Below are 60,948 nucleotides of genomic sequence, written 5' to 3'. Positions count from 1 at the left end.
CAACAAATGGATTCAAATTAACAGGATAATGAAAGCATACTAAATTACCCAAATTATCATCACATCAAATGCAGCACCTTCAATGCCACAATCAGAATCAATTTACAAAAGATAAATATTTAACTAAGTTCCAAGCCAGAATTTCCAATTTTGATAATGTATTCTCGGCTTTCTAGCACACTCTAATTGGGAAAACACAAGCAAAAACCACAAAAATCAACATTCAACATGTTTGTCTTGTTGGGTTCAGAATTCCTTTCAACAGCTGTTGGACAAAAACTTATTCAGATTTGCATGTTCATTTCCATGAAAAACAAAATAAAGAACAAAATCCTTGCATCCTATATGTATGCACTACTCAATTACGGACCAAGAGCTTCCATTTAACACAAAGTGAGAAATGTAAAGTACCCACTCAACTACAAACAAAATACTAGCTAACACGTAATTAACACATCCTGCCTCAAGATTCCATCTTTTCAGTTCAAAAAATGCATAACATTTACAGAATCCAAATCCAAAAGGACAAAAAAGAAAAAACAGATACGAAAAAGGTAGACTGTAACCTTCAAAAAAAAAAAAAAAGGTAGACTGCACTACATATATCTGTGACATGTCAGATAATAATATGTATATGATCTAAGAGCCAGGCTATGGTAATATTATAGAGCGGCCCATAGTATGGACTCATATCTCCATTTTCGAAGTCTAAATAATCGATGAACTGCTCAACATGATCTCCGTATGAAAATGTCTGACAAAAGGGCTACCAGATTCATGGGTGCTGCTTGGATGATTTGGAGGCAGCAGAATGAAAAGGTGTTCAATGATAAAGCCATACCTCCACCCATACCGGCAAAGTTAATAATTCAAGAAGGTGACCTATGGATGAAATACTGCAGAAGTTCGATCAATAGAAGTGGAATAAGCTGAATTTAGTTAAACTCGATTGTAATTATAGAAGTGTTTCCCATGCAGTTTAGACATGGATTGAAACTTTGTAATCTCGGTAGCCTCTACCAAACTTTTCAAAAAAAAAAAAATGTCTAACAAAATTTTACAATTCTTAAAATTATTTTTATTATTTTTTAAGACAGGTAGAAAATAACTTGGTTTAAAAATTCTAGACCATCCAAATATTATGATTTTCTACCTCTTAGAAAATAGTTAAAAAAAATATAAAATGTTGTCTCCAATTATATTTGCATATAAAGTTCATATTTAACGGTTCAGATCGACTGTTTGAACTTTAAAAATAGAGATATGGATTCATAGCATGGCTCGATCCATAATATGCATTTTACTATAGCCTCACTCTATATAATGATATATTTATGACTGAAAAATAAACTGATTCAACTAACTCATCCAATATTCTAGAAATTCAACCAACTGATCTATGTATTGCAAAATTACACCAGCTAACCATTCATCTAACACATCTAACTAAATCTTCAAAAGTTTAATTAATAAGATCAATCATATTGGTACAAATTGAAACTAACCAACACATAAGTACCAAATGAACGCAATATAATGAACAATTGGAAAATAATTTAACTATTCAGAGCCACAGGAGGATGAAACAAGCCAAACCCTAGACCATGCAGAACTGCTTCCTAGCCCAATTTTAACAAAATAAATAAACATGTATTAATTAAACATACCAATTTTTAATTCTATCAAAATAACGTAACAATGTACGAAAGTTAAAGAAATAAATTAAGAAATCGATGGACCTCATATGTGACACAACGGAGGAAAGGAAGGAGGTGCTGATGTCCTGGCTGACAATTCAAATTATGGCTGGAAGCTAAGTATGGGCTAGGGTTTTGGGTAAAATTAAAGCGGGTAAGAGGAGAGGAAGGAAATTCCTGGTTGTTAGCGCCTGGATTAGGGAAAAATAATGAGAGAGAAGAGGAATTGGATTGGAGGCTTGGAGCTACACTGTCTCGGAAGCGACAAATCCGCGAATGGAAGAATTCATATCACCTAGGGGAACTCAAATTTTGAGTAAAGATCTGGACTGTCCGATCTGCTTTGACACGAATATTAAAGGAATCCCGTGCATTACACCTATGGCCGGATTGGTCCGGATTTTGATCAGGCGATCCATATTCAAATGAATGCACTAAAATTAATTTATTAACCTTCTAATTTTGACCGCTTGACTTTATACTAAATTAATTCGAATGTTTAAAAATTTCACATGTAGATGCATCACACGTAAGGTAGGCGGGTTTCAACGGTTCGGATTCGTCATTTGAAATCGATTTGATGAGTTTTAGAGTTAAGCTTACCAAAACTTTGGTGAGCTTAAGAGCACCCTACTTCTACTCTTACTTTTCAAGATGTTTTTCATGTTGATGTTATGGTATTACTGTCCCTGCATGAGCAAGTTACTTCCATGGCATGAAAACATATCGATGTGAATAGTATATATGCCGTTCGATTAAGTCGCCAAACTATTCATCTACTCTAATTGTTGAAATACTATTTTGCATTTAACATTCTTAATTATCATTTTCGACTCCATTTTTTTTCCGCTATTAGATGTTCAATCAGATTACCGGAGTATTCTTGGGCTTCTTTTTTTTTTAACCCATTTGCGATATATACGGTAGCAATTTTTTGAATTGTGTAATTGCAAGGTCCGAATCAGTGTTGTAAAAAATGTCCATTTAAACCGATTAGTCGTTGGCAGTGATCAAATTGCTGCGAATTTTTTTGACAATTCAGCCAGTTATCAATTATAACTGATTATTTTGAATTAATCACTTGATATTACCGTATCTGTCCGACCAATTTACAACACTGAACCGAATAATAGTGATCAAGCACGGTAGTACCTATGGTGCAAAATCTCATAATTGTCATAGCAGCTGGATTTGCAATAAACCGCGTGTGTCGAACTTTATACATATTTCGACTGGGCCATGAAATTGATATTCCGATTTTACTCATTAAGGCCCAAATTTAAACTAATGAATAGGCAGGGCAGTTCCCTCATCAGTTCAAAGTATTTGTTCAGCAAATTCAGATCGTCTTTCAAAGTTTTTTTAAGTATCATGATCCCACATAATACAATTTTTAAAGCAATGATTAAAATCATATTTTAAACCTTCTTTTTAGCAAGTACTTGTTTCGCTGCTATCTTGCGGAATCCCATATGTTAAAAACTTAAAATTGTTGGGAAGGGAAACTTAAGAATTAAGAAATTAAAAAAATAAAAGATGGAAAAAAGAGAGAACTGAACATATGATGTGCGCTCCGCTTTGCATAAATCCATCTCTTTTCTTTATTTGTTTTATTATTTTGTTGATTGAAAGAGATCGGGTAATTTGAGATTCATTTTTAGTAAAAAAAAAATCATTTAAATGACCAATTTTTCAAGTATCAATTTGAGTCAAGTCCTCTGAAATATTTTAGGCCAGTAATTCCTGCTAAATCGAAAATTGCCAATCAACATTAATCTATCACGTGCAATTTACATATACCAAAATTTGAAGTTGCATTCAAATTTTGGTTAATGGAAATCCAAGGAATGATTCCTCAAACCTGACAAAAAAAAATGTGAATGCACACATTCTGTTGTCTAATAATAAATGAACTTAAACATGGCAAAAGGGACGGCCAGAAGTTGGGTACAACAAATGAAATAAAAATACCATTAATGTTTAACACATGCAAAGCACAATGCCACCTCAGCTTGGGCTTGAAGTTCATCTAAGGCTTTTACTATGCTTTTACTCTCAATCTCTGTTGATACCTCATTATTTAGCATTTTCCTCAATCTGTTTCCAAGATAAAAATATATAAATAAGGTGATATATCAGAATGCTTCATTATCTTCTACACTATGCACAAAAATTTATCATACCTTTGAACCAATGGGGTATCTCCATGGCCAGTAGCAATGATAAGCATCGAATTAACTGGCAATGAATTGTACAATTTTGCAATCTTGGAGTCGATTTCAGACAGCACATTCTTCAATTCAGGACACACGTCCTTTGTCTTTTTTCCGGCCGATTTATTGTCACAAGTGCTCAATGAGAGCACCTCAGCAATTCGACATTTCAATTTTTCTGCATCATCCGAGCAGCACCGCAAGTAAGAGATCAGCCCCGAAAATCGTGCCCAGATGAAATTAACCTTCTTATTTTTCGCCTGCAAGTGAGGATAATCCAGCACATGAGTGCCATAAAAAAGAAAAGCACAAGACGAGAAAATGGAAGTAAATTCTGGAGTTCAGACGATATTATCATGTACCTCCTTGATAGTCCGTGAAAGGGCCTCCTCATCTGTAGAAACCGAGATAACATTACATGATTCATCAGAGTATCTCTTCAGAATAGAAGCATCATCAATTAGAGAGCTTGTTCTCCCACTTTCTTTCAAAACCGAGACCAACTTCTGATATATGCTTTTAGGATGTACTCCATACTCCGGTCCTAATGCAATTTACAAAACCATTAATGTCAAACAGAGTAATGTTAACAGATTTCTTCTGTTTTATTTATAGTGCTGTCGCAAAAGGGGAGGAGATTTGATTTTGAAACTACATCAATGGTAGGTAAACACCTTACCCAATTTAATCTTTCTGAGTGCTAGCTCCAAGGCAGTACGAGCATCTTCCACACTGTCATGGCCCTGCTTCGACTTTTGAATTTCCCACTGAAGAAACATGTGGGCCAGGACCCGCAATGCTATCTTGTAAACCCCACCACGATGGTCCTGTCGACTGTACAGAACTGCTGTGTCGATCACAAGGTCATGTGAAATCTTGAGGGCAGAGAGGTCATTCTCCAGTGAGTGGCCCACCACCACTGTTTCTCTATGTACAAGTCGGGTAAATTCTTCCTGAATGTAAGCTAGGCATGTCAGATATGGTTTGGCTGAACAGTTTCACATGACAGGGATTACAATCATCCATCTAGTGTGGAGGGTGTTATTAACAAATGTTATTCAATCATGTTCGGGGACCTTTCTTTGGAATATGTGCTTAGGAAAAAGAAAAACAATAGTGTGAATTTCAATCATACAGTAGCAAACAAGTGGTAGAGATCTCTTGGGAGCAACAATAATTTCACTCAACTTTTAGTTGAATGGTCTAGGTTATTCTTGAATGCAACTCATTTACCAATTCATATCAGATGACATGGAGGTATACCCGAGATAGCTAAGAAAGAAGAATCAGGTATGCAGGTTGTACCAGACTGGGTGCCTCAGAGAGGTTTCCTGGCCATACGAGTTGTGTGAATTTGTAATCTTCAGGGGTCTCTTTGTCAAAAATCGTTGCTTTCTGATTTGATGCTTATGGTTGTTCAGTTTCTTGGGCTATGCGTTTCTTGGGGTTTCTAAATGAAGTCGACTATGAATTTACTGAGACTGGAATTCACTTCCTTTATATTAGTCATGTAGGCTGAGAAAGGTCTGGAGGAAGTCTGTTGAAGGCAAGGATGTTCGCTGAGACTATGTATGGTATAGGCTCTTTTGGTGCTTTTGCTCTTTTAGAGGGTTTCAATTTGTGTACAAATTCAGATTGTAAAACTTTTGAATTTGTGTTTTGGGCATGTCAATAAACTGAAACAGACGGTAATTGGCACTGCTTCCATTTTTTTTAATGAAATTAAAGAGAAAAAAACAGACAAATTTACCTGGATGTCAGAAAGGGTAGTAGTGACATCATTTAGCATCTCAGGAGTGATCCCGCTATACCTGTAGCATAGCACCAAACAAACAGAAAACACAAAACATTTGGGATGGATTCATGCAAAAAATAAATATATAAGACTAGGAATGACCGATAATACATACATACCTTGTGTTGTAGTCAATTATTGCATTGGTAGGTTTTACAAACTTATCTATCAAAACCTGCATCAAAATTAAGAAATAGTACATTACATAATGATCTGAACAGCTACTTACAGTATGGTTTCCATAAAAATTAAGATTTTCATAATTCAAAATATTGTACCTCTCCCTCAACATCAATCAATGTGACTCTTGTAAGTTCAAAACCCTCCTTAGTTATACACTGGTCAAGTTCATAAACTGGTAGAGTTAAAAATCAATGTTATTGTATCACCAATAACGAGAAAAGTGAAATACAAATGATCATAAAGTAAAATAACTCTTTGTATTGCGTACATACCATTTCACAATCAAGTGCCACAATTTCATGTAATAAAGTACCTGAAGCAGGAACTGTGGACACCATTCCTGCAGGTTTGTCCAAGGAACAAATTTAAATTCTAATGTTTTTTCCTAGCACTACTAATTCATGCACAAAATAGAAAGGAAAAATCCCTCCTTTTATTTATTTTCCTTCTGGATTCAAATCAGGTCCAAATTAACCTCAAGTGGTGGCCTCAGGCCTCAGTTCTCACTTCATAGTCAATTAACTCCTCAAAGTAAAAATAGATGGATAGAGAGAGAGAGAGAGAGAGAGAGAAACCTGGTAAGTCAAAACAATAGCCATTGTCCTCAAGCTGCTTCTTAGACAGGGTGTAATGTATTATAGGATATGGCAATTCTTTAACATCTTTTAAGCTAGTCAATTTCCCTAAAGATCATGCATTATGATGGATTTTATCAGCAGTAGCATTAAATGAATGTAGATTGCAGACATAGAGGAACACAAAAGATAACTGAAGTAGCAAGGAAAATCGAAGGGAATCAATTAATCTCAATATATTAAAACTAACATCCTTTTTAAAGAATCAAGTCATGAGTTTCTGCAGTTTTATGTAACATGCTTGCTAAGATTACTAGTGAAAAACACTTTTTGAAGCTATTGGTAACAAAATAAATAAATAAAATAAAATAAAAAGAAAGCCAGATAAATGCACCTTGTTCGGTAGATGGCTGAGGTTTTATTTGATTGAAATTTGATGCACAATCACGCTTTCTCTTTCTACTTGTAAGGAGAGCATTAATAGTTTGCATCTCATCCGATACACAACTGAAATTTATACCCAAAAAGTAATTCAAGAAGCAATATATTCAAACAAGCAAAATAATTCTCAGAAAGTAATTTGCAATAATTGAAGGTAAAGATCTGAAAACCTCAATGCTAAGACGGGCTTAGGATTGCCACAGCACACTTTAAGAGAAGAAAGAAGGTGACGGTGTGACATGTACAAGGCCGCATCCAATCCCGGTAGGTATAGGAGAATCACTTTTTGTATAAGGGGCTTGTTCTGCATGTATCAATATTTTGTGGAGGTAAATTGCATATTGTATAATATTATTTTTTATTTCTCCTTCTGATACAAATTAACATCAAATATGTCTAACAGCCCAGGATTTCAATACTGGATATTGGTACTGTGCTGATCAGGGACGGTACCAGTACTATATTAATATTTTTTTCCCTTTTTTAGTTTAATTTATCATTATCATGAATGAATAAGCCCGTCAGAAAATCAGAATTGGAGACAAACACCACCAATCAGGTTGAATACCACTTTGCATTAGTAAGATGAGAATTAATATATTTTCTTACTTTGACAAAGGCCCATGAAGGGGAGTGTCCTTCACCAATTACCCAGGTAACGAGTTCTTTAATATCCTGCCATCAATTCAAACAAGATAGTAATCAATAAGTAAAACATAATTTTTTTTCTACAAACTGCAGAACTGACAAATATTGCATGCTGGATACTTGGTACAAAAAACCAGAGGTAACTAACTATACCCTCTCAGAGCCTAAAATTCCAAAGAAAACTCCACTTTCACGCATTCAAATAGTAAATACTAAACACTAGTGATGAACTCGTTGAAAATATGTTTTTTTATCAATGGAATCGTTAGTAGGCATTTAAAGCCACTAACCTTCAAAAAAAAAAATACTAGTGCTGAAGAATGGTGTTCTAAGTTTGTTTATGTTTAAATGATTTTCTGAAATATATGACAACTTACATGCAAATTTAATGCTGAATTAAACACGCTCGATGTTGCAGGGGCTTCCTTGAATGTAACTTCAGCCTTTGCCTGAAAATTAATAGGGGAAAAAGCATATAACACTTTACTCCGAGCTTTAAGTGTTTTCATACATTACAAATATTTATAGGAGACAAAAGTACCAATCAAACAAACAATAGAAAATGAGTTGTCTACTAAGAACTAATTAGTATCTACTGATGCTTTGCAGGTTTCAGGTTATTTTAAATAGTGAAATTGAGATAATAGTCTCATTAGTTAGTAATTTAAGAGAAAAATTCTGCAGCAACAGCCAAACCATAAAACGCATAAATGCCACGGTAAATTTATAGTTCACGGAAATCCCTCAAAATCCCCAAGAAAAAAAGAGTAGGGGAGTGAAAAGCAAAGACATACATCGGGGCCATATATGTCATAATAGGGAAGAGCATCAGCCTCGCCGTCGCTCTTAACCTCGCTAGGGTTTAGGGTTTCCTCTTGAGAAGACGACCCCATCGGAGGAGATTGTCGGAAATGGAGCGAGCTTTTGGTTTCTCTAGAATCTATCCCGGATTTCGGCGCGCAATAGAAGAAAGATGTTAGAAAGGCCCGTGGGCCATAATTGTCAGTTCCTTGGATTGCTATTTTGGGCTGATCTTTCTTCTGGTTTTTCTGAAAAGGAGGAATTTCATGGCTTTTGCCCTTTTGGAAAACATCCAAATTTACGTATTTCCCGTTCTAAAATTCATAATAACACATTTACCCATGTAAATTTCAAAAACTAAAAGATTTAACCGATTAATTGTTTTTTTTCTTAAAACTTATTTTAAGTATATAAAGTATTCATTACTCTTTGTTAAAAAATAAAAAATATGTAGTTTATTTGAAAAAAAAAAAATATTTAGTCTCCTATAGCTTATTGTAAGGTCAACCGGAATGCATGTCAAAATATTATTATGTATATACATTATAAGTAGATGAATTAATCATTTGTCATCGAAAACAGTCAAATAGAGGCTAAATTTTTCTAAACACTAACTGCATATTTTTATTTTCTAATATAGGATAAAATAAGAATGTTACAAATTTAATATTAGTAGAAAAAGTATATACTCTATCCGAAGAATCCGTATCACTCCAGGTACCTGAGGTGCAAGCGGTGAATTTGGACCATTAATTTTACTTGGCACGAATCTCAAAGTAGACCCTCTCCAACCTCAACCACTACGGAATTGAGTTTGGCCTGGATGAAATTAATCTGAGCCATCCATTTTTATTAATTGCACTTCAAGTACGGGGGGCAGCACGGACTCCTATCGGATGTGCTTCAGTGCATATTACCGTTTTGTAATAAGCTTGTAGACGATTCAAAATTTTTTAGTTATCACTCTAATAAATTCAAATTAAATGATTACCACTCAGTTAGTCAGAATTTCATTTTTACCACGTTACACCTGGCAGCCTCTGCCTAGTTTCACTTCAAAAAAACACAGACTAAGTCCGCGCACGAATCTCAATCAGTTCACAGATCCGGTCTGCACACTGAATCCGTTCTTAGACCCAGCCTGCGCACGAATTTTGAATTTCTGTTTTACAAATCGAATCCAGTCAAAGGTGCGTGTTGATAAGAAATAATACAATAATAAAAGGCAAACAAAGGGCTCTGTACACAGTCAAAGGTTCAAAGGTGAATTGATTAATTTAATGGGTCTGCGAAGCCCGAGAATCGATTAATTTAATGGATTACCTTTGCCATTATTCGAATTAAACCAAAAAGATCCGTGCGCAGAATCAGTGCGTGGACGGATCGGAATTGAAATTCGTCAGCAGATTTCGTGGCAGAATCTTAAATTTAATTAAATGAGTGATATTTATTTAATTTTGATTTAATAAGATGATAAGAAAAAAAAATTCGGATAGACGATTGACTCTAAATTGACATATGAACGCCGAGAGCAACTGAACTAGGGGCTTCAAACATCAATTATTAGTTTAGATTAGTGTTGTAAAAAATGTCCATTAAGGTCAATTAATCGACCGATTAGTCGTTGGCGGTGATCAAACCGTCATGAATTTTTCCGACTAATTGGCCGATTATTTCCGATTATAGCCGATTATTCTCAATTAATCGCTTAGCGGTACCCTGTCCATCCGATGACCACATTAAGTTATTTACAACACTTGTTGCAACTAAACCGACAAGGCGTCAATTAATTGGTGGCAGCAATCAAACCGAATAGATTTGTCCGGAGTGTATTTGCTGATTTTTTCGATTAACGATTATTTTCAATTATTTTTTATTATTTTCTTTTTTTTCATTTAATTATCTATTTATTTTTATTTATTTTAGTGATTATTTATTTTCACATTATTTTTTATAACTGTGTGCAATAATAAGTTCATAAAGTCACTATATTTAGTTTATGAAAGTTAATTTCATATATGAACATGTCATACTAATCAAAATAATTACATCAATAAGTAAGAAGAAATATATGATATATAATTAATAGAATAATTAATAAATTTCAAAGTAAGTAAGAAAATAAAAACGTATACAAAAAATATTGGATGTATATCAAAGAACAAATACATAATTTATGAACTTATTATTGCACACTTTAAAGTGTGCAATAATTTATGAACTTATTCATTGAATAAAGAGGAGGGTTCCACTGCCTCAATTGTGCCTCCAAATCTTAACCGTTTATCAATCATTTTGATCAACGGATCGGATTAAAAACGCTTCAGCGAAAAAAATTGCCCAATTCAACTCCAGTTCACCTCCAATTCGTTCCCTCCCCACTCTCTCATCGCTCTTTCCCACCCCCCCCACCACATCCCGACCAGCGACTCCGCCTCCCGACACCCCCACACAGCAACCATCCTCTGTGCGGATCCCGTCTGAGCGTTCCCCTGCGCACTCCTTCTCGCGACCTCTGCATCTGTCCCAAACTCCCCTTCTCCCTGACCCCTCCACCGACTCTCCTACTCTCCCTGTGTTCTCTTCTTCGACCCCAGTCAATCCCTCTCCTCCGCGTTGCCCATGTAAGTCTCTCTCTCCCTGTCTCTATGCTTGAGAATTTTCAAAATCGAAAATACATGTAACCCTAGAAATTCAGATCAAACAACTCTACTAGTTAGCATATCTCTTTCTCGTATGCCATGGCATGAGAAATTGCTTCAGTTTTTGTGAATTAGAGATGAAGCAATTTGAGGCTTTTAAGGGGATTATTTGAAAATTTTATTTGTATTTGATAACTTTTTTCTGTTAAATATGCTAAAAATTATCTAAATTTTCAAGGCCATGTGTCAGATTTTACTCTTATGCATAAAACATATCATTCAGATTTTATTGTATTGTTTTTTCACATAATTGCAACTGAATTATACATGCTTAAGGGGAAATCGGTACTCCACCATTCAAACCAGTACCTATTGGTACCAGTTTGTACCAGTAACAGTAAAAACGTGTTCAAGGCTAGATGAAGTGGAAATCAACTTCCTGAAAAGAGTTATTTAATAAAATTAAAGAGAGTCGCGTTGTCTCTGATCGATATTACCAGTGCTCAGTATCACTCCCAACAAGGTCTTATTAGCAAGATATTTTAACTAATAGCCAAAATACTGCTCAGCTAATAGGGTTCTGGAATTAAGCCCCCATCCCTAAATATAAACCTGGTTGGCTCGGAAAACTAGCCTAGAAAAAAAATAAAAAATAAAATGAAGAGTGAGCTGTATTTTTGAAGTCAATTTTTTTGACATTGTTACAATTGTATTTCTTCAGGATTCATTGGTGGAAGCTGCTAAAGAAGAGTCGAACTCTATTAGCAACATCATTGCTCAAGCCGTAAAATAAATCAATGCCTTTCTCCCTTGTTATTTTTTCATCCCTTCATGTGATGCTTTGATAGTGTGTTATATGTTTCTAGGATGTGGTAGGCATGTATGAAAGATATAAATTGCGCTAGCAGATTTTATAGTTCCCAGGTTTAATCATGTATCATAACTATTCATTTGTATCGATAGAGGCAAGTTGATGTAGGCAAGGGCGTAGGAGATTGGTTTCTTAAATTTGATGTCGGTGATTAAATTCCTTTGTAAAGATTGTAGTAGGATTATTTATTATTATATTCTTAGTATTTTGTACTTGATCCATGACTGTAACGAATATTATGTTATTAATATTTTGTACTTGATCGAAAAAGTTTGTAGCAGATATTTCTTAAATTTGTTATTTGTGATTAAATTGCATTGAAATTGTTTCATGATGTGTTAATTTAACTCCATGACATGAACTAAAATGAATAACACCCCCTAAGCATTTTTTGTACCAGTTTGAATTGCAAACTGGAAAATTCAAAACTCTGTTGATTACTAGACCTTTTCTATAGTGACAAATCTATGCAAAGCACAATATAATTCAAGCACTTGGCATTATTGGTTGGTACCAAAACAGCATACATAAAAAAAGAGCATATATAATAATTCCAGGATCAATTCTTACAGTTTTACAAAAAAAACCTTTAAAACATGAAATCTATGACTAACAGTTGGAAAAACCTTATCAATGGCATTTTTAATAGCATGATCTTGATCCGTAAGGATTGATATAGGCAACTTGCCACTCATTGCCTCTAACCAGGTTTGAAACAACCATACAAAAGTCTCTTCTTCTTCATTTTGCAACAAAGCACAACCGAACATGATAGATTGGCAATGATTATTGACACCAACAAAATTCGCTAAGGGCATGCTATACTTGTTAGTTTTATATGTTGTGTCAAATACCACAACATCCCCAAACCTCTCATAGTATTGTCGAGTTGCCATCTTCTAATTGTTTTTTCCGACAATATTGTAAAACAGCCTCTGCATCACCCCTATCCAAGTTCTTTCTTCTTAGATCTCTTCTATGATTCCAGTAGCTTCTTTGAGAAATATATATTTCGGCATCACAATTGAGTATAGCCGAAACTTTGCCAATTGGGAGGTTGGATTCACTAAATTTTTCAACAAGTTTTTTTGCTATCGAGGGAATACCACCACGCTGTCTTAAGTGGTTTCGACTATTGGGGCTAACTAATAGATGGTTGTGCTTGTTGTTCACACTTCTCACCTTTCATACACCTTTGTTCTTCGACACAGTAATGGTTACAGGGCAACCACTTCTACGAGTTAAGGTCTTTCTACTTGCCTTTTCTTCATCCTCTTCGACCTCATCATTTGATTTCTTTACATCACAAAATCCAGCACACGAACACACATAGTGACGGTACCGAACAATGTTGGTCCGATCAAATTTAAGTGACTTCTTGATCCGCACAGTAAAACCCTCAGAAAGAGCGTAAGCATAATAATATGCCTCAAACTCATCAAGTGATGTGAACTCCATACCTTCACAAGGTACAACCCCGTCATTGCTTCTCTTCTTTGGAGTTATGTCATTGGGCTTGTTATCATTCTTCTTCGGGGTTGTGTCTTCAGCACTGATCATCTTCATAAGGTTGCCACCATCCATACAAGCAAAATCCTAAAAAAGATAAAATAATTTATTTTGGTTGTGCTTAACAATGGATGTGACTATGAAAAGGTAAAAGTTTTCTTGAATTAGAATGTGACTATGAAAAGGTAAAAGTTGTTATCAGAACATTACTCTCGTGAATGGTACTTGTGCATATGTGATGTACTCTGGCAATGAAAGTTATTGACCATGCTTATATCTAGACATTAAAATAATAGTTAATTAATTGCAGTGGGTATATGGCTCCTGAATATGCAATGCAATGTATTTTTTTCGGTCAAATCAGATGTTTATAGCTTTGGTGTACTCCTTTTGGAGATCATTAGTGGGAAGAAGATTAGTACCTACTACAACCATGAGTTTTCTCTCTATCTCATAGGCTATGTAAGTCAATAAACATACTGTAATTTCCCTATGCTCCTATCAATTATTTTGCATTTTGTTGTCAATACAACCTATCCTACTTTTAAGTACCTCATGTTCAACAAGACATTTGAGCGCCATAGCTAAAAGTAGCATACACGGAGGAATAATACTATGAAGATACTTTAAGAAATTTTAAATTGCACAACTAAAATTGAGCATGTGGATTCTTATCCTGATATTTTCACTGATTATAAACAATTTAAAACTAAAAATAGTCACAATATTTTTACCTTTTGGAGGGCATGGAAGCTCTGGCACGAATACAACCTGATTGAGCTGGTGGAACCAGCAATACGGGAGTTCTGCTCCCTTGGAGAGATCGTGATATGTGTCACCGTAGCATTACTCTGTGTGCAAGACTAAGATAATAACCTATACATAACAAATTAACAGATTTACAATTTTCATAGAGAAAAAAAACAGAACCAAACTTTGTCAAGTCTAAAATTAAAATATACATCATGATCCAAAGTTATTTACCTATTTCAAATCACATTGGTTTGCAATAATCTGTACAATCTCAGCTGCTCGTTTTAGATCAGAGGAATATATGGCATTGAACATAGGCTCCTTGGATAAGCGATTAGCAACCTTCCAAACATGTAATTAGAAATATATATAAATAAAAAATGAGATAAATACCAGCTTTCATTGCTTGTTACAAACTGGTACCAATAGGTACTGGTTTGAATGGTGGAGTACCGATTTCCCCTTAAGCATGTATAATTCAGTTGCAATTATGTGAAAAAACAATACAATAAAATCTGAATGATATGTTTTATGCATAAGAGTAAAATCTGACACATGGCCTTGAAAATTTAGATAATTTTTAGCATATTTAACAGAAAAAAGTTATCAAATACAAATAAAATTTTCAAATAATCCCCTTAAAAGCCTCAAATTGCTTCATCTCTAATTCACAAAAACTGAAGCAATTTCTCATGCCATGGCATACGAGAAAGAGATATGCTAACTAGTAGAGTTGTTTGATCTGAATTTTTAGGGTTACATGTATTTTCGATTTTGAAAATTCTCAAGCATAGAGACAGGGAGAGAGAGACTTACATGGGCAACACGGAGGAGAGGGATTGACTGGGGTCGAAGAAGAGAACACAGGGAGAGTAGGAGAGTCGGTGGAGGGGTCAGGGAGAAGGGGCGTTTGGGACAGATGCAGAGGTCGCGAGAAGGAGTGCGCAGGGGAACGCTCAGACGGGATCCGCACAGAGGATGGTTGCTGTGTGGGGGTGTCGGGAGGCGGAGTCGCTGGTCGGGATGTGGTGGGGGGGTGGGAAAGAGCGATGAGAGAGTGGGGAGGGAACGAATTGGAGGTGAACTGGAGTTGAATTGGGCAATTTTTTTCGCTGAAGCGTTTTTAATCCGATCCGTTGATCAAAATGATTGATAAACGGTTAAGATTTGGAGGCACAATTGAGGCAGGAAAAATTGAGGCAGTGGAACCCTCCTCTTGAATAAATATGTTACTTAAATATGTAAAGTGTGTATGTGTTGTTAAGAGATATAAGTGTTCGTGTTATAATAATATAACTAAGTTAAATTAAGTCTATTTAATCAATTTGATGTGTTAAATTAATCATTAAAAATAAATAAATTATAAATATATACACATAATTTTAATGAAAATGCATAATTGCTCCGTAAAATTATAATTAATCAGCAACATACCAATTAATCATTGACAGTACCCAATTAATCATTGACAGTGCCCGTCTGTTTAATGAGTGCATATTGTTATTTACAGCACTCATTTAAGTACCATTTTCAATCTACTCGAAACCAAGGCAAACTTTTGTGTTTTATTTTGATTTTAGGAATGAGAAGCAAAAACATACTCCAAAGTTCACAGAACAAACAAGATGTTCCTGTAATTTAAGATATATGACAGTATAATTACTACAAGGGATGTACAAACATAAACCTATGACTAGCAGCAGTAAAAAAGAGAAATAAATCCTGTATGTACCCTAAACCATCATCTCTGATCTGTGAGGCTATTTCCCTGTACACATTTCCGAAGTACTACAAAAAATATGAAAAACCACCTTCACTAATAACAGGCTATATGTAACAAAAGACACCTCATGGATTCAGAATTTGACAAAAAGGTATTATCCATAAGTCAACGAGGAGTCGATACTTTCACACCACCACTTGCTCTTTCTATAAGTTTCTAGAACTGAATTGTGTTCTTGCTCTATTGGTAGGATCGAAAAATGGATCGGTTAAACCTGCATTTGATCTTGGTGGATATAGAGCGGAGTTGATGGGACTATAATTGATTGCACCGGCCGAAAATGCAGGGTGCGGTGGCGACGGTAAACAGCTCCTGTTGGATTGTTTTTGTCTCAGAGGACTTGAGCACGGTGACACTGGTAAAGAAAAATTTGCTCTCACGTCGAATGCATCACTGGAAGAAAGAACAGAATAATACTTTAGCCACTATTACAAGTTAATTGAGATTTATAACTGTGCAAGGTATACGCTCAAAAGAATTTTTAAAAGATCAGTCAAAACTACGAGTCTTCAAGTTTTACCAGTGACATAGAACTTTGAGAGTCAGTCCTAAAAAACAAAATAAGAATTTTTTTGGTAAACACAGTGGATACAAACTTACTTGGAGGTCCTAAATGAAGGAAACACAGCCGGGGTTCGCACACGGAGTCCTCTATCATGCAAAGGAGAAATACTTCTATTGGAAAACTCCATTGTAGTCTGAAATGGAGATGAACATGAAGGGGCATTGTCCCTGTTTGGCTTGGTGGACCTATTCACTGCCACCTGGTCCCGCACAAATGGGTGCTCCAATAACTGAGCTGCAGTGGGCCTGGCAGCCGGGTCCCGCTGAAGGCAGAGGTTCAGGAAATGCTTTCCCTCTGCAGAAAGGTGCTCAGGTATATCTGGAATTTCCTTGCTATTCCCAATTTTAAATATTGCAGCCACCTGTAAATAATCAAAGCCACAAAGTAATTTTGTCATTGGTTGTGTCATAATTTATACACTGAGATGTGAAATAATACAAAAGATGAAAAATTACCCCTTCATACTGGCTCCAAGGAGGTTTTGATGTTATCATCTCCAAAATTGTGCAGCCAAGACTCCATATGTCTACCGAAAGGTTGTACCCATTCGCATTCATTATTATCTGCCAAAAGAAATAAAAAATAATTATATACTTGTAAAACAGAAAGACTGAAGAGTGGGATGAAGTTGAATTTCTGGTTCTAGAATAAACAAATGAAGTATAATTACCTCAGGAGCCATCCAGTATGGGCTTCCTTTAAACGAACGAACTGAAGTGTACGCTGATATCTGTCAAGAGGAAATAAAAGAATTAGTACAATTTTTAACATTTGATTGCAAACCTGATCAACCTAGCTACAACAGTCAAGATTAAATTAGGTAATTAACTTACATGCTTGGCCATTCCAAAATCGGCTAGCTTGACATCACCACAGGGATCAACCAATATGTTTGCGCCTTTTATATCCCTGAACAAGATCAAAAACAGATGAGGCAAAATGGAAATAGAATATTTTCTTCGAAGAAAAGAACTAAAAGGACCATTTCTTTTTACTAAATTACCTGTGAACAGTATTTCTACTGTGCAAGTAAGAAAGCCCAGAGAGAATTTGGGCGGTGTAATTTCGAATTACAGGTTCCTTGAAAGACCCATATTCCTGGAGCAACTTATGAATTGAACCCCCAGAGACATACTCCAGATAAACCGAAAGTGAATCATCAGCCTAAGTATTTATCAAAATGTTAGTTTCAGATTTTTGAACAAATTTTGAAAGTTATAAATTGTTGCAACTTAAATTACCAGGTCACTGCCATAATATTGCACAATATTTGGATGCGAGAGACAACTCAGCATAGTTATTTCCTGTCAGAAGGCAAACAAATGATTCATTAACAAAACCAACTTAAGCTGGGTATATCTAGCTGCATGAAATTAATGAACAGAAGTTTTACCTGGTTAAGTTGTCTTAGAGATTCTCTTGAATTCGAATCGTCAGATATCACATTCACCTCCTTAATTGCACACATCTGGCCATTTTCACTGAAAACATACAAAGAGGTCTTAGAACCAACATAATACACCTTGACGCACATTAAAGCGAAACTATTTTGGTACCATACCAGCATTTCTGCATAGGTAAATACAGATACAAGTTACCACCACCACTTGGGTAAAATAATCCAACCAAAGTACAGGAATGATAACATTACAACATTATATTTTTTTTTTTTTGATAAAACAATATTAGAATAATATATTACCTATTAAAGCCTAGATAAACATGGCCGAAAGTACCCCTGCCTAACAGCTTCCCCTTTTTCCACTGAGACTGGAGAGGTGCTCTTAATGAATTTCCAGGTGGTAAAGGTAATGGCAAGGGTTGCGCTGAGTTTTTTGTTCCTGCATCCTCTTGCCATACGGGGCATGCTTTCAGGTGCACAGGTGAGGTGGATAGACCCGGTCTATGGCTCAACACAGCTTCCATGGACTTTCTTCCAGTAGTTGCAACTCCATTTGTGGCTGGTTCAAACATGTGTATGTGAGACTCCTTTCGCGGTGATACCGAAAGATGTCTATGTTGGGTATGTGCATGTGGCATGGATGATGGCCTTGTTCTTTCTCTTCCCATATGAGATTGATCTGGAAACCTACTAATTCAAAAAGGGAAAAAAAAATTGTTACACTACAAGAAGTCAATTGTGTTAAGCTTTTTCAATAGTATAACCATAATTCTGAGTAACTGATTAACAAAAATTATTTCTTATACTGGAGAATTAATGCGTATTTTAAGAAGCTTAAAGATTGAAAATTTCATGCAGGAGGGGTGATGCTTTGAAGAAGCACTTTGATGTTGGAAACTAAAATCTAGATATTGAGAATAGATTATTATAGAACAACATTAACTTGGACAAAACGGTGCTAGACATCACATCATTGTAGCAAATTCTAATAAATGCTACTCAATAGGCGTTACTATAATTAAAAAGTGTGGCTAGCCATAGTCTCGCCATGAGGACTAAAAGAAATAAAAAATAATTGACACCAATATCTCAACCAAACTAAAAAGGATCGGATAACACAAATATAAAAAAAATGATTAATAGTCTTCATATGAAAGAAAGCAAGTTGAAACACTTTAAAGCAAATCGAATTAATTAACACTAAAATTGGCATAAATTTTAGCACGTAAGCCTAAATAACTCTAGCGCTAATGAGACCCGGACATGTAATCCCTTAATTATGTAAAATTACAAAACCAGAAACCCAATTACGCGCTACAAAGATGAGTTACAAGCAAAACTAGAAAAGTTCATAACCCAAAAAAAACTAACCTGTGCCATGGAAACGAACTAATCAATCAAAATCCCATTATGAATTTGTTTCCTAACCATGAATTAAACGGCAATCCTCAAATCTCAATCCCCGTAAGGCCGTAACACTAAATTAACTTGAACAGATAAATACAACTACCAAATAACAGAAGCAGAAAAGGCAAATTAAATAGAACAAATCCACCCACCTAAGATCAAGGGCCTCGTCGGATCCAGACGAGCTAACACTAGAACCTGACGTTGACGCTGACGTGGTAGCTGCTACTTGCTCCGGGGATATTCTAGGGAGAGGCGAAGAGGACGGTCTGGGGAGAGGGTGAGCGAGCAAAGAGGTAGCACCTGCACATGGTGAACATGGTCCAGCGTGCACCGGTGACCGGTCTAGGCTCTTTCCTTTACCTAAAATGAGCACCCCGTCAAAAATATCGCCTTTCACCTTGTTAATTCCATTTGCACTGGAGCTGGAAGTAGACTTTGATTTAGCCTTGCCTTTCCACCAAGCTGGCATCTTGGTATACGGAGAAGAGGAGAGAAGTACAGTGAAGATTAGTGGTAGAGGCAATGAGGAAGAGGGATCAGAACTTAATTTCCTTATTCATTAACGCAGCCACATGAGCGATATAGAGAAAAAGAGATGGAGAAAGACAGAGATGAAATAAAGCATAGGCTTGGAGAGAGAGAGGGGGGTGTGATGTGGCTTGGAAGCTACAGTGGTGGGGTCCATTAGGAGAAGCATCGTGCAGTGGGTCTATAGCTTAGTGTTTGAACCGAGACAAGGTTTATCTTACAACAGAAGTCAACTATTAGTAAAAATTACAGAAATCTTAATAAACGTGTTTATCAGATAAGTTATTAATAAGAAAAAATTGGTTATTTCTCACTCCAAAATCTTCAAATTATAAAAATGTCATCCTGAAATTTGAAATTGTAAAAATGTCACTCCAAACTTCATTAATTTGTAATTTTGTCATTTATATTGTATTCTTATTCTATTTTTATTAAAAATTAACTTAAAAATACTGTTTTGAAATACGTATTTTTGTATTTCTGATTATACCCTTCATGTATTTCCGATTACAAATTAGTTTTTTTTAATATGGCGAAATTATAACTGAGTTCATCAAACACCTTCTTGGCATGAGGAGATTGGTTAATTTCTCTCAAAGCCTCTGTGCCGCGCTCAAGCGATTATGGATCAAACCCACCAGAAGATGTCAAACTGGACCTAGACTGGTCTGACGAGTGGGACCCAGGTACGTTAGCGGCAGGCCCAGCAGGAGGAACTGCCGGAGCTCTAATGGGAAGAAGAAGCGACCATTGGCGTATGCCACTTTCGTCATGGCCACCCCGGCAGCCACGGCGATCACAGCTGCGGTGGCGGCTAATGTCCGTACAAGACGCCACATCAGAGGAGAGTTGAGAGAGACTGAAACAGAGAGAGGTTTTAGCAAAGGCGGAGACCTCCAGAGGTTTTACTGCTCAAGTTGCTTTTACTAGAAAAACAAGTTATTCGACTATCAATTAGGCCCTTAATTTATTTTACGTGTGTTGAGTCAATGGGTTGATGAACTCAGCCAGTAACGAGAGGACAAAGAGGATAAACTGGCAAAATTATAAAATGGCGATCCTTCTGATTAAGGGTATTTTAGTCATTATTATTATTAAAAAAATTTAACAAGACTAATACAGTATAAATGGAAAAATTACAAATTAATGAAGTTTGGAGTGGCATTTTTACAATTTCAAATTTCGGGATGGCATTTTTATAATTTGAAGGTTTTGGAGTGGTAAATAACCAATTTTCCCTATCAATAAACAGAATGTTAAATAAATAATTCTAATTACTGTCAATCAGTTAACCATATTGTTATTTTAAGGACAACCGGATGTTTGTTTGAGACTTGCAATATTTATTAATTTAATTATAGCTTTTGAAAAACAACATCAATTAAATAAAAGACCAGTGTGAGAATTATAGAATTGTGTATTACATTGGCTATCTTAAAAAAGTATTTTTTTAATGTAATAGTATGCAATGAACATTTTCAAATTGGTTAAATATTTATCTTAGATTTAATTGCGTAACAAGTTATAATTTCAATAAAAAATATGAATATTTTATCTCCACGAGAATACCATAATGATGGCTATGACATATTTATTCAAATAAACAATGTGCAACTTCTTTTTCTTTAATTACAGTATCTTAGAGCGCATGGTTCCATTTAAATAAACTATAAAAAATGTGCATATTTCATTTAAATAAACTATAAAAAACTTATACAAAACATGTATAATTAATTATTTCATCTGTAGTTTGACTTTTTATTCAAATGATCGTGCTGATGGTAGTAGAATATGCTGTAAAATATTGATGTTGTCAATTATAGTATTTAACTTTGAAATTTTACTTTATATTTTGTTTAAGAGCCGAGTCAACTTTAAGTATATTTTTATAAATAAATAAATTATATAACTTTTACATGAAAAATATCTCTAATTAAAAAAAATTGTGTATGAACTCGACCCTAAAAATGTTTTTCATATATACAAATCTAATAATAAAATATTTATTGTAAATTCAGTTTAAGAGATTGTGAACGAGATAAAAAAAAAAAAAAAAAAAGTTGGTAAAGGAGGAGGAGTTGACCGGAGTATATATTAAATGCAAATGCTTGGTCCAAGAAGAAAAATAAACTTCAAATGGATGACAGATGAGCAGCCGGGAAGGTAAGTGCAAAGTTAGGAGCGAATGAAGGGATAATTAACAGCTGCAACGACGATGACTCTTGGAAAGGTCCCTGTGCTGGACCCGTGTCTCCGACTAAGTCCCACATGTGGGACCACTTCATTAGAGTATAGTTATCTTGGTTAGTAATTAAATGCTGCTATGGTGATCCAAACATGCACCCAGAATGTGCTCAGGAATTTACTATATCTTTTTTAATAATACCATCACGTAATGGACAAGTTCGATTTTAGAAAAATCACTTAATTTGTAGTTACAAGTTACATTTCGGGAAAGTGGAGTATGATAGAAAGTATAATATTTGTCCGGAGTATAATAACAATATTTTTCAAGTAATATCACATTATTTTTATCAACACCTCCACGAACAAATAGAAGAATTAATCAAATTTTTCATGAATAATTTGTCCGATACTAGCAGTATTCGTGAACTAAACTAAACTAAACTTGTGTATACTAGTTTTATTCGTACTTGAATTTTCCACAAAAAATTACATACATTTTATATTTACTTAAAAATGATATTATTTTGGTATATTAATTGTGTAACAAAAATGAATTACTTTTCAAAATTATTCTCCAATAATAAATTTTACACATCATCGAGTATTTTTTTTTTTAATTTCGAAGTTATTACTATGTGGAAAGAGGAATGGGGTTGGAGGTAAGGTACATTTTTAGCAAAATCAGTTATCATTATTCCAGTGTTTTTTGGTGTTAAAGACAAAATCAGTTGTTGGTGGATGTTGAAAGCGGAGTCTCTATTTTATAATTGTATGGTAATGAAGCACCTACATGAAATTCTATATATGAAAATGTGAGAGTCTAGCAAAAACACATAATATAATCGTGCAGATGTTGGAGTAATGGTGGGGCGAAGCAAAACTTATATTAGACAGCTAATATGAAAATGTGAGCAATAGTGAAGCAGAGAGCATATCAGCATAGTTTTTTTTTTTTTTTAGAATAGCCCTTCGGCAATAGAGCATAGTAATTTGTGGGCGGTGTTATCTACCGGTGAGAGAGACGTTTTGATTTGGAGGAGTGAATTGATGACGTGGATGGTTCACATGATGTCTTCATTTCCACTTATAACTACCCAACAAACAAAATATTCTAGCAAATATATTAATTATAAGGAAGGTTTAAATGTTTTTAGAATGTGTATCCGGTATGTATTTATTTCTGAATTTTTAATAACAAAAATTATAAAATTATAAAACAGTTAAACTAGATCAATATTATTTTTTCTACGTACACACAAAAATTTATTGTTTTTCAGATTTTACTTTAAATCAATCAATAAGTTAAAATTCAACGTCTATAAACCATTCATATCAGTGTATTTTTATGAGCTCTTGATATCAATAAAAACAAAATTAAATGCCGTAATTTTTTAAATGCATATTATAAAGAAATTGATATAAATCATATTTAACAATTTTAATTTATATTCAAGTTATATTTTAAATTATTAAAGTTCAAAATATATTATAGTTCAAAATGGAGATACAACAGAGGCACCTAAAATGAGACATTGGCCTCCTCAATTATGAGATACATATATGAGCAGGCAAACGAAGTAATTAAGCAATTTAATCTAAAAAATAATATTTCGTTGATGCTTTGATCCAATAATAATCATTACATTCCTGAATTATCATGTTAAAGTAATAATTAATATTCTGTTAAAAAAACACTTAGATCGTTGGATCGCCAATAACAAAAATAATTGCTCTTCCACTTTAAATCTTTAATCATGGCCCCAACTCCAAGTTCCAAGAGCAAGTGCCACAAGTCCTGCTGAAGTGGCAATGGAGAGGAGATAAGAGTTAAGAGAGGAGGAGGGTGGAATCTTCTTTTCCTTTTTGTCGGTATCTGTGGAGGGGAGGGAGAGGGAGAGCCCTGGAAGCAAACAAAGGGGGATGTAGGATTGAAATTGGAGGAAACGGGGAACGGTATTGTACCCTGTTTCTCTGCTAAACATCTCCAAATTCTCCCCTGTTAAGAGTTAAAAAAACTTAATTGACTAATATTGAGATGAAGGTTAATATTTATTTCATTGTATGTTTTTTTTAGTGATCGCATGAAACTAATTGTTATTTAATATGACTTTCTTTATGGCAGTAGATACATTAACAAAAGCTATTATAACAACCGTTGCAAAAGCTAAACTTTTAAATTTTGAAATTTTTAATACAGACACTGTTATAAATAATGAAGAAACAGAATACAATTTTAAATTTATGAATATAAATAATTCATTTTAGATATTAAAAATACACTATAAAGTTAAACATACACTAAAACTATTATATGTATATTACATCATCAATTCATACGAATGAGATTAATAATAGGATGTGCAAATTCACAACAGACTTGAGCCTTCTCAGAGAAACATGGTAGTTTAAGTTGGGTAACACTGGTTGGATGGAGGGACCCAAGGTGGTGGATGAGGTGCCGTTAGATCTCATTTGACACGTGATTTTTTAATTAGGCCTTTTCTTTTGGCTCCTCGCATTATTGCGCCACATTAGCACACACGTTGTAAGGACATGGAAAATGCCTTTTGCATTGCAGGAAGTTTCTCGAATTATATTTGTATGTATATTTTTTTTTGTTTTAATAAAATAGAAATTTCGTAGAACCTTAAAGGGGGTTTATAAAGAGTTCAACTGTTTTTGTTCATCTTCTACATTTATATGTATTTATGATTTAAATGTTTTCTTAGCATTAATTTATTGCCGTAGGATAAAATTTATAAACATCATTTTCTTAATTGCTTTTTGTATTTATAAGTCGGGTAGAATTTTTGTATATTTCGTTCCAATCGCCTAACTTATTGAGGCCTTTTAAGAGCAAAATGATTTTCTATTTCATGACAGCAAGAGAAACCGACAAGTGGCACCAGTGGAGGCTAAATTTATTAACAAATATCACATCAATTAATTGCTATGACACTGCTAGAATGTTACTTTCCGAACAAATTCCTCCCTTTATGTTTTTAATACGCATTTGACTTATCACCAAAGTCAGTAAATAGAGATGGTAAATTGGAACTTTATTTACTCGATTGTGGGAAAATAAGTCCATCAAGAAACAAACTGGCTGGGTATGAAACAGACCGGATGTACCTTCCTACACGCCGCATTTGTTTTACCTATGATGAAAGCAATGAAGTCATATCCCCTTTGTTATTTTTTTATTTTTTTAGAAATTCAAAAATTTCAAAAATAATATGGGTTGTTTTTTCTTTTAGATAAAAGATGGAAGTCTCATTGGGATGAAGTAATGGTTAGGTTCATTGACTTTCACAAATACTGCATTAACGATCATATAATATGGAAATTTAATGGGATCGAACCAATATTTATGTCTGATTAGTCTCTCTCCAATGGGGGTAGAGGAGAGAAAAGAAAGGAGATGAGAGGGTATGTGGATTCCATAACTTTATTATTACTAAATTAATGATTTGAGCTTAGTATTTTTCGTAAGTTGCAGTGTGTTTTCGCTGCAAAAAGTCTGAAAATACGTATCATTTTCTACAAATTAACGGTTCGGAAAGCATTTCAACTTACAAAAACTACTACGATCAAATTATTGATTCAGTCCTAGTAGATACTACAATTAATGCAGGGGTGGAACTAGATTTTTCAAGTTATGAGAATTAAACATGAATGAAATTAATCATATAAAATTTTATTGCTACGAATAGAGACTAATTTTACACCACCCATAACATTTTATTCTAGACTATATAAAAAATAAAGCACAACATAAAATTTCTCGAAAAAAAATAAGAGTCCGTCACTGTTTATTTGCTTGGGGTCAAGAAAAAAAAAATCCAATTTCTGATAATTTAATTTTTTTTATTTCTAAAAATAAAAATTTGCTCAGTTTCTAACATTCGGAAATTTCATTTTGTGATCTTTTGCAAATTACACCCTATTATTGTAGACTGTAGTGTATCTAAGACCAACTTTAATACGTACCATGACAAGACTGTTCCTTGGTTGTTGACAATAACCATTTGAAAATTAAACTGTTCATTTGGAAGAAAGTGATTTACACGCTGCTTTAACATTGACATTACTTCAATCAGAAGGCCGTATGAGGAGACCTCTACAGAACATCAAAAATTAATATAAGAGATTAAGCACAGATAAAACAATAAATTAGCAGCACACCGTTCAACATCTTGGAAAATTCTTCTATTCGCCACTAGAAACGCCTCACAATTTATTCTGTCCATTTTACACATATTAACACAAGAATTCCAAAAGTTAGAGACATCAGAAACTTAACCAAGTTATCCTTTTGTCGAAATTTTGTTATTGAAAACCAGCCATTAAATAATTGTTCTTAAGAGAAAATTTTAACGGAAACTTAGTATATTGTATCGTACATTTTATGTTACCTCCATAATTTTAAAAATTATACATTGACTTTATTATGTACCTCACCTGAGAATTCCTTTGCCATGTTGCATCGTCATCCAAATATTTTGCATCTTCTTTAATTCCTGACAGTTGTATACTTGTATTTGATTAAATTAGTTGAATATATTTTTTTCTTTAATCAGACCCATAAATTACTACTCTTGATTAAAATAAATACACCTATCTTCTATTAAAAAATGTTGGGTGGTAGGTGGTGATATAAATTTAACATCAACACTAAATCAATAATAATGTAATGTTAATGATACAAATGTTCATGTCACTTTCATAAGGTGCTACATCAACGCAACTAATTTTAAAACAACGGCTTAATCCAATCAGGTGCAAAGTTTTAGGAGATCAGTTTAATAAAGAAACAAAAAAAATTAACATCTCAACTAAATCAATTGATCGTCCAATTATAAATTGAGTCTTGCGTTTGTATGATAGTGAGTTGAGAATCGCCTCGTTAATATTTGAAATAATGAAAACCCCCAACCCTTTTCTTTGCTATTGTCATTAATCATTATCGAAGAGTAATGAATCTACCGGTTCTCTCCATTATAAGATCACTGGAGATGAAAGTAACAGATTACGAATGTACTGAGGTCATGTCATACGTCACGCCCCAAGTCACAACAGATTTAGCCTTTTCTTGTGCTGTCTCTGTTAAAGATAAGCCCAAAAATTCACCTAGGAATCATCAAGGATAGTTCTGACTTCTCAATTAAACCAGGCATAGATCTTAGATTCGTTTAATTGTAGGAATTAAAAAAAAAAAAATCAAATTTTCAGAAAATGAATTGATTATTTGATTTTTATTTTTCCCGAAATTTTTATTCATATCCTTAAAAAAACAAAAAAGAATCCAAATATGCTCTAAAATTATGAAAATTTGAATTTTTGACCCAACCGCTAGCTTTATTTTAAATTTTGACCCTACCGCTAATCTACCGGTAAAACATGATAATTATTGCTAGCAAATCTAGCGGTATCGTTCTCTAAATATTTGACGCGGCTGCATATAAAATGTTTGTTAATTTATGAAAATAGATGAAATACTAGAAAGACCATGTAAAAAGTAGATAAAATATATCAGAAGGACCACGAAACATTTTTCAGATCAGATTTTTTAAGATTGGAAAAAAAATGTTTCTTAATGTGTTGCATGAAAAAAAAGTAAAAATATTTATCGATCCCAGTTCAAATTTTGGATATGGGTCAATAAAAAAATCTATAATTCCTTTAGCACATTCAAATTCTAATGTACTTCATTTATTTTCTCTGAAAATCATTTTATGAAAATATGAAAATATTATAATATAAAACAACTTTAGAGAAATAAATGAAATATCTTAGAATTTGAATGCACTAGAAGAACCACAAAACATAATTTATTAACGTAGATCCAAGTTTGAACTAAGATCAATAACTCAGATCCAAAAAAAAAAAAATTTAGCCTCAAAATTCAACCAGAATTTTTTTTGCGATCCTTCTAATATACATAAATTCTAAGATATTTTATCTTTTTTTTGTTATCCTTGTAGTACATATAAATTATAAAATATTTTATTTATTTTTAAAATTAACAAGCTTTTTACCTGCAGCTGCGTCAAATATTTGGAGAACGGTTACCTCTCATTTGGCAAGCGGTAATTATCATGTTTTACTATTAGCTTTGCTAATGGTAGGGCGAAATTCAAAATTTCATAAATTTGAGGGCATATTTGAAGCTTTTTTTTGTAGAGTTAATTTCTTATGTATCCTTCAAGAGTTGTTGAATTTCTTGTTTACTTCTCTACTTTTAGTTATATCTCACATATTCCTCAGCTCTTATTTTTCTTTTCTATTTACCCTTTGAATTAATAATCCACAATTAAATACTATTTAATTTATTTATTTTTCATTATACCCTTATTCTTTACCTTTGATTTAAATTTTCCATTGTTGTGCATCCTCATGACTCTTTATTTCATCTAAAATTTCGGACCGCATGGCATCCTTGTTGATTAGCATACATGTAAACACCTCCACAAGTAACAATATCTGCTTTTATAGCATTAATTTTGAAATTAAGCTTTCTCAGCTAGTGGTGACTCCCACTTGCATTAATAGAGACCTCAACCCCATTATATGAAAGCTCTGGCCGAGGGGGTGATGCAGTGGATAGCTCCTCACAAGTCTCAGCAACAACCAACCTAAAACAAAAGAGTTGCAATCAAGAAATAGTACGACAATATTACCCATGTAGATAGATATGCTCAGGATCAGGATTTTAGCCTCATATTCAAGATAATATAAGTAATAAACAATATGAAATTAATACCCATGTAGGTAAATCCGTACCTAATAGCTAATATTCGAAACCAATAGGCCTAAATTTGCGGATGGCTTTTTTTGGCTTTTCTAAAAAAAGCTTCAACTCAATAGTGAAATTTTAGATGAAATGAAGAGTCATGAAGGTGCACAACAATGAAAAATTTAAATCAAAAGGAAATAATAAGCGTATAATGAAAAATAAATAAATTAGATAGTATTTAATTGTGGGCTATTAATTTAAAGGGTAAATAGAAAAGAAAAATAAGAGTTGAGGGATATGTGATATATAACTAAGAGTAGAGGAGTAAATAAGAAATTCAACAATTCTTGAAGGGTACATGAGAAATTAATCTTTTTTTGTAGGATATGGCAAAATTTTCGGGTTTTTTCTTAAGAAGAAACAACCACCAAATTCAGGCTGATGGAACCGCATCAAAAGAACAGTTTGAATAGTTTATGAACAAATTTGTGGTCAAGTCATTAATTTCTTCTTAATGAAATCGCACTAACCGCATCAAGAGATTTAACATTTGAAAATTACTGAAATCGCACCATCGATGCGGTTCCATAAAAACTACACATCATGAAACTGTACCGTTTGTATGATTCCGTCTTTATTTTTTCGCAAAAAAATAATCTCTTTTTGTAAAGATTTGCTTTTTTTAATTTCTAAAAGAAATCCTGATTCGAGATATGACCGCAATAAATGTGGTGTATCTGGGAAAGGTACAAGCCTGTACGGCTGGAAACAGAACGGATTTGAAAAATTCACAATAAACAAAGAAAATTAATGAACTGACTTGATTTCCGCCGAATTATAATTTTATATACATAAGAGAAGAAAATGCAATGCGGGATAAATATATAAATAACAATGATACTGGGGTACCCAGAGCATTAGCAAAGTGTATAGGCTGATATGCATCACTTTCCAAACGATTGCAAGTGGATTTGCACCGCAGCGGAGTTGCATTTTTTAATTGCAAGTTGCATGCTGTGCTGTCTCAGTAATCTCTTTTTCCCAAAAGAATATACAACCATACACTGATACACACCATGCTCTCAAGGGAAGAGGGGGCTGTCCGATAGCCATCGGACCACTTTTGTGTTCGATGGGTTCTCTCACTGTCAGATCTGTTTTAGGATTCGTGTGTACGGATTTTAAAGCAGACGCGAAATTGTCGGCGTGAATCCTAAAGCAGATCCGACGGTGAAAAGAACTCATCGAACACAAAAGTGGTCCGATGGGTGTCGGACGCCCCCTTTCCCGCTCTCAAGATCCTTTTCACGGTAAAATTGTTTAAAACCAGGAAGTATCATGTGATTTCCAATTGTCTAAAATCCAGGCTCTAAAAGGCATGCGCCATGTCTAACAACCCAGCAGCACATGCCTTATTGCGAAAGCACGAATCTTGATGCAGTCTAATTGATGAGATTTGTTGTACTTGTGCTGTTGTGCATGGTCATCACTGGTAGCTGAGATAATGTTGTAGAACATGCATGCAATGAAAAACCTCAAGTCTCTACAAAACTCATATATATTTGTTAAAATTATTTTATTATAATAACACATATATAGTCATACGATACTGTATTAAAAATAATCATCTTATATAATAAAATTTAAGTGTTTATAGTATACAGCATATGCTAAAAAATAAATAGAACATAAGATATACAACATTTTCAGAGACCCTTATCCTACTTTTGGCTTTGCTAGCTTATATGTACTGGATACTTCCGGTCCGGATCCCCTGAATTCGAATCCGTTGCTCAGAATATGTGCGCTCCACTTCAGAATGAATTATCATGAAGTTGAATCGGACGGTCCAGATTTAAAATCCAAAAATTAAGTTACATCACTGGATCTGAATTCATACCTAGCTTCTCAGTTTTTAAAATTTCTGCTAATGTACCGTAGAATATATATATAAATAGAGTAGGGTTAAAATGTCCCATTGGTTTTGTGCCCCATCATACCCCCATATCGTTATCTCTATTTTCAAAATTTAAACGGTCGTCTCAAACTGCTTAATATGATCTTCATATTAAAATGTGCTTTGATACATAATTTTATATTTTTAAATTTGTTTTGTTATTTTTTAAGATAGGTACAAAATCACTGTTTTTAGAAGATTCTGGACCTTCAAAAATAGTGATTTTGTATCCCTCTAAACAATTAGTAAAAAAAATTTTTATAAAAATTGTAAAATTTGTTATCCAAGCACATTTTAACATGAAAATCATGTTAAACGGTTAGATAAATTATTTAGATTTTAAAAATAGAGATAATAATGTTGGAACATAATAGAGCAAAAAATTAATAGGACATTTTAACTCTGCTAATAGAGGAGGGTTCAAATGCCTCCATTTTTAAAAACTTTAATAACTCAAAATTTAAATCTTAAAATTCAAAATAAAACCGTTGGATATAAACTATATCATTTTATCTATGCATGTGTAAAAAATTATGGCATTTAAACTTGTTTTGGTTATTATCTTGAGCTTGTAAAAATGTATACTAATGTGGATAATTTCTAGACGTTGATTTTTCAACTTATTGATTTATATAAAAGCAAAATCAAAATGTGATAATTTTTTTATGAACACAGAGAAAATAACATAGATCACATCTAACGGTTTTATTTTGATGTTTAAGTTTTGAATTTTGAGTTATTTAAGTTTAAAAAAATAAATGCATGACGGAGGCACAGAAAAATTGAGGCATTTGAACCCTCCTCCTGCGTATACATGGATAGAATTTGATGCCCGAAATGGAACACGTGCAAGAAAATACAACTGTCGGCAGACGGCAGTCACTGCCAATATTTACCAAAAAAAATAAAAATAATAAGCACGTGAATGAAAAACGTGATGTGATGTGATATTCTATCAAATATCCAAAATATAAAGAATTCTACAATCGTGTTTTGGCTCATACACGCCAATTCGGCCAGAGAACTCGCCTGTTAATTTTTTCTCTCTTACGAGAGAGAACTCGTTGGTAGGAGTACTGACACTGTCACACTAAGGTAATATGCGATATTACAAATCGATCTGTATTATGAATATATATTACAAATTTTTAAATTCAGACAGTCCATATGAATAGTTAAACATAATTTATGTATGAACATATAATTAGAAAATCAATTTTACAATCTAATAGAATTTTGTAAATACTTTTTTTTATCGATAAAAACTCATTTAAATGGTCATTTGAAAGCAGTGAATTTACCAAATTGTGCACTTAAGCACGTCTCGCCAGTCGCCATATATTATTGTATCTAAAATTTATTTAACTAGTCAAATTATTAGCATAATTAGTTAGGGGTGAAAACAGATCGGATAAATAGTGATGAAACCATATTTATATCTGTTTTTTTTATACGGATATATATACAAATCGGATTTGATGTTTATTAAAAAATTATATAAATATTATTTAAAAATACCAAAGTTCATAATATTTATCTAATTATAATGATAAATAACATATTTTTTTTCATAATATATATTAAACTATATAGTATATATCTATTATTTAAATATAAATATTAAAAACGTAAAACTATATTAGCATGCGAATTCACATAAATAATCATATCTAATTTTTTTAATACGGATAAAATACGAATCATATATTATCCAATCCTTTTTCACCCTTTATAATTACACAACCCGAAAGTACTAAACACTTACTATTATCTTTTTATTTTTATTTTTTCAAACAGAGAACAACTCGACAGGTGATTTGTCCTGGACTTTTTGAATTTATGCAAGGGTCGAATAAGCAAATTGGCTACGGTATGAATTTGATAGTGATATTTTCGTATTTAATAATCGTTTAAATAAAAAAATTATATAAAGTGTTACATATAAATTAATTTAGTCATAATATTATATTATATAATTAAATATGTGAAAAATTAATATATATGATTTATATTTATTTATTATCTTATAAAGTAATGGATATGAAGTAGTTTTTATTCATATTTTTAGTAATGGGATAAAAAATATTTTGTTTATTCATGCCCATCTTATTCGATGCGCTAACTTTTATGGTTATAAATTGTAAAATAAAAAGTCGAACAATATATATAAAATGAGGAGAGATCCACTTACACCACTATAAAATGGCGACACATCTTGACACTATATGTTTATAGGTTATATTTGAAATTTTAAAGTCTAAATAGTCGATCCAACCGTTCAACATGACCTTCATATTAAAATGTGTTTGCATACCAAATTATTATTTTTCTTTCAATTTTTTGTAGTATTTATTAAGATGTGTACATAATTTCTAATTTCAGACAATTCTTGACCATTGAAAAACGGTGATTTTTATAATTAAAAAAATAGTAAAATAGTTCCAAAAAAAATGTAAAATTTGGTCTCCAAGCATATTTTAATATGGAGATCATGTTGAGCAGTTCAGATTGACTGTTTGAATTTTGAAATCATAAAATTAACTTATAAACATATGATGTCAAAATATGTCACCATAAAATAATGTAATTGAATCTCTCGTCGAATAAAATGCATAGGTCATATTGTAAGCAATAAGTTAGTACGGATTTACTTTTTATTAACAACATTTATGTTGCTAAATAATTAGTAACATTCCCCATGTTTGGTTGTGGCCTAAAGCTAAGGAGGCCTAAATTGGTTATTCCAACTTAGGCCGGTCAAAATTATTCATGTTTGGTTGAGGCCTAAAGTTAAACCATAGCTTAAACTATTCCTTGTTTGGTTAGAGTTGATGGAGGACTAAAGTTTTAAAGGCCTAAATTGGTTAATTATTTATAATAAGATACTAATTATATAATATTAATATATTAATAATAATTGTAATATATTATATATTATTATAAAATTTATTTAATATATTAACAATATAAATATTAATTATATATTAATAATTATTATTAATAATAAAAAATTAATTGTATAATTATAAATTAATAATAATTACTAATTATATAATTTTATTAAAATAATAATTTAATATATTAACAATATAAAATATTAATTATATAATTATATATTAATAATAATTATTAATAATAAGATACTAATTATATAATATTAATATATCAATAACAACTATAATATATTATAATATCATTATAATAATGATTTATTATATTAAGAATATTAATTATTAATAAGATACTAATTATATGATATTAATATATTAATAACAACTATAATATATTGTAATATTATTATAATTATTATTTAATATATTAATAGTATAACATATTAATTATATAATATTAATATAGGATTTGGCTAATATGCTATGGGTAGCTAAGAGGCCTCCCGTGCTACGGCTCAATATTCGACTTTTCAAAATCCTAACGGTTGATCCGAACCGTTCATCTTGTTCTCCATATTAATATGTGCTTGAAGACCAAATTTTACATTTTTTGGAAATTTTTTACTACTTTTTTAGATTTATTGAATATCGCTGTTTTTTATGGTTCAGATTTGTCTGAAAAACAGCGATTTTCAATAAATCTAAAAAAATAGTAAAAAATTTCAAAAAAATGTAAAATTTGGTCTCCAAGCACGTATTAATATGGAGAACAAGATGAACGGTTCGGATGGACCGTTAGAATTTTGAAAAGTCGAATATTGAGCCGTAGCACGGGAGGCCTCTTAGCTACCCATAGCACCGTAGCCAAGTCCATTAATATATTATTATATTATTATAATAATTATATTATTATAATAATTATTTAATATATTAACAATATAGGGTATTAATTATATATTAATAATTATTATTAATAATAACATACTAATTATATAATATTAATATATTATAATATTATTATAATAATTATTTAATATATTAACAATATAACATAATAATTATATAATTATTTATTAATAATAATTATTAATAAAAGGATATTAATTATATAATATTATTATAATAATTATTTAATATATTAATAATATAATATTAATTATATAATTATATACTAATAATAATTATTAACAATAATATACTAATTATATACAAATAAAATATTATTATAATCATTCAAGTTAGGCCACGAGGTGGAATAAAAATTAAACCACCATGTGAGGTGGCTTAATTTAGGCCGGCCTAAATATCGGCTTATGCCATCTTAGGCCGGCTCTTTTAAGGCACGTTTGGTGGAATAACGAGGCCTAAACTCCTTATTCCACCATTTAGGCCACAACCAAACATGGGCATTGTGTTTATAGTTTGTACTATATAATTGATACTGAACGGCCGCTTGCATTTTTGTTCTATATTAAAATTTAGATATCAAGATAAAATGCTTTGTTATTCTAGATAACTTATTTTTGATGACCATATACCCGATAAACTTTAGACGTCGAATAAAGTGTATTTATCAATGTTCTAAATAGCGCGCTATAGCGGTTTTCTCCCATAAAAGCTATGGCGCTATGTCCAAATAGCGCCGCTATTTGGGTATAGCGCAATTTTTTTAACCCGGCCGCTATGACGCGATAAACGCTATTTAAATCATTGCCATTTATGTTGTATTTGTTTCTAAATCTTAAAATCAAACACCGAAAAGTAAAATAAGATTGTACACACAAAAGAAAAGTTAAGAAGAAGGAATGGGTTCAGTTAATTCTCATTTTTTTATATTTATGTATGTTTTTCTATATAATGTAGAGTAAAATGTCATGGTACTGTATAATTAATTTTCATTCTCCACAATAAATATATATATAATTAGTCTTCATATGTGTTTGATCTCTGTAGTTCAAAAGTCTAACTCTAACTCTGTACATACATATCATCTTTTAAAAGCATATATTCAACATCAAACAATAAGCTTATGTTCATTTTGAAATCCCCAAGTCAAATAAATAATAAAAAGAACATAGAAGTACTTTTTTTCGAACAACAGTCGAGATATATCGGTGTACTTCTTTGTTAAGAAAGAAAATCATGTAATAGATGACCGATAATTTCCATTGAAAAAGTGTATGAAAAGATTATCGACAAGGTAATAAATTCGATTGAATATTATACTAGTTTTCCTTGTAAATATGAGACAAATAGTTTAAAATAAATTTCAGTAAATCTAAAATTTAAAACTGAGAAAATATATGCATCGAAAAGCAGTAGGGTTATATTTAATATGATTTTACAAAAATTATACATTTATAATATCATGCGTGTAAAAAGTTTGAATTTAAATTAGATCGGTTGTAAGCTTATTATGTCTAGACTACACGATACAATTATTACTTACGATTAAAATTTGGTGATTTTAAGATTAGAGAAAATATGATAAAACTTGAGAAATTAGGAAGAACCCAAAAAATTTCACAAATAAAAAAAAATATTACGGCCGGTGATCTCATCACGTGGATTAGGCGATATATATTTTGTAATATTTTTTGTTGCAATTGGATTGCACAACTTGTTTTTTTTTCCATTATATATTAATTAAGATATTGTTGTATGTTATTATTATATTCCGCTATCTTGCTTTTAAGCGGAATATAACAATAACATACAACAATATTTTAATATTGCTTAAAAAGAATCTTTTAAGCAAGATAAATCTCAACCTTAGATTTTTTTTTTAATAAATGTAAACGACTGAGATCATGCTTGAGCCAAGATGACTATTTTCGCCTACTTACCACACAAATTTAAATAAAAAAACTGTTTATAAAGATGTTCAGATACATTATTATAGGTTTGAAGATGCAACTATATATATGTAATATTATTAGTGGGTTATATTTTTAAGCATGAGAAAAGAAAATCAAAAATTGTATATATTATCTTCAATGACAAATATTAATTTAAGTTTTAAAACCGCGGCTGACCCGATTTTTTTATTTATATCCAAAAAAAATATAAATTTTAAAAACTAACCAAATCTCTCGTTAATTTTGAAAACTACCCAAACCGGAAAAAAAATTTCCGGTTTCAACACCAATTTCCGGGAAAAAAATTTCCGGTAAATGGATATTGAAACCGGAATAATTTTTTCCGGTTTTATGATTTTTTTTTTCGGATTCTTTTTTTTTTCATTTTTCATTTTTTATAATTTATTTATTTTTTGTATTGAAGTATTACAAATATTTAATTTTTTTTAAAAATAGATGGAATACTATATAATTTGATTTATTCGAAAGACTACTAAAAAAAATCCGGATCAACATTTTTCATGCCGGATTTGAAAATACTGATCGTTGAATGCCTACCGTTGAACGAAAACTTAAACTAAATTTTTGAGGCATTAAACGACGTTTTTTTGAAATTCTGATACCTCATTTTTTCATACCTCATATGAAAAAAATATCGTGTAGTGAAAAAATGAGGCATTGGAACCCTCGTTTAGTGCCTCAAAAATTTAGTTTAAGTTTTCGTTAAATGGTAGGCATTCAACGATCGATATTTTCAAAGTTTTGAAAGTCCAAATAGTCGATCCAAACCGTTCAACATGATGGATATTTTAAAATGTGCTTGCAGATCAAATTTTACATTTTTCTAAATATAGCGATTTTGTTAAATACTTAATAAATAGGAAAAAAATTCAAAAAAATATAAAATTTGATATGCAAGTACATTTTAACATATATATTATATTATATATACATATATTATATTATATTACATATACATATATTATATTATATTAATTTTTCTTACGGCCGTAAAAAATCCGGCATAAAAAATGTTAATCTGAATTATTTGTAGCAGTTTTTCGAATAAATCAAATTATATAGTATTCCATCTATTTTTAAAAAAATATATTAAATATTTGTAATACTTCAATACAAAAAATAAATAAATTATAAAAACTAGAAAATGAAAAAAAAAAGAATCCAAAAAAAAAATTTATAAAAAAAAAAAAATCCTAAAACCGGAAAAAATTATTCCGGTTTTAATATCCATTTACCGGAAATTGGTGTTGAAACCGAAATTTTTTTTTCCGGTTTAGATAGTTTTCGAAATTAACGAGAGGTTTGATTAGTTTTTTAAATTTATATTTTTTTTTGATATAAATAAAAAAATCGGCCTCATGACACACGGAGGATAATATATAATTTAATATGTCACAATTGTTTATTTATATTTAATATTATTATTCCCGCAATAGCTGCGCTTAGAATCAACCTTGATATGATTGCGTGCACAACTTGCTCTTGATATATTGAACAGCTGTTAAATAAAGCTAAAATTCCCCTGGAATATATTTCAATATATATGAGATATGTGTTGTTGCAGAAGTTCTTTTTGTGCAGAATTATTATAACATAACCTCACAAAAAATGAAATTATCTTGAAGTATCATTTTTTTTTTTCAACGTGGCAGATCAAACCGTGCTACAAGTTTAAGGCACCAATTGAAGTATCGATTTTTTGTTTAAACAGAGATAAATCAATTATTTTTTTATAATCATAAAAATATTTCAGCTAAGTTTTCAACTTACGATTTTATTTTTCTACACGGGAACATTATCGGAAATATTAAATATTATTTTTGTGTCTTCAGGGACATTTTCTCAAGTGTCAGTTCCTTTTTTTCTTCTTCTTATTATTTTTTTAGAATAATAGGTAAGCGGCGCTTTAACATTCGGGTCACTGAGTGAAGTAGTTCGCTCAAGCTTTATTAAGGAAAAAAGATCATCAGTTTATTTATATAGTTAACTAGTCAAGACTCGAATTAAAAAAATTGAGATAGAGAAAATTGGATAAATAAGTGTTATATAATTTTATTTTATGAAAAATATTAAGTGTTATGTAAGTGTTATATAATTTTATTTTAATGAGAGGTATTAATAATAATATTTTATGTACAAATTAAAGACTTTAAATAATAAAAATGAAAATTATCAATTTATACAAGGCTTAGCCCACTGTCGTCACTGATCCCCAATTTGTGTCCTATTAAATGGCGAGCTTAATTTATTAAAAAAAAAGTATAGATATTTAATGGACCGTACGGAGGTTAACTATTTAATTTACTGTTGAAAGTGTCAAACACAAAACAAACCTTTTCTTTTCCCCTCATTGAAATGGTCAATCTTAATTTCCACAATTCTCTTGTATCGGTTGATCGCCAAGCAAATTAAGGTATAATTTATGTATAGATAGATAATTGATAAGATCACACACACTTTCTTATATGCTTCTAGCAAGTGTGTTATCATGTTTCTTAGCAAACAATACTCTTTAGGACTAGTTCGTTTGTCACGGGATTACGTGGGATGGGATTTGATAGGGATGGGGACTCACTTTTGAAAAAGTGGGAACCCACAGACATGGGTATACGTACAGAATGTGAGTGTTCGGTTGTACCGCGGGATTAATTGTGGGAAGCCTTATTTTCTTTCTAAAATAATTGATATTATGCAATTATTTTTATTTATAAAATTATTAGTAATTTAATTACATAAAATAGATTAAAAAATAACATAACTTTACTTATTAATTATTATTTTATAAAATATAAATACTTTCATAATTAAATGAAAAAAGAAAATGAGTACAAATAAATTAAGAAAATATTTATAAACAAATAAAATTAAGATATTAATAATTATTAAATAATATATATTTTATTTTTTGACATGCTATGGTTCTAAGGACAAGCCAAGAAGCATTAAAGTTTTAAACTATCAGTTATCCAAATTGATATTAATTATTATAATAAAATAGCTTAATCACTCAAGAAGCAGCTAATTTATTAGTTTTTGCATCAAGTGTGTCAATTGGAAAATAAAATCAGAATTTTGACTCAATTTACTTTTTTCCACCCCAACAGCTATTTGAAGAAGAAAAATGAATTCATCAGAACCGGTCGAGAATTTAGTTGGAGAAATCCTAAGGTGTCGAATACTTGTGGGAACATATAGGGACGTGTTGCCATTTCCTATGTAAACCCATGCTAATGAACAGGGCTTAATGTTCAAGTAGCTTGAAGACTAAACAATTTTGGTTCATCAACTGTAGAGAGGTCCGGTCTACAGTCAAGCCAGGAGGTATTTAGTCAAATTCATATCATCTCAGGAATTAAAAATCCGCAAGAATATTAAAGAAGCTTCCAAGTTTTATCTTAGACGGAATTAGTTCGGATTTTGATCCGACGGTCCGAATCTAAACAAAAATATTATGTTACCTCAGAGAACATGGACTTGTGTTTAGTCATCCTATAATTTCTAAAATTTTAGTTATGTATATTAATTTTTATTTTATTTTTTAAATAGTTCAATTTTCTCGTAAAATATTAAATGCACATTTATGTATATTAAAATTATATATTGTAGTTGTAGAGAATATGTTTAAATCTCAACGACTGCCGCATGCCCTGGATACAATAAACAGAAATCAACTTTCGGAAATGAAGCCGGGAATAACTTTTGCAACTAACTTGGTTTGGGATTGAGCTTATCTACTAACTGCCCAATTTAATTAATCTTAATCTCTCATTGGTGCTTTGTGATTAAGCATAGTTAAGTGCAATCTGTTTAGATGCTTAAAGTTCACGAAATTAAAGTTTCTTAACTAATCATGAGCTAGTATTGTTTATGCTAGCGACGTCACACTAATTTTCAAACATACATGATACAAGGATTTTTTTTTTTTTTTGGAAAACACAGTGTAAATAGGACTTTAAACGAGCCGAGTTAGGAAAAATTTGAACTCAGCTCGTGTTAGAACGAGCTGAGTTGATCACGAACCGAGCCGGCTTAGCTCATTAATAGCTTGTTTGTGTTATGAGCCGCATACAGACGAAATATTTTCATTAATTTGGTGAGCCGCACATAAACCATGAATTAGAATATAATTTCATCTTTTTGATAGCAACGAACTTCATCATCTCATTGTAGACACAAAAAAAATAGTGAAATTGTCATAAAACAACTTCATTTCTCCAGCCAGCACAAGCCAAAATTGAGAATTTTCTCCTAACCAATCTTGAACGAGCCACAAAATGTGAATATTTTTACCTGCCCAAGAGTACAATAAGTGAATAAATAAAAATATTGGCCCATAATTAAATGAATATATAAAATATCAATCAATGAAAAATAAATGAGTAAATAAATAATTGGCCCATAATTTTACCTTCAAAAGGCCCAAGAAAGGGATTTAACTAGAATTACAAATTTTAGAAGTTTCATGTAGGTCCAAGTCAGAATAATATTCTTCTAACAAAGCCCTTGTCCTTTATAAAATATCAAATTATCAATCATGAAGATTCCTTCATTCCATCAAAATCATAATGGGCCCAATCAAAAGAGTTTGGCGTATGTAACAATCATTAGTTAGTTCTTTCCTAACTAACAAGATGAACTTGCCATATTTAGTTAATATTTCCTTCTCTTTCAAACAAAAAAAAAGCTTTAACTTTGTCCTGTTTATTAGATTCCGGTAGTTATTGTGACTTCAGAGACAATCATGCAAAGAATTAGGCATGCAATTATAGGGAGATTTTTTATTGGTAGTAATTAAAAAAAAAAGAAGAGAGTGAAACAGAAAGAGTACAGTTATTTTTTTATGGGTAGTAAGATCGGTACTGTTCATACCGATCCTAACTTTTTTTTTTATCTGTCTTACATTACCGATCCAAACTTTGCAAAAAAAAAAAAAAAGTTAGGATCGGTATGAACAGTACCGATCCTAACTTTGTAAAAAAAAAAAAAAGTTAGGATCAGTATGAACAGTACCGATCTTACTACCCATAAAAAAATAACTGTACTCTTTCTGTATCCATCTCTTATTTTCTATTAATTACTACCAATAAAAAATTTCCCAATTATAGCGTGGTTTAATATACATGAGTGGTAGATTTTTTTTTAATATGACGCATTAGATTATTTAAAATTAATATTGACTAAATGTTGATTAAAGTCGTCTTAATATTGTGTGATGTTTCACATATTTTGGCATATAGTGATATAGATATTGAATGTCACAACGATTACTTTATATTTGTTGGTGAAATAATTTGGTCGTTTTATTTTATAGTTAAGAACATCATGTGTATTTCTTCACAGACCTCAAATTTGCATAAAATAAGATCTATTCTTATAAAAACGTTGCATAACACAATATATCTTCGCCCGTTTATTTTTTTCTGGAATCCAATTTTTTTTTCTCTTTCAAAATTTTGTGGCGGATTTGAGACATAATTTTCCTTATTTTGCAAGCAAACATGAAATAATTTTTGGCCATTAAGAGAACTTGAACAATACTTTTTAAGATATAAAATGGATGTACATAAAAATTGGATATAACTTTAGAACTACATTTTTTTAAATTAGCACCAATTAAGGTTTATAATACACTAATCTAGATTGAGTTACGATTTATTTGTATATATAAATTACAAAAAATATTAAACAAATAATCAAGTTACAGTTGTTGAGATGGGTTCCACTTATGGCCCATTCAGGCGAATTCATATTACATAAGGTACCTCAAACAGTGAGTTTAAATCCAATCTGTTTGTTATGTATTGGCATAATTTTTTTTTTTTTTTTTGGAAAAAAAGCTACGCAAATGCAAAAGCTGCAAAGTCATGAGAGAGATTCACATAATTCTTAAAGGGACGTTTGTGCATTACATACTTGGTTTAAATTGTTTCAAATTTTAATCCGACAATCTGAATCTAAACTCACTATGTGATGTAATGCAGAGGAAAATCAAAGTATATTTATAGATGAGTTCATAGAGGAGGATAGTTTGTGCTCCGTAATTGCGTATTTCCTTAATTTGTTCTTAAATAAAGTTTGGGAATTGTTATTGACTTGTCATGATATAAAACAATCTTGGATTAAAGAGAAGTCCTTTTCTGGGATATATGATGCCGACATTGGGCGTCAATTTGCTTCTGCTGTGGAGGAAATTACGCATGTTGATAAGTTTAGTTGAATTAATTAATTAATTTACAAATCATTTATTAATTAATAACGATGGCTTTCTCCATCAACGCATAAATAATAGGAGCCTGCTAATTGTACCCCAAACAAAATTTCTGAGCGTGTCCCCCAAGTAGTTTAACAGAAAAAACTTTCAATGTTATCTAACTTTCATTTTCAGCGCTAATATCAAAATATTTAAAGCTGTGTTTATAACATTTTACAATGCTACTCGCAAACATTTAAACCTCTGTCTGCAAGCATTAAAATTCTAAATCTGTATAGTTTTAACTCCTAACTACTTTTATTTTCAAGCTAAAAATGGAAATATTCCTTTTACCCATTTTTTTTTCTCTGATCATTTTCATCCATTTTCTCGACGATCCATGATGAATTTTGCGAATCTAAAAATATGAACGTTTTTTATCTGATTTTCTCTTTCAAATGAGATCCATGGAGAATAATTTTCGAGTTATATTTGTGTTGTATTTTTTTTACCACTTTAAATCTTTGTGACTTTCAGTTTTTTTTTTAATTTTGCTTCAAAATAATTTAAACCTCTGTTCACAAGTATATAAACCTCATTAATACCACTTTAAATCTCTAGAATAAAATATATAAACCTCATGTACAAATAATTAAAACCTCAACAATAACATTTCAAAGCATATAAACCTCAACAATAACACTGCATTTACAAAGCATATAAACCTTATGTACAAAGAATTAAAACCTCAACAATAACATTTCAAAGCATATAAACCTCAACAATAACACTGCATTTACAAAGCATATAAACCTCATGTACAAAGAATTAAAACCTCAACAATAACATTTCAAAGCATATAAACCTCAACAATAACACTGCATTTACAAAGCATATAAATCTCATGTACAAAGCCTTAAAAATTTTAATAGTTGTAGACTGATATTTAAAAACTTAAAAATTTTAAGTGCTCATGAGTTTTACTTTAAAAAAACAAATGACTTTAAAATTACTCAAAAGTATATATCTTCATGGATCTTATTTGAAAGATAAAATCGAATAGAAAACGTTCGTATTTTTAGATTCGTAAAATTCATCACGGATCATCGGGAAAATAAATTATAATGATCAGAGAAAAAATAAAAAAGAGTGGATGAAATGAATCTTTTCGTTTTTGGCTTGAAGACAAAAGTAGTTAGGAGTTAAAACTATGCAAATTTAGAATTTTAATGCTTTCAGACAGAGGTTTACATGCTTAGGAGTAGCATTGTAAAATGTTATAAACATAGTTTTAAATGTTTTGATATTAGCGCTGGAAATGGAAGTTAGACAACATTGAAATTTTTTTCTGTTAAACTACTTGGAGGACGCGCTCGGGTATGATGGCTCGGAGTACCAGAACATTTCTCTAAATAATATAGCTCTTGGTCTTCTCATCACCATTTTCTCAATCTTAACAATTGAGGTAATTTGAACTTCAATTCTTAAGATTGAGAGAATGATAATTTTATTCTTCTTGAAAGCAAAATGGTGGATTAGATTTCTAGATAATTATATTCATGGTACATGAAAATCAATCCTTTTAAGTAAGTATGGATGTAGAACCAACCCTCCAGTGTGCTTTCCATTCTGGAGATCAATTTTAAAATACCATGTAATTATTAACTTAGGTTTAAATAAAGAAATAGGTAATGGTAACTTATACTCTATTTGTCTGTATTAAGTGAACTATATAAAGTTTGTATGATGAGGTATGTGAAAATTATCACAATCCATGTTTGTACGAGGAGGTATTTCAATTTCCAATTTTAATATTTTAATGAAAAAGATATAATGTGATAATGCGTGTGATTAAAACATTATGTTATCCCAATTCTCCCTAGAACTATGTGTAAATTATTATTCTAGTGTTTTCGAGAGAGCTGGTCTAATTAAGATTGAATCATTATGCTTACTGCACGAAAGTATTCATTAATCACATCGGATCAGAAGTAGAACAACATGAAGTAAATAGGTTATAAATAGTTTTGAATAAAATGTTATAAATATTATAAAAATAGATCGCCATACTAATTATGAAATTTATATAACTAATTTTTAATGTATATTTAATATTATAATTTGAAAGTCTGACTAGATTACGTTTCATCAAATTATTTGAGAGAATAATTTATTGTCTCGAGTGTTTAAAGTCAACATGGCATAAAATGACAAATGCTTTCGAAAATCATTTACTGCAAATTTTGCACAAGCTTCGTGTAAGGATAGATACCTAACAATTCACAATAAAGAGATATTTCCAAACGAGTACAAAAGACAAATATAAAATCCCAAATAATTTACACTTGCGCGCGCAAGGATAGATGCCTAACAACTGCCTCGTTTAGAATATTAAAAAGTTAGCTTCTTTTGTGTCACGCCAACAAATTCTATGGGGCTATTACATTGACAAGTCGATTGATATTAAAATGGTTTCATTACAGAATTAAAAATAGTTACTATAAAACAGAATCCTAAAATGTAGAAATTGGCAAATTGCCTTTTTAAATGACTAAGCTTGAATAGACATGATGGGACTGCTATTTGGACAAGAATATCTATGAAGGGAGCCTGGAGAGCATATCATCTGCCCCTCTATTCCTGCAACTGGGATCGGTCACTCTTAAAGAGGGCCGGTCACTGTTTATTTTTGAATTTGGGATCCACTAACAGTGACTCTGAGGGCAGAGAATTCGATCTCGGGAGCCTGATAGGAGTCCGGATCTTTTGCATTACTTCACCGTTTGAGTTTGAATTTGTACTGTCTAATTAGAATGCAGACCAATTCGGTTTAAAACAGTAATATATGGGTCCTTTTAAATTCATGTTAGTGTAATCAAACTGTACTCAACGTTTAAGAAATCTTAGGTGATATAAATTCACTTGATGGTAAGGTCAACATAAGATGCATTGCATAAAAATCAACAAAAATTACTAAGCTTTTCAAGCTTTGTTAATAAGAAATTAAGAACTAATGACTTGTGTCAATGGCGATTCATTCGAGACGATTTATGGCTTCCCATCCTGTGAAATAGCCTCCATACATGTTTTCCCGAGTATTTTATCTTCATTTTGTTTCCCCTTTCTCGCTTTCTCTAATGTTAACCATCAATATTTTGGGTTTAAGTACTTGATAATTAATATGGAGTTTGGCTAGTATAATATTAGTGTTATTTTAGCCTATATAACACTAACTCTAAAACCTATCGAATCGACTTCAAACGATGAATCTAAACCGTTCAAACCGATCTACTTCATTAGTTGTGTGTTTACATGTAGAATTTATAACTTTTCGAACTTATTTAGTATCAAGTCAAGCGGTCAAATGTGTGAGTTTTTAAGTTAATTTTAATACATTCATTTTCAACAATTTTACTGCTTGATTTGATACTAAAATAACTTGAAAATATATAAAAAAAAAAAAAAATTGCGTGTAAACGCATCACTCATAAAGTAAATCAGTTTGAACGGTTTGAATTAGTCGTTTGAAGTCTATTTAATCGATTTTGAAGTTAGTGTCATATGACACAGATGTTATACTAGCCGGACTCATTAATATGCATAACTTTCCCCATGTACATATGTACAAGTCAGATTGAATTCAAAAATGTCGAACTTTTTTTTTCAAAGTACAAAATATAGATTCAATCTAAACTCATGTATAGGTTTTTGTTTTCAGGTTGCATTTTGTACTTGGGACAAATTTTAATCATTTTTTAGTTGTCTAATTACATGAGTTAAGTGAAAGCTACTAAAATCATGCACTTAAAAACTAGATGCAATTAAGTTTTTTTAAACTTTTGAAAACCAGAATAATCGTATTATTTATTTGAAAATTCGAGATAACAAAAAAAAATGTTCCTTATTCTTCTTACCTTATTTTTCTTCTTTTAATAATTCCTTTTAGGCCCAGTGTAGAAATTGCTAGACGATGTCTTGCCAAATGGATAGTCCTCACTCCTCATTGTACCAAACAACTTTCTCACCTCCTCTTTTATTAGATAATAACCCAAAATAAATCTAAGATCAAAATCTTGACAAATCTCGGCCCACAAATGATAATTTACTTTTAGCATTATAGGCCGCATATATATTATGAAAAACATTTATGACCCAATTGGCACTTTATCTCTTCTTATCCAAAGAAGATATTACTCTGCTAGCGTACAAAAGATAAAATAAAAATCCAAGAAGAAATTGGTGGTCGAAGTGAAGAATCACCTCATCCACACACCACCAGCCCAGCCTTACACCTTACATTTGATTGGACATATATCTCCTTTGTGAAAATCAAAAGGGTTACAAATAGACTGGCGACCCTAAATTTATCCTCTCCATTTCCAATGAAATGGAGAGAAATGGAGATGGAAATTATATTAACACATTATTATTAGACGAGCAAACCATTTAGCGTAACTGGAATGTTTTTGTTTTCTCTTGATCATTTGAGCATAGTTACCCATCGAGAAATAAATTATTGTTTGATAAATAAAAGTACGAAAATAATGTAACATGAATAATATATATGAATGGTATAATTTAAAGTAGTCCGACCTATCAATATATGAGTTTTAAATTTAATGAAACTTTATCATCACTGTTTGCAATTCAAACTGACACGAATTTGATCTTGAGTTGATTAAAACCGGTGCCAATTTTAACTCATACATATTCAACCTCAAATTAAATAATCACATATCCGTTATGAACTTATGACATTCTAAGTATCTTACTTCCATTGAATTAGTATGACGCGAACTAATTTACAAAAAATTACATGCCATTATTTTAAAACAAATTTTTGTAAATAAATATGTATTAACAAGTTGGATCTTTAATCCAACTTCTGGTCTAACTAAAAACTAAAATAATCGAAACCTAAATAATCTAAACTCAAATAACTCACTATGCAATAATTAAATTTTGAAATAATATATATAGAAGTATAGAACTCGAGATCTAAAATCCAAACCAACTATAGTCTAAATCAAACAGAAAGGAATTTCAACACATCTAATTCTACTAAAAATGAACATTCAGGTTTGATTAAAAAATATTATTTAATTATTTCCTTCCGTTTAATATTTCTAAAGTAAATTTACCACCAATGGAGAACCGGGCATCTCCTTTTTAGACCAATGGAGAGGAAGTTTGCTATACGAAATCTCACCTAAGCCACTAGCCCTTCCTGTCTATCCATCCCTCATTTCAATAACAAATCAAATCTACCCTCACCAAAAGGAAGCAAACCAGAGAGGGTATTGCAATTTGCAAATGGCTCTAGAGACTTGCTTTCAAGTGAGCACCATTGCATCAACTAAAAACAGGTCAAGAGTTCTATGTGCCCATTTGTATAACAAGGACAAAGTGAACTTGCTATCGACTTATGGATCGAAGAAAATCTCGCTTCCATCGCTCTCTCTGCCGAGCCGAGGCAGACGGTTTTCTCAGTTCGTATGTCAGGCCAACAATGCTGTTGATCAAGGTATATTCCTGGTACCATCGTTTCACTAATGCACGGTACATATATATCCTTCATCTGTTATTGAAATTTACACTTGTATCACAACCAAAAAAAATCCAATTTCGAGCAAACTATAATTTTCAACAACCGCTTTGGATATATCGAAGGTTCTCCACAAACTTCCAATCCTATTTAAGTCTCTAACCGTTGTTGAACAATATTCAAATACAGCCTCTAGTCTTCACACCTCTAAAATAACCAGAGAGATGAGGTAATCAAGCAACCAACTATTTGATAGTGCAAAATGTAAATATTACAGCAGAATACTAGAGTATTTTATATCAGTTAAAGCTATAATTCATGACTAAAGTAGTACTTTACACGAACAATTGGCAGAGGCAATAGGGAGGATAACCAATACTCTATTAGGAATATTTATATAAAATAGGTTAGGAAAAAATATTAAAAAGGCAAGATGAAATGACCAGTTCGCTTACGCTAGGTGCATTAATATTACATGGTAAGGAGATAGCAGAGAAATGTCGGGCAAAGATATTGACAGAATAATGTTTGCTTCATGCCGTACCGGACAATAGAGTCAAAACAGCAGTGTATATGATTCGTGCACTGCATGGAGCAAAAACTGCTATGTTAATATCTTTACCCGAAATGTCTGACTGAGATGGTTCATATTGAAGAAAAATGAAAATTACCTTTTGAATGATCAGATGCAAACCATACACCATGCAATGATATTTTTCTATATTTTAATCTTTGTCAAATTAGCAGAAGTATTAGTATTAATTCCCTTCTTACACTGCATGCTCTAAAATTTACAGTGTTGGCGGTAAATGATGGCAACTGGAACAACCTTGTGATTGGTTGTGAGGCACCGGTGCTGGTCGAGTTCTGGGCCCCATGGTGCGGTCCTTGCCGGATGATTGCACCAATAATCGACGAACTAGCAAAAGATTATGCTGGTAAAATTGTCTGTTGCAAGGTCAACACCGATGACTGCCCCAACATTGCATCGAATTACGGAATCCGAAGCATTCCGACAGTCCTGATGTTCAAAAATGGCGAGAAGAAGGAGAGCATAATCGGTGCAGTGCCAAAGACCACTTTGAGTGGAATCATAGATAAATATTTGGAAGGCTGATTGTTAGCACGGTTGCAGATCTATGTATATTATTGAGATTGCATGATTAGCGTTGTCGATTTTATTGAAAAAAAAATGCATATATTTGTGTACACTCCAACCTTCAGCTGAGAATACTATTATTTGATAAGTTATATTTAAAATGCAATCTAACTTATTTATTTACTATACGAGGAGAGTTCCACTGTATCAAGTTACTGAAAATCAGTGCCCAAAAAATTTGCTGCTAAACTCTTTTCTTGGTTGAATTTCATGTAGACCTATATAAACCTTCAATATTACATACGTTTCCTTCCAAAATAAAAGGTGTCATGGTTATTCTTTTAAAATTAGATGAAGTCTCAATCTTGACGTCCCTCGTTAACTATTCAGTCAAAATTAATACTTCAATAATGAAATTAATCTTCTACTCTAAAAAGAAGAGGATTAATTCTTCAAATATTTTAATTAGAGTGAGTATATGGTACTATGCATATTACGATTTGTTACTGTGCTACGACTTTATATTCGAGTTTTCAAATCCTAACGGTCGATCCGAACCGTTCATTTTGTTCTCCATATTAATATGTGTTTGGAGACCAAATTTTACATTTTTTGAAATTTGTTTACTATTTTTTTAGATTTATTGAAAATCACTGTTTTTGGATGGTCCAGAATTTTCAGATCAAGTGATTTTCTAAATATCTAAAAAAATAGTAAAAAATTTTCAAAAAATGTAAAATTTGGTCTCCAAACACATATTAATATGAATAACAAGATGAACGGTTCGGATCGACCGTTAGGATTTGAAAACTCAAATATAGAGCCGTAGCACGGTAACAACCCGTGATATGCATAGTACCATCGACTCACTCTTTTGATTATACTATACCATATATGATCTCTACTATCCAACTTCTCATTTATTTTGATCGGACGACTCTCTCTTGTTTAGTAGAAGATAAAATACACAGCAACTCTTACAGAAATGCAATTCTTTTGTGCTCCTATGCGTATTTGTCTAAAATTTACTGAATACAATATTTATTTTACATAATTATATTTTTAATTTAATTTCTCTACTTGATACCTCTCTGGAGATAAGGTTAAAAATGAATAGATGGTCAATATAAATAGTTAAACACAATTCATAGAGTAGAACTAAGGTGTTCTAAGTTCACCAAGCTCCTTTGTGAACTCAACTCTAAAACCTATCGGATTGGCTTCAAACGACGAATTCAAACCGCTGAAATCCTTCTACCTTACGAGTGATAGGTCTACATGCGAAAATTTTAAAATAATTTTGTATAAAGTCAAGTGGTCAAAAGGTATTCAAAAAATGAATGCATTAAAATTAATTTATAAACCATCTAATGTTAACCACTTGACTTTATACTAAATTAATTCGAAACTTTAAATTTTACACATGTAAACGCATCACTCATAAGGTAGAAGAATTTTAACGGTTTACATTTATTGTTTGAAGCAAATTTAATAAATTTTAGAGTAGAGTTCACAAAGAGACTCGGTGAACTTGAACTTAAGAACACCCTAGTTCTACTCCAATTCATATTATCCGAAATAAATAGGAGAAAAAAACTTTTGGTGCGTTTGTCAAATATTAGTTAAACACTAATAGCGGGTTCAGGGGTATACAACTAACATTGCTTTTTCTTACTATGAGTCCCTTTAACAAAAATTTATATTCAACTTGGCAACCCACAGAGGCACTTAGATGTCATGGTCTAACACGCACTGGGTGAAACCGTGAAAATGGCATATCTAATATTCTTATATTATCAGTTATGTTTTACAAAAAAATATTACCCCATCTCGCAAAACTCATACAAAACACATTGACAGAAACATTCTCGCTTATGTAGAGATCAACAATAATTGTGTGATATACAGTTAGTCCAGTTGCTGAAGTCAAGCAATTATACTACACATCATTCTATCTAATACAATCCAGAAAAGGAATCACCAAGTCCAAAAGTTCTGACTCGAGCAAAACAGTCTAAGCAAAACTACAGAGGATATAGATTACAACTTTGAAGAGGGTCAGATACAAGTCATTTAACAAAGTTCAAGAAAAAAAAAAGGAAAAAAAAGGAAAGAAAAGAAAAAACGAAAAAAGAAAAAAAAGAAGGAAAATTATACTATTATTCCTCTCTCATCGGGATCGTAACCACACCAAGAGCTACAACACTGGCACCTACCCTTTTTAACCCTATTCCCTTCCTATCATAACTTGAAGACTCAATAAAACGCCAGAGCTCCATAACACATTAAAAATAAAAATAAAGAGATAGATACTTAAATATCACACAACATGCTCACACTCCATACCCGTTACAACTTTATCATTTACCATCTCCAACATGTCAGAAACCAGGCCCTAAATAGCTTTCGATTTTTCTATTGATTTGGTTTCCAATCATATAAGTTATTAAAACTGTTAACAGCTCTAAGCTCACCCATCATCTGACCACCCATTTCTTGTTGGTGATTATTCCCGTGTGTCATTACTGTTGGATCATGGCTCTGAGTCATTCCGACCCGTCCATTCATGACCATAGCACCACTACTCATGATAGTTCTCATCCCAGAGGAGCCAGGACCAGGACTCGGCCCACCCATCATGTTCGACCCATACCCATTAAGCGTTGACATAACTCCATTGACCCTTGGTTTCATCTCAGTGTTGCCCATTGGGGCGACCCCATTTAACTGAGATGACATCATCATTTCTTGTAGAATGCGTTGCACTGAGCTCTGAGAATCATCTGCATCCGTGACCCGGGTTTGGACAGGTGCAGTTGGCGGCATCATGCTATTGTTGTTATTTGATGTGGATGGCAGTGGGGATGCCATTTGGTTTGGATTACTGTTTGGGGTTGGAACCTGATTTGGGATTGGATTTTGGTTTTGGATTGGGTTTTGAGTCTGGATTTCTTGTTTCACAGGTACCAGAGGATATGGGGAAGGTGCTGATCCAGAACCAGTAGGAAGTGCAGGATTTACAGGGGCATTATTGGAAATCTGATCAGATTGGTTAGCATTTGTTATTTGATTGGGTGTCATATGAGCCGAATTCGGGCCATTTGTGATGCTTGAATTTTGATTTATGTGATTTTGACTTGCAGGATTTTGCTGCTGGTCAGATTGCTGCTGCTGTGCTTGCGACGAACTGGCCAACCCAGAAGAATTCCTTCGTGGGAAGTTGTTCAAACTATCTGTATTAAGAAAAAAAAAGGATGAGATCTTAACTTTTTTTCTTTTAGTAAAGTAATAAATACACTGTCGGAATTAAATCCCATTGTTATCTTCAAACCAACACATTGACAGAGAAAAGACAAAAGAGACGGCAAAACTTATTCAAAACCATAAGATCACATATCTTAAAAGGGATAGCTCGATGAACTCTGTTAACAGTAATCACTGTAGCAATCAGAAATATAAATACGAATGTTCATTTAACATCCAGAATTTCTGACGAATCATTTAAATGAGGAAAAAAAATCAAAGCATACCCATTGGACCAGTTCCAGTTTGTCTGCTGTAGTCTATCAAATCTTTCATGCAATTCACCACCTCTGCGATCTGTCATTTTTCAATTTTCCAATGGTAAAAACAAGGTCACTGAAATAAAATAAAATTATTCAACTTGATCCATAAATTTACCTGGAGGCACCTCACATATCTTTTTGTGTAACCCAAGTCATTAACCAGCGGTACTTCCAGTGCTTTAGCCAATTGTCGTGCTGATGCAACAAACCTAATTAAATAACAAAACAACTTTTGGTTATGTCAAATTTTACCTATTTCACACTGATTTATGTTCTTCAGTACAATTCATCATCAAATAAGACTACCTAAATAAGGCAATACGAAATGTGTTATATGAACTTTAGTGTGCAAAAAGTTCAGCAAATTTTATTAAAAGCCACTTGAAATCAGTATTTATCATTATTGATCTAACTCAATAAGACACAAAAATCATAGTGCTATGCACTCCTACATGGATGTGGCATAAGCTGAGAAAGTTAAATAGGCAAGCAACCAAAAATAACAAATTTACATGGTGAAAAGAAAAATGTGTAGTAGTAGAAATAGAGTCAACTTACGAGTTACACGTGCTTTGCAAATCCTGTGTTGAGAGAGCTGCAGAATTCTGCGCAGAATTCTGGTACTTCTGTACCACTGCACCGAGTTGACTTACCTACATTTAAGAAAGGGAAAGTGCACCAACAAATATAATTAGAAAGTGATTTCTCATTAAACTGTTGAGAAGATGAAAAACTAATGTCGCATAAACCCTAATAAATGCAAAATCATAATGCAGCCTGCAAAATGAGAAACATCATTTTGGCCTGAACAAAACATAGTTGTATTAATCACTTGAAAAGATGACTAAACTGTCCCTCATTCCACAGGCCACAAAAGAAAGAATTCTCCTTTGGAAGCAGTATACAAATAGACATGGTTTGGAAGCATAAAAACAAGAGGGTCTATATTTGTGTACTGCTTCCAAACAATTCTGTCAGGTATATGAAATACTTCTGTTTTGCAAGGGTATGTGATTGCTTCAAATAACATCATTATTAATACAGTGAAAAGTACTACCTGAGGTATAATAGACCTTCGCGGTATTAGCTCCTCGTGCCGTCTGGCACAGAACTCCCATGAAGCAATCTATCACAAAAAAGAAAAACAAAGCATTAGTCAAAATTTTGGTAGGTTCAGCAAGTTTGAAATAAAGGTTATGTCAAAGGTTCTAGAAAATACCTTAAGATCTGTATTGAAAACAATTCTGAGTTGACCTTCCCGTACAACCCGAAGTTGTTCAAATACACTCTCTTGGATAGCTTTTGCATAATCAAGTACAATCTGACCGGACCCATTATGATACTCCCGAGGCATGTCCACATAGAGCAATTCTTCTATTGTACCACTTGCATACTTAATCTGGCAGAGCCTGGGTAAAACTTCCACTGTCGTTTCTAAATTTTGCAAAAATAAACAAATCATATCTCGTGTTTTGGTACTTGGCTAAATGTTCACTGCAAAACAGCAAACCCAGTTTTGGCCTACTATTGTATTGGACATGCACACATCATTTACAACCACTATTACAAAAAATATATATATAATTTTGCAATAAACATAAGATGGGAGGACAACAGCGCCAAATGCATGCATAAGGGACATCAGTCAGGCTTTTTCTTTGAGGTGGTCTACCTAAAAGTTAATTTACACATATAAAAGGAAGTAAAAAGCTGCACATGATATTAAACACTGTATATGCATCTGTAGCTCTACCAGAATGCAGGAACGAAGTTGCATGAATGAAAAGGACATCAGCGCATTTTATAAATCTGAATACAGCAATTATTATACAACAATCCTATAGGTCCGTGCATCAAAAAGTAATAATTTGATTGCATGAAAACAGAAGCATTAAGTTAAAGTATATGATTGCAGGTGCTTGACAAGATTCAACTCACGAAAGGAGAAAAAACAAAACAAGACATTTAAAATAACATCACACAAAGAATGACAAAGAAAAACAAAAATAACACAGAGATATTTAAATGTTACATACCAAATCCTCGACCCGGCTTACGATTACATATTTCACAGTGCCATACATCCTGTAATAAGTGCACAGAAAAAGCATGAGATTTAAAAAACCAAATTATCAGAATTTAAGTTTGCACTTGCATTACTAGTGTGAAATAAAAGAAGACGAATTAATAAACCTGAGGGAAAACACCGGTAGTCTGCCGGCCACTTCCATAAAGGGAAACACACCACCTCTTCTTAGCATTTGGTGCGTAGTACTCTGCCACAAAACTTCTCCAAAACTCTATATTATTATCCTACACAGAATACAAAAAAAAAAAGTATATATATATAATAACAACTTTGTATAAATAACATTCAATTATAATAGTTCAATACCCAAAAATATACGGAAATTTGAACTGAACATTCTATATTATCAAGGTAGAGTATTGACTCCGATGCTCCTGTAGCCAAAAGAGGCAGGCAGGATAAGGCTAATCCCATGGCTATTCCAGCTGTACTCCACAAAGGACTACCCATTAACCAAACCAGAAAATACAATGTACAAGACCTTCTCAAGTCTAAACATATCAATAATTACGAATGGTATCATTTCGAGGCATTAAATAGGGATATTAAATTGCAATATTTTTTTACCCGACCCAACTTACCATAGCATAAGGACATTCGAACAGCTTACCAGGGGCACAGTCACCAGCAACTAGTAACAGCTCTACAATACTATATTAGGCCTTATTATAACAACATCCCATAAATGAAACAGATAAACCACACAAACCTGAGGTCTCTTTTGTTGGTGGTACATATAAAGTGTAAGCCTCTTTGCACATGTTCCAGGTTCGTAATGTGGCTTCCCTCTCTGCTGTTGCTGCTGTTGTTGTTGCTGCTGCTGCTGCTGCTGTTGCGGAATCATCTGTGGCGGGTGTGGCTGCAGCCCTCTCTGCTGCTTCGCCATCTGCTGATGTTGCTGCTGCTGCAGCTGCATCAGTCGCTGCTGCTGCAACAGCGTCAGCTGCGCAGCTGCCGCCGCAGCCTGCGAATTATGCCTCATCTGCTGCTGCATAATCATATCATTATGCTGCGGCTCCATCTTAACAGGTCCCATACTGGGTCCCATATTCCTCATCGGGTTTAGCTGTTGCTGGTGCTCGAGTTTCACTGTACTCGGGTTGCGTAGCATCTGTGCGGGTCCTGATCGAGACCCATTAGCATCACCAAGCTCCATCTTCACCCCATTTTGTAAATGCTGTGCTGGGTCTTGAGATTGTTCGAGTTGGTTACCTTGTTGGTGTTCTGAAAGGTTCTGGGAGGTGCTTTGTCCCAGTTGGTTTCCACTCAAAGAGGGGAAGGATAATGGGTCGGGCATGGAAGAGCTGGGTCCCGGTAAGTCTCCTGATCCTGTCCCAGGTCCGGGTCCAAGACCGTTCATCGTTGGCCGGTTGAGGAGAGCTGATACATTTGAGATGTTGCCTAAGAGGTTGGTATTGGTGAACTGGGTGCGGGGAGATACAAGTGAGGAGAAAGGGCTCTGGGCTGGCATGCCGGAATTGGGTGGGTGCGACCCACCAATCAGATTGGAGTTAGTTCGTAGTAGAGAAGGATTCACCGAGGGAGTTCCGCCAAGCTGGTTGGAGGGACCTGATGGCACCATTATTGAAGCAAAATTGGCGTGCAAAATTGAAATTGACCCAAGATTGCCCTTTAATTGGGAGCGTTTATTCCAAAGAGAAACCTTTTGTCTTGTTCGAGCAGCAAGAAGCTACAATTCAACCTCTTCCCTCCATTTTAGTTGAGAGAACTAAACTCAGATCTTAGAATCCATATTTAGACAAGTAGTGCACACCCGCACTCTCTCTATTCCTGTCACTTGTCTTCAATACCTTTCAATTTTGTCCTTGCTCTTTCAGAAACAACCGGAGAACAAAAATTAGGAATAGTACCGGCTATAGAAGCTTGTAAACAATACTAAATAGAGAGGTAGAAAACAAAACAGAAGGTGGGATCTTTACACCTCTATTCCCGAAGAAGCCCCCAAAAAAGTTGAAATCTTTCAGCCACTTACCACAGTAACTATCTTCGATCTCTCCATTTCCTGCCAAAACCGAAAGGGAAACCTCAGCTTCACTTTAGACGGAGCACGATAGGTGTTCCGAGTAGAATCTCTCAATTTCTCTCTCTTACAGGGTGTCTCTTTCTCTCTCTAAATATATGTAAATCGGAGGAGAGCTTGGATTCTAGGGTTAGGGTTTCTGGATACTAATCCGGGTTTTTTTCTTCGCTTTTCTCTGTTTCCTTTTTTTTTTTATAGAAGGGTTTGTATAATTAATAGATTTTTCTCTTTTTTGCTTTCTTCTTCACCAGGAGAAAGGAAGAGAGAGAGGTGATTAGCTTGGGTTTTTGCTCTCTTTCTCTCTCTAAATTCTGTCCTTGCGGACGTCAAAATTCCATTGGATTTGGTTAAATTCTTTCTGCTCTTTCTCTCTCTAAATTCGACACTTTCTTTCAACTGTAGTCCTCTCTTTCTCGCTCTAAGAAGTCAAAAGGATCTGGTGTACCGAGAGTATATGAACCGAGTCCATAGGCATGCGCCAGCTGATTCATGTTCCCAAGCCCATACAACCTTCCTGCAACACCACACATCCATCCATCCCATCACATATAATATACATATAATATAGTCGGTTCCGATCACATAGCAAGAGCATAGTTATAATCACCAATTTACATAGATGACCTTCGATTTATCTTTTGCTCGTGTACTCGTGCCTAATAGCTGATATGACCATCAGCCTGTTTCTGTGATAAAATAAATACATGGTTACTTGTAATTAAAATCAGTAACGTGACAGTTTGGTAATTTAATTAAAGTTTATATTACATGAAATCAATGTATACTATATAGTAATAGGATAATAATACATTAATAATTAAACATTAAACAATTTTAACAATTGTCATGAATAATTTCAAATTATGAAAGCCGCCTATAAGAATGTGATCTGTAATAAATTTATTTCGTGCACATTAAAAAGATAATAAAATTTGATACGAGTTTCATGGTTCATTGGATGACTCAAATTATATTATAATTATTACGTAGCCAATCTATAAGATCAACAATACTATTTCAATAGTGGCATGCACTTTTATTTCTACTTTTGGAATCTTTTATAATTTAATTTTGAAAAAAAAAGAGATAATTGTCAATTTAATATATTATCACTAAATCTCAACTCCAAAATTCGAAGCGCAATCACCAAACTATTTGTATCTTGAATATTAAGATACAGGTTTAAGCATTATTTTTTTTTGTAAATTTAAAATATAGGTCCAATTTTTGTTTGATTAATTTTGCCTTTTTACTGTCAGCTTTCGAGTACCAACAATTATATAATATTATTACGATCCTGTTATTTTTTTCCAAATTAATATAAAAATATGTTTGTCATATGAGGAGGATTCCGATGTCTCGAATTTTTGTGTCTTTATTGTGTCTGTATTTTTAGAACTGCAATGACTTAAATGTCAAAATTAATATGTTAGATATGATCAATATCATTTTCTCTATGCACATATAAAAAAATCAGGACATTTTAATTTTATTTTAATTAGTATCAAGAGCTTGCACAAGTACACCGCTTATGTGATTAAATTTTGGATGTTGATTTTTCAACTTATTAACTCGTATAAAATCAAAATCAAAAGTGATCATTTTTGAAAATAATATATATCACATCTAGAAATTTTATATTGACACGTGAATTATAGAATTTTATTTATTAAAAATTCAAAAATTAAATTTAGAATGGAGACACAAAAACAGAGGTATTTGAACTTTCTTGACATGTCAGTATGAATAATCTAATTGCCAATGCAAGAAGAGAATCTCAAAATTATGCTTATATGTTGAATTTATGAGAAATATTGGGCGCTTTAAGAAAGTTAGGTACCTTTAGGGCCAACGTGCAAAAAACCATATCTCCTAATTTTAAAGATAGCATGAGAAAAACCAACGGCAAAAGAAACCGTTTGAACTCCCAACTCCTCTAGAATCATTTTACGGTAACCACAGAAGTGTGAATTGTAGTGAAAGGATTCCAGGGGATTCGAACTTCCCAGAGAAGAATCCTGGTTCTCTGCGCCAGATAACAGATAAACCTTACCGTGCAGTCTATAGACCGCTTCTGACGTGCAAACCCAACGCATACTAATAACAGAAATTGATGTCTCGTGAAAAGTACCGGGTCCACTGTCAGAATGTTACCACTGGTTGTGGAAATTCGAATCTGCCACAGAGGGTTAAATTCCCGAAAGAACATTCGAGTTTTACTCGATGGTGTCTAAACTTTTCTTAGCTAGACTCGGTGTACGAAGTACCAACGATGGCACCTGAATGGATGTCAGGCAAAAGCGAGGGGTGAGATGACCCCTCAAACTTATTTTATTTATTTTTCTTAGATTCATCTTTGCGACCGAGTAAATAACAGATCAAAAGTTCAACTTCCTAAATTCAATTCGTTTGATTAAATTTTTTTATAAGTTGAGGTCAGTTTGAACTTTGAAAGAACTACTCATTCAAAGTCATTTTAAACCTTTGTTTTTCAAGACAATGTGACAAAACCTATTCCGACATTTTTATTTTTACCCCATTAAAAAATCATTTTAATAATAATAACCAAAGTTTAGCAACAATTTTAAAAATACCCCATCCGTGGAAATTTTCCACGGGCTGAAATTTTAATTCCCGTTTTTTTTTTTTATATAAAACAAAAATTTGTTTTTATTTTTTATTTTTTGTATTGAAATATTAGAAATGTTGGATATATTTCTTTAAAAATAGATGGAATACAATATAATTTGATTTATTAGAAAGACTGTAACAAATAACCCGGATCAATATTTTTCAGGTCGGATTTTTCGCGGCTGTAAGAAAAATTAATATATTTCTGTATGTGTTATTGGAAAAAAATAAAAATGCTTAGATTATGAGTTATTGATCCCGGTTCAAAAGTCACTTCTATGTAATCTATAAAATATTGTGATCCTTCTAGGACATTTAATTTATGGAAAGTTGTATCTATTTTTGAAAAAAAAATACTTTAAGTTATTTAATAATTATTATTCAAAAAGAATTCTCAAAATAGATACAATTTTTTATAAATTAAATGTCCTAGAAGGATCACAATATTTTCTAGATTACATAGAAGTGACTTTTGAACCGGGATCAATAACTCATAATCTAAGCATTTTTATTTTTTTCCAATAACACATAAAATGTTTTTTTATGATCATAACTTCAAAATTTATCATATTGATTTAAACGATAAATTCAAATCATTGAAGCCAGTCTATTTCACGAGTGATACAATTACATGTAATATTTATACATATTCGAATTAATTTAGTATAAAATCAAGTGTTAGAAAAATGATTTATAAGTTAATTTTGATGTATTTATTTTTTTCCATTATTTTTCACTACACCTAACTAAATTAATTTTAAAATATATAAAATTTGCATGTAAACATATTACTTGTGAAATAGATCGAATTCAACCATTTAAATTTTATTGTTTGCATTTAATCCAGTAAATTTTAGAATTAAAGTCATCAGATAATCTAACGAGCTTAAGAACACTCTTAGTTCTATTAAACATAACAGAGTTTTGTAGCAATCCAAAATAAATAAAATAAGCAAAATAAAAAAGCAAGGGATTAAAACTTTAGAAGTAATTTTGTGTGTGTGTGTGAGGATATTAAATAGTTTTTAGTAGACTAATCTCTCGCTTTCAATTATTAAATGAAAATAAATGTAACAAAAGATACTGCACCAGAAGTGTAACGTCGGAGTAAAATTCCGTACCAATTGGATTCATATCACCTAAATTAACACAAATTTTCTGTGCATTTTATCTGAACCGAATTAATATGAAACAGTGCATGCAGCCGCATATACATCATACGAATTTGAAAAAAATAAAATAAAACCCTTGACTTATAGAATATGATAAAAAAAAACACAAATTACTATACTAAATAACTTTATCAATATTTATTTAAAAA

At 32.3% G+C, this 60,948-nt stretch overlaps 4 protein-coding genes and 2 long non-coding RNA genes across 7 annotated transcripts; 1 reads left to right on the top strand and 5 right to left on the bottom strand.

Annotated features, from left to right (window-relative positions):
- Positions 1-483: 483 nt before the first annotated feature.
- LOC144565111 (uncharacterized) lies at positions 484-1,915 on the bottom strand. Its single transcript, XR_013514840.1, has 2 exons — positions 1,740-1,915; positions 484-896 (listed from the first exon to the last, which is right to left on the bottom strand). It is a non-coding gene; the product is annotated as an uncharacterized LOC144565111 (long non-coding RNA).
- Positions 1,916-3,409: 1,494 nt separating this feature from the next.
- On the bottom strand, positions 3,410-8,549 carry LOC144552529 (Polynucleotidyl transferase, ribonuclease H-like superfamily protein). Its single transcript, XM_078300497.1, has 14 exons — positions 8,347-8,549; positions 7,930-8,001; positions 7,514-7,579; positions 7,075-7,208; positions 6,858-6,970; positions 6,464-6,571; positions 6,161-6,228; positions 5,984-6,043; positions 5,825-5,880; positions 5,661-5,721; positions 4,590-4,863; positions 4,273-4,454; positions 3,881-4,170; positions 3,410-3,794 (listed from the first exon to the last, which is right to left on the bottom strand). Exons 1-14 carry the CDS (start codon positions 8,443-8,445, stop codon positions 3,671-3,673), a joined length of 1,707 nt encoding a protein of 568 aa, XP_078156623.1. The 5' UTR covers positions 8,446-8,549; the 3' UTR covers positions 3,410-3,670.
- Positions 8,550-12,471: 3,922 nt separating this feature from the next.
- Positions 12,472-15,218, bottom strand: LOC144565105 (uncharacterized). Of its 2 annotated transcripts, XR_013514839.1 has the most exons (4): positions 14,945-15,218; positions 14,360-14,470; positions 14,110-14,251; positions 12,472-13,462 (listed from the first exon to the last, which is right to left on the bottom strand). It is a non-coding gene; the product is annotated as an uncharacterized LOC144565105 (long non-coding RNA). The 2 variants fall into 2 exon arrangements; XR_013514838.1 differs by lacking the exon at positions 14,110-14,251.
- A 518-nt stretch (positions 15,219-15,736) lies between these two features.
- On the bottom strand, positions 15,737-19,855 carry LOC144552519 (mitogen-activated protein kinase kinase kinase 3-like). Its single transcript, XM_078300488.1, has 10 exons — positions 19,438-19,855; positions 18,179-18,568; positions 17,870-17,957; positions 17,718-17,780; positions 17,480-17,640; positions 17,310-17,385; positions 17,147-17,206; positions 16,932-17,039; positions 16,512-16,837; positions 15,737-16,304 (listed from the first exon to the last, which is right to left on the bottom strand). The coding sequence occupies exons 1-10, from the start codon at positions 19,755-19,757 to the stop codon at positions 16,058-16,060; spliced, it is 1,839 nt and encodes a 612-aa protein (XP_078156614.1). The 5' UTR covers positions 19,758-19,855; the 3' UTR covers positions 15,737-16,057.
- Positions 19,856-47,860: 28,005 nt separating this feature from the next.
- On the top strand, positions 47,861-49,486 carry LOC144552511 (uncharacterized). The gene is made up of 2 exons (XM_078300480.1): positions 47,861-48,180; positions 48,999-49,486. Exons 1-2 carry the CDS (start codon positions 47,970-47,972, stop codon positions 49,316-49,318), a joined length of 531 nt encoding a protein of 176 aa, XP_078156606.1. The 5' UTR covers positions 47,861-47,969; the 3' UTR covers positions 49,319-49,486.
- A 1,829-nt stretch (positions 49,487-51,315) lies between these two features.
- SEU (SEUSS transcriptional co-regulator) lies at positions 51,316-57,345 on the bottom strand. Its single transcript, XM_078300478.1, has 9 exons — positions 55,665-57,345; positions 55,060-55,179; positions 54,903-54,951; positions 54,086-54,300; positions 53,924-53,992; positions 53,425-53,519; positions 52,982-53,075; positions 52,831-52,900; positions 51,316-52,533 (listed from the first exon to the last, which is right to left on the bottom strand). Exons 1-9 carry the CDS (start codon positions 56,535-56,537, stop codon positions 51,716-51,718), a joined length of 2,403 nt encoding a protein of 800 aa, XP_078156604.1. The 5' UTR covers positions 56,538-57,345; the 3' UTR covers positions 51,316-51,715.
- Between the last annotated feature and the right edge of the window lie 3,603 nt (positions 57,346-60,948).

Source organism: Carex rostrata, chromosome 1 (assembly GCF_964058835.1).
Source record: "Carex rostrata chromosome 1, lpCarRost1.2, whole genome shotgun sequence".
Lineage (NCBI taxonomy): Eukaryota > Viridiplantae > Streptophyta > Magnoliopsida > Poales > Cyperaceae > Carex > Carex rostrata.
This window is presented reverse-complemented; position numbering and strand designations above follow the sequence as displayed.

Coding starts and splice junctions, on each gene's coding strand:
- LOC144552529 (XM_078300497.1), bottom strand. CDS start 8,445: ATGGGGTCGTCTTCTCAAGAGGAAACCCTAAACCCTAGCGAGGTTAAG. Junction 7,580..7,929: donor ATTCAGCATTAAATTTGCAT/GTAAGTTGTCAT, acceptor AATTGATGGCAG/GATATTAAAGAACTCGTTAC. Junction 3,795..3,880: donor GATACCCCATTGGTTCAAAG/GTATGATAAATT, acceptor TCTTGGAAACAG/ATTGAGGAAAATGCTAAATA.
- LOC144552519 (XM_078300488.1), bottom strand. CDS start 19,757: ATGCCAGCTTGGTGGAAAGGCAAGGCTAAATCAAAGTCTACTTCCAGC. Junction 18,569..19,437: donor GACGAGGCCCTTGATCTTAG/GTGGGTGGATTT, acceptor TTTTTGAATTAG/TAGGTTTCCAGATCAATCTC. Junction 17,781..17,869: donor CTCTAAGACAACTTAACCAG/GTAAAACTTCTG, acceptor GCCTTCTGACAG/GAAATAACTATGCTGAGTTG.
- LOC144552511 (XM_078300480.1), top strand. CDS start 47,970: ATGGCTCTAGAGACTTGCTTTCAAGTGAGCACCATTGCATCAACTAAA. Junction 48,181..48,998: donor CAACAATGCTGTTGATCAAG/GTATATTCCTGG, acceptor TAAAATTTACAG/TGTTGGCGGTAAATGATGGC.
- SEU (XM_078300478.1), bottom strand. CDS start 56,537: ATGGTGCCATCAGGTCCCTCCAACCAGCTTGGCGGAACTCCCTCGGTG. Junction 55,180..55,664: donor ACCAACAAAAGAGACCTCAG/GTTTGTGTGGTT, acceptor TATTCTGTGTAG/GATAATAATATAGAGTTTTG. Junction 54,952..55,059: donor CTACCGGTGTTTTCCCTCAG/GTTTATTAATTC, acceptor CACTTATTACAG/GATGTATGGCACTGTGAAAT.